Raw genomic sequence first — 72,089 nt, 5'->3', positions numbered from 1 at the left:
GTTTTGAATAGGGACAGTGAAAGGGAGAAATGAGTGGAGGGAAGGGGAATTTCGGGCAAAGGAAATGAGAATAAGCAAAAGCCCTGAATCAGGAAGGGGCAGAATGGGGCCAAGGAATAATGAGTAAACCAGTATGACCACAGAAGGGAACATGAGGGCATCTTAAAGCATAAGGAGCATTAGAAATGGCAAAAGAACTACTGACCTTTGATTAGTTGTAAGCACAGACTTATTCTCACCAGGCAGCTGAATTGATGATCTACACAAGAAGAAAAGCCACAAGGTCTGGGACACTTGGTGAAGGTTCCAGAGGTGCCAGAGCCATGAAAACTTCTTGGGGATGGAGAGCAATGTTAAAGCTAAGAGGCATTATAAAGAAGCCTTATAGGGCAGAAGGATGGGAAGACTAAGAACACTGTATTTATTTTTCTTAATTTATCTTAAAAGAATGTCTTTAATGGTGATGTAAAACTATCTACATTTTTACAAAAATTTTAATGTTTTATTTTTGAGAGAGAGACAGAGTGAGAGCAGAGGAGGGGCAGAGAGAGAGAGAGAGAGAGAGGGAGACACAGAATCCCAAGCAGGCTCCAGGGTCTGAGCTGTCAGCACAGGGCCTGACACAGGGCTCAAACCCACAAACCGAGAGATCATGACCTGAGCCAAAGTCGGATGCTTAACCGACTGAGCCACCCAGGCGCCCCTATGTAAAACTATTTATTAAGGAAGTTTATTGGGGCACCTGGGTGGCTCTGTCAGTTAAATGTCTGACTCTTGGTTTCGGCTCAAGTCATGAACTTGCGGTTTTTGAGTTCGAGCCTGGCATCAGGCTCTGTGCTGACACTGCAGAGCCCGCTTGGGATTCTCTCTCTCTCCCTCTGTGCCCCTAAACCACTCCCTCTCTGTCTTTCTCTCAAAAATAAACTTAAAAAAAATTAAATAAGAAGCTTATTTAGGGGTTGAATATGATTGAGTAAAAGAACATGCTAATCAATTTTATAGTAAAGCTTGGCTACAGAAAACATCATTTAACTGAAAGCAACCAAAGTATCTAGTAAGGAATACTTGTGAGTCCTAATATATCGATCATATATGTGTATATATATATATATATATACATATATATATATATGTAGATTCACATCGGCAAACTATGCCTTTAATTTATTGATGGGTAGCACATAAAATAATTGCTTAATTGCTTCATTAAAATGGGTTTTGGTAGACAACACCTAATTAACTTGAGTATCTCTTTTTGAGTCTATGAAGCTGGTTATACTTAATTTTCACGCAGGTTACACCATAGCAAAGAAAGCCTTCAAATCAACTCACTTAACCATGTCCCGACTTCCAGGGATAGTTGAGAAAGGAAATTTTTGTTCCTTCTGTTAAACGCATGAGCTGCAGTTCTGAACTGATTCTTCATGGCAAGGAGAAAGTGAGCAGGGGAACACAATGGCAAGACTAGGCCCTTAACCCTCCAGCTCCAGGTCTTCAAAAGCCGTGTCTTATTTGGTTTATTCTACAAATTCAGTTCATCCAATAAGCACAAAATCAAATACATATTTAAAATTCCCCACAGCCGGGGATGCCTGGGTGGCTCAGTCGGTTCAGCGTCTGATTCGATTCCAGCTCAGGTCACAATCTCACGGTTTGTGAGTTCAAGCCCTGCGTCGGAGTCTGTGCTGATAGCCAGGAGCCTGCTTGGAGTTCTCTGTCTCCCCCTCCCTCTCTGCCCCTCCCCTTTTCGAATGCTAGTGTGGGCACATGTTCTCTCTCTCTCTCTCTCTCTCTCTCAAAAATAAATATTTAAAAAATTATCCAAAGGCAAATAGTAATTATTTTTTAATTATTTACACATTTACACTAGACCTTCACCTAGAAGAGCCCAGTGACCACACAGTTCAAATCTCAAATCTTCATGAGGAACATAGAAAACAAAACCCAGATAGGTTAAAGAACTTCCTAGGAGCACTTACATATGACTACACATGGTATTCACTGCATATGGCCAATATGGGAAGAACATGCCTTGAGCCGTGGACTGTATAACCTGACCAACTGTCTGAACACCATGTAGATACTTGGTCATAGAGCTCGTTAACTACAGAACCAGGAAGGCAGTATGATCTCATGGCTAAGTAGTCTCTGGAGTCAAGTTGCATGAGTTCAAATGCCACCTCAGCCACTGGCTAGTATAAGCTAGCCACCTTATGCAAGTAGCCAAACATTTGTAAACCCCAGTTCACCCATATTTAAGACCAATATTTAGGAACAATGGTATGACCTACTCGGGGTTGTTGTAATGATTAAACACTGAGCAAAGGCCTACTGAATATTAACTTTTTGTTGCTATTGTTATTACTGTTACCAATCAGATCAAAGACCAAGTCAGACCAGCCTCCTAAATTCCACTCATCATTCCTTTCTATATCTTCCTCTACATGAGTAGGTAGAAATTCACTATATAACAAAGTATTTACTAACTGTGCAATGTTTTCCAGGAGGTATTTCACTCGGGACCCATACTAATAATAAGAATGATAAACATGTAGGGTACTTTTACCAGGTCCAGTGACACGCACATTTTAACACATCTCATTCAATCTGCCCAACAACCCCATGAAGGAAGTTTTATTATCACCATTTTACAAATGAGGAAAGCAAAGTTCAATAGGAATAAATAACCTTATTAAGATCACTCAGCCAGTAAATGGCAGCCCCAGAATTCAAAACCAAGTCAATTTGATCCCAGAGCGCATACCCCTATTCACTGTGCTTCCTCATCCAGTATGATGACGATACCTGAGTCTCTTCCGTATTTCACCACAGGGGCCTTTGAACTGGCCCATTCAGTCCCTAAAACTCTGCTCACTTGTTCACCCAGCCAGCCTTCAAGTCAGCTCTGAAAACGATGTATAACAACCTCCTTCCTTTGCTATATTATCCCATAACAAATGGTAAAATCTCAATCTGCAATGTTACACAAGGGGCTACCATAAAGGGTAAATATTTCTTAGGTGCTAATTTCCTATTCCTCTCATCTTTCTTCTTGTGCTCCTTTGCTGTTTAATGTTTTGAAAAATTAATAGTTTAATTTCCAGTGTTGATTTATTAAAACAACTCTGACAGGCACATCTTAACTAAATATCTTTGAGCTCATCATTTCCTGCCAAGCAGGTAATGGTATTGCTGGGGAGAGAAAAGGCCAGGGAGAAGAGAGCAGGGGAGAAGATCTTCCTTCTCTTTGCTCTGGAGGGAAAATTAGGGCCACGGTTTTGAGCCAGAAGTGTTACTGAGAAACAGAGAGCAAAACGTAAATCCCGTCTTTGCTTTTCATTTGACTCAGTGGCTTCTCCGGGTTTAACATCAATCATAGTGAAGCCTGAATGCCAAGTCAAATGAAGAGAGTTTGATAAAATATGTACATTGTCTATATGTATTATAGATACTGTATGGGCAAATGTCAGCTGAAGATGAATCTTAACATAAATGTGTATAGCTTCTAATTATCAGTGATTGACAGCTATTAATCATAGTCATGACAAAGTTTTAAACAACATCTACAAAAACTATGAATAGACATGTAATTTAAAGTTGTTCCTAACTTTTATAAACTCTCTATGACTTGCAATAACCGGATCAAATACAGCACGGATGAGTTACTTTTCCCAGTAATGGTGAGCTTTCTCGTGCGAGTGCTCTATACACTGGATTAGCTCCTTCTCTAGGGCAGGGGTCCACATGTTTCCTTCTTAAAAGATCAAATAGTAAATGTTTAGCCTTTGTGGGTCACTCAGTCTCTGTAAACTAGGCAGCTCTGACACTGCATCAGGAAATCAGCCATAAGTCATATATATAAAGGAATAAGGTTGTGTTCCATGAAAACTGTATTTACGGACACATAAAGGAATAACCATGGTTGTGTCCCATGAAGACTGTATTTATGGACACTGCAATCTCTATTTTATATAATTTTCACATGTCACAAAATATTATGCCTTTATTGCTTTTCCATCATTTAAAAAGGTAAAAACTATTCTTAGCTCACAGACTGTACAAAAATAGGCAGCAGACTGGATTTGGACTTTTGGCCATAGTTTCCAACTCCTAAACTGGGTATGGACCAAGCAAATCCCAAAAGTAGACAGTATATATTTTAACTTTGCTATTTAATCTGTAGAGTCAGAAACAGATAACGATGGGACTTAATGGGATACGCTAATTATCAGGGTCACCTCATGTGTTATGTCTCATGATCCTGTAAGGCTCAGGTTTGCGGAAGCACAAACCCCTCCATAACTGCTCTAAATCTGAGTAGGTCCTAACTAGGACAGTCACTGATGAAAGGGGGGAAAAAACTTGCAACTGGCAGGAGATCCATGTTAACGGATATCTTTTGGCTCCAGAGAAACACCATGAATAAATGTTTTTCAATCATTTCCTTTTTGTTTGATATATAATAGGAAATTGATAGAGAACAATCACCTTCACTTTCCTATTTCGTCGACAGCTGTTCATCTTGGCATCCTTAATTTAGCTTCCTAAAACATGGGCCTCATCCTTCTAGGACTAGTCACTCAATAGCTGGTCTACTCACTTCCTGTAATTGCTTAGCCATGAACATCAAAAAATAACACATCTCTCTCTCACTCATTCAGTCAGTCACCCTGGAATTCTGGCTCACATTACTAAGATAACAGTGGTACCCATACAACGATAATGATTTCCAAACAAAAGAATCCAATTTTTATTGCGGTCCTTCTAACATAGATTGAAGTTCCACGAGAGTAAAAATCATATGTGCTTTGCCTATGACAGAGTCATAGCACAGTGCCTGGAATACTGGAAGTTCTCAATAAATCAGGCATTATCATATAGTGGTGAAGTGTGTGCACGTCCGAGTTAGACATGGATCTGAATCCCGGCTAAACTTGACCTCGCAAGTCACAGAGGCTCACTGAACCTGTTTTGTCATCCATAAAATGAGGATAATAACACTGAATTGAAACGGGTGCTATCTATAAAATAACAACATGGACCCTGGCAAATGGAAAACATTAAATAAATACCAGCTGTGATTCCTCTTCCTCTTGCTCCTCTTCTGCTTGTTCTTCCTCATCACCATTATCAATAATGTTTCTCCTCTAATTGGTGTGTTCCAGCTTATTCCCTGAGTCTCAAGAACTTTGTTTCACTGTGGACTAGGGGATCTACTGATATGGAGACCCAGCCCTTCAGGCTGCCAAGGTTTTTCAATGGAGACTATCTTGAATGTTGTTTCCGGATAGGTTCAGCCAGAGAGTCAATAGTCAATCCTGGTTTGACCAGAACTGAGGGGGATCCTAGGCCTTTCAGTGTTAAAACTAGAAGACAACCTGGGATGAATCTGTCATCATACCCTTAATTTCCCATTCCTTGTCATCTTAACATTAAGGCGCCACCCATAAAAAAAAATCTATTTGCATATAGGGGTGGGTGTATCAGAGACAAGGGAAGATGAGACAATGTCTCTGGCCAGGGGACAGAACAGAATGCCAGACAAGAGTACCTGTTTTTCCTCCTGTGTCAAACTTGAAGCTTTTAGCACTTCATACAATGGTTAATCAACTGGCTCCCTCAAAGATGCTAATTGAAATTATTCACAGCTAAGGGAAGTTTGAAAACTCCTTTCATTATATAAACAAAGCCTGAGAAGGTAGTTTTCTCTAGTTTATTACGAGCTCTTGTGCCACAGATCAAGGAACACCCAGGCCTTTTGCAGCTGGCACTCTATTCCTATGAAAATCCACATGTAAGCTTCAGGGCTGGCTGCCAGGGGGCCAGAATCCCTTCCTTAACAAGTCTCCCTCCATATAACTGCAGAAACTGCCCAGGACTGCATTTCTGCTGCATACAGCGCCTCATGACTTGCTTTGGGATAGGGATGGCCTCAGAGAATGCTCTTGCAGTCTCTCTCTTTCAGTTTCCCACTGAAAGAGGGATTATCTCTTTTCCTTTTCCCCAGCAGAAATCCTCCAGAATTAACTGGAGACTGTAGGCTCCACCTGTCAGGAGGAGTGTGAAAACCTGTTGCAACCAAAATAACCCGGCACCTCAGGCACTAGTTTATAATAACAACATATTACATAATATATCATTAATATATGATAAAATACATTAACAAGTGCTGATATTGACTCAACGTTTACAATATTCCAGTAACATTGCTAATGATATTTCATTTAATCTTTTCAAGAAAGCTGTGAAGTAAAGGGCATTATTATCCATGATTTACTGGGAAGAAAAGTCAGATTCTAAGAAGTAATCTGTCCAAAAATCACACATCTACTAAGAGACTGAGCCTAAATCCCTCCTCCAAATTTTACACCTATAGAACCTACAAGGATAAACAAAAACAATGACGAATGCTCCCTTTTTTTCATCGAAGAAAATGAAATTGGAGAGAGATAGTTGCAAGATGATGGAGGGTGGGGAACATAATGTAATCACAAAAAGCCTTCAGAATGTGTTTTTTCACGTACCGCTTAAAGGTCAAGAATGACATCTAGGCAATCAGTAGCCTACAAGACATTCCTTGAGACAGAAGTTTAACTACCAAGGTTATATTTTCAGTGGCAATTCAAATAATTTTGAAGAAGAATCAAAGATATGCCAGGATTGGAATAGATTCTGTAAATTTTTTTTAAGTTTTTTTTTTTTGAGACAGAGAGAGAGGCAGAGAGAGAGAGAGAGAAAGAGAGAGAATCCCAAGCAGGCTCCATGCTGCCAGCACAGAGACCAACACGGGCCTCTATCTCATGAACTGTGAGATCATGACCTAAGCAGAAATCAAGAGTTGATGCTTAATGGAATTGAGCCACCCAGGTGCCCTGATTCTGTAAATCTTCTAATCCAACCTCGTAGTTTATGTTTGAATCTCTGTATGACATGAATTGTCATTTAGTCTACATTTGAACAACTCTATAGGGAATATTAGAATATAGGGAGAGGGAATGCACTACCACATAAGATCATTTTTTATTATGTCTATAAGACAAATTATCTTTACACTTAAAGAAAATCTATGAGAGTTTTCAACCACTGAGCTGGATTTAACTGCTTCAGGACACACAGACCCACTCAAACTTCTCTACTATGCCCCTCCTCGCTCATATAAATTATATGACATTTACTATATACCAAGAACTGTTTTAATTGCTTTGAATATTAAATTAATTCCCATAGCAAGCCTGTGAGGTAGATGCTGATTATTATGCCCAATTTTACAAATTAGGGAATTGAAGCAAAAAGAACTTGTAAAAGTGAACCAAGGAAACCTCATTGAAAATGGAATCCGGAGGACAAAAGGGAGAGCTCTCCTGCCCTACCGCTCCCTGTAGCCCTTTGCTGACCCAACAGGGAAAGATGTCCTTGCATTTTCAACAGGAAGGAGGCTACGTTACTATTCCAGCAGAAGTAAGATACTCTCCTCACCCTGAAAAGTCCAGAGAGAAAAGTCTCTCTCCAGGAGAGACTGCCACAACTTAGCCAACGAAAATGCATTGTACTTGGAACTCCCAGATTACTGCAATGGCACTATTATAAACAAACAGACAAAGCCCCTCCCACCTCCCCCCTTCCCCCGGTTAAGATGGGTCCTCTCCTCTCCTTTGTTCTTTGGACTGGCCCATGGCTTCTGTGATAGCTTACTCTTCCTGAATTGCAATCCCTCTGCTGTCACGATATAAATCCATTTTACAGGTAAAAGTAACTAGCTATTTCACTTTTAAGGTGAACAGAGTTAAGTGGCTTGCTCAAGGTCATGCAGTTAATAAATTTAGAGCTGATTCGAGTCTGTACTCTTAACTATAGTGTTTTATGGACCCTCAAATCTTTTCTTTTCTAGAAGTAACATTGCTACTTCTTATAAATATTTTTACATGGAATACTTTTGATTCCTCTCACTGTATTGGCTTTCTTTCTTTGAACACATTTTCTGAACCAACAGCCCTGTTTAGTCAGAACTAATTACTGCACTCTAGATGGAGTCACAGGAGAAAGGAGATGTCATCTTCATGGTGAATATCCTCCCTTTACCTTTTCCAATCTATCCCCTACCTGCTGTGTAACCTACAAGATTGAGCTCCATATACTATATTAACTGCACTTCTGTGCCCTATGGCTTCTAGTTGGTTTCGGCTTGTGGAAATCACTGGAAAGATAATGGAGGAGTAACTTGAGGGAGAGAAGGGTATTTTATCCCCCTAGTACTCACCCCTGTTGGGTCACAGGCTGGCTGTAGTTGTGTTTCTCTAATCAAGGCCACTGTCCCCATCAGTAGATCCTCTGTCTAAGCTAACTTTGTGATGTTCCAGGAACAGCTCTCTACCCTTTGCTCCTTCAGGTCTAGGAAAGTTATTGGTTCTGAAGGGGAACAGAATGTACCACCTCAAAATGCACCTCCTTAGCATAAAGGTTATTTTAGGCTGATTATTTTTAAGAAACGGCAGACATAGGAAAAGCTCTGAAAACTGAATAGAACTTACCTTTTGGTATAAGAGACATTTACATTTATAGGTAAAATCTCAATTTGTAAGTGTCTACTTCTATGTAGCAGGAAGAGGGAGATGATTCTCAAACTCTAGAATCTCTTACCCAAGGAAAAGTCAAGGACTTAAATGTGCATAACAATCTTACCCTTGTTTACTGGGCTTATCCTGATAAACTCCCATGGCATGCCTTTCACCCCTTCAAACTGCCAACATCTTCTTTTGTCTTTAAGTTACTCAGTTTTCCTGGGTCTTTCCCATGTACACAAGAGGTATATACTGGAAAGCTGAATAAAGGAAACCTCATTTAAAATGGAGACAGGAGGCAAGAAGGGAGAGTTCTCATGCGCTACTATGTGACCAAGACTTACCTTGGAGTCCCACCGGGAATAAACCTACTTTACTATTCCAGAAGGAGCAAAGAAGAATTTCTCCTTGCCCAGCAACAAGATTAGCCAATAAGAAAATACCACAATACAGCCAATCATAAAGTGCCACCACCCTGAACTCTCACTTTCTTCCAATGAATTTTCCTTGAAAGCACCCCTCTTGGCTTCCTCCTTTTATCCATAAAGTAACATTCCTCTCCTTTGATCTCTAAACTTACCTATGGTTTGCCATAGCTTGCAAGTCAAAATTGCGATCCCTCTGTTATTCCAGAATAAATCCATTTTCCTGAGAAAATAACTAGCTGTTTTACTTTTAAGGTTAACAACATATTACAAAATTTGTGTTTGTTTTTCTCAAGTTAATCTTTTTATGGAGGGGTGGGAGGTGCAGCCAATTACATATTTTTCTGCCCTGCAGTTCCCTACTATTGCTAACCTCGACGTAATCCACTATTTCTTGTTCTTATCTATATCTGTCCCTATGCCTAGGTAAATACCCCTTAATTAAACCGCTCAAATTTGTCTTCAAAGGATATCATCCGTTTCCTGCCAGGTATCTGAATGAATCAACCTCATTCCCTCCACATTTTATGCTTGATTGAATCCAACCTAAATTTGAATTCGCTTGCTGGGGCTATTGTACAGGAGACTGATCCGAGCCTCACATAAGAAATTAAACCATATACCTTGAGGGTTTTCTCCAACCCTGAAAAGCAATAACGCTATGGCTTAAAATCTGTTCTTAAATGTTCAACAGAGAACTCATTCATTCCCTAAGTCTGGTATACACTGAAACTAAAATGAGTAAGCAGAAATCAATAAAACATAATATAGCTGAACCCTGTTATTATGTGGTTTTGGACATACATAGTTCAAATTAAGCTCTTTGAGATGTCAAAACATTATATATTAAAAGTCCTTTAAGAGAATTTGCCTTATGTTAACAGTAATATTATAAAAGGGTTTCATGAAAACATAAGTAAATCAACCTCCAAAAAAAAAACAAATGGCAAAAATTTACTTTGAAAACTATTTCTGGCCAGTCTGTATTTGTAGTTACAGGTTCTGAAACACTAGAATCTAATGATCTGTTACCAAAAGTGAAGTGTGGAGACGGTATTGATTTAGCTTTAGTTACTTAGAAACAGTATCGATCCTTAAGAGATACATTTCAACATTCTGCATTCAGGGCATAAAGTAGTTCCATCCAATTGATTAATAGACACTGTATATCATTTTTGTTTTTAATGAGATCTTTTTCTCCTGGCCAAGAGAGTAGTACTCCAGTGAAAGATTAAAAGTGGATTTTAAAGCTGAAAAGTTAACATAAATGAGTTCCCATTCCATCTTGTAAAAAGGGAGGGAAAGAAACATGGCAAATTCATTTTCAGAAAATGAGTGACTGGTGAAAACTTGATAAGACGGTTCAATGCCCATGGAGAAATAGCTACCTCTGTGTTACCCAGACAATCATACCATTTTCCATGCACATTTTCAAATTCACAGATGAAGTGAGAGATTCAAACTGTGCTTCCCCAAATCTCCTTGAGGATACAACAGAAAACACAGAAAGCATTATGAGAATTTCAAGGTTTCTATATTAGACAAGGCTCAAATGGGGTTTAGGGTCCACTTTTTTCCAGTTAAGTAATTATGGCTACTTTCTAACACTGCTCACTAACAAAGAGATTCTGGGTCACTTTTCCATCAGCTGAAACACAAGGAGTGGATATATTCTCCCAAACACTAAGAGAAATCATAGAGCCAGATAAAAAGGACAAAGGGGCACAAAAGACGAAAAAGCACTGACGTGGAAAGGAAATACCTGGTTTTCAAGCCCCAACTCATCATTGGCCCGTGGTGTGACCTTGCACAGGTTTGCTTAAACTCTTGGCATTTCATCTATAAAAACAGTGATAAAAATTCCATTTCGCACAAATGTCCTGAGAAGTCAGTGAAATAATGTTTGTGAAAGAGACTAGGAAAATAATCATCACATAGAACTTGTCTCAGTAAATGACAGTTTCATTTCATAAAAAAAGATTTGTTTTCACATCACATAATCTAGTTCGAGCAATAAACCACATGTCCTGGAAATAAATGGGGGACATTATGAGGCAATATGGACTGAGGTGTCACGTGGAGTAATCTCAGGCCTCAAACTCTGTATTTTGATGAGAACCCACTCCGTAGATAAGTCAGAGGCATATTTAATTCCTAAACTATCATCTCTGCATGTTCTATGTACCTGTACTCAGAGAAAGACAACCGGTAATTCTATCGGTTTCAGTAAATCACAAAAGTAAATCTGTAAATCCCTGATTCGAGTATCAAGGATGTCTAAATTATCTGCTGCTCTTGGATTGATTGTACCAATGGTGTCCTCCTGTGAGTACAGCTAATAAGAAATTTGCTCTTTTGTGTCTGCACTTAGCTCAGCCTGCTAATGAAGAATTTTCAGTGGCTATCCAGCGTATTCAGGTATTTGTTAGCATCCTTCCGATTTATAAAGTGGTTTACGGTTTTCCAAGTGATTTGACATGCATCTGAATTTCCTACTGAGTACTACAGACAGGACTTACAGATTTGGCTGTTACTAGACTATTTAAATCTACAGAGAAACATTTGCACAAGCTGCCCCCGGTCCACAGAGGCGCATACACAAAATATAGCAAGAGTAAAAATACAGGTTTACTTCCAACACACATGTCTTGGGTCATTCAGAGCAGATAGCACATTCATTGAGCTTAATTCTAAACAGTCTAACTTAAGAATGGCCATAGAGCAGGAACAAAGGAGCATCTAAAATTACAGCAAGCCATAGAAGCATCTCTTACTGATAACAGTAATTTGAATTCAGGACAAAAAATGCAATAAGCCTACTGTGCACAAGCAAACAAGCAAGTGAAGAATTGGGCTCTCTAAACACTCAAGAGAAGATCAGGTGGGGGGGAGGAGTATGTGTCTCCTCTCCCTACCTAACTGTACTACCGTTAGAAATACACTGAACCAGGGGTGCCTGGGTGGCTCAGTCAGTTAAGCGTCCGACTTTGGCTCAGGTCATGATCTCACTGCTCGTGATTTCGAGCCCTGCATCAGGCTCTGTGCTGACAGCTCGCAGCCTGGAGCCTACAGCCTACTTTGGATTCTGTGTGTCCCTTGCTCCCTGCCCCTCCCCCCACCTCTCAAAAATAAATAAACCCTAAAAAAAAGGAATATGCCGAACCAATCTTTATGGTCCTTTTTCTCTTCTACTTTTTGCTGCCAATAGAAAGCATTTATATTCACAAACTTTTCTATGGCTTTCATTTCCTTTAAAATGTCTACATTTTATTCATATAGCTACCAAATTCCAAGGGATCAGAGATAGGACCATGCTTCCTTTGGATACAGTCAGCTCTGAACAGAACCTGGACAAAGGTAATGTGTATCTTCATGGTCTCCGTCAGCAATTGTCTCAGGAGCCCACAGTTTTCCTGCATCCACAGTCACCCAGATCTGCTACTAGAGCATGGAAAACCCTTCCCTGTCCTTACCGAAACATCACTCAGGCTCCTACTTATCACTTTCCAAAGTCATAACCAAAACACCTAAGTCATTTGTGCCAAATGATTGTCATAAGAGAGTGAATGTGACACATACCCTGTGGGTACAGGTATTTTTCACAAGGGTTTATTTCTGGTACACATTGCACCTTGAGCACAACAAAAGACCTCTAATAATAAGGAATTAAGCTGCTTGTAGCAGGTCAGTGGGAAGAAGACTTTGGATCACATCTTCAACCAATTCTGAACTCCTTGCCACTTGCCCTTTGTGTTATGGCCCTGACATTTAAGCACTGGCTTTCCCCTAAAAACTTTGGTTTTGCCCATTCCTCTGATACTAGCTGTTCCCAGGTGCCTTCTCCAGCATTGGTCCCTCAAAATTCACACTTCAACCCCAACACCTGGTCGTGTGGCCCTACCCTACCCACCACAAGGTGGGAATCAGACAGAAACAAAAAAATGAAGATAGAAGAAACAGTTCTCTTTCTGAGGAAAATAGTTTAGAGGGACGAAATAGAGGCATTCTCATTTAAAGACTTCATGTGAGTAGTTCCATTGGAACTAGCAATTTCAGAAGGCTTTATGTAGGAAGAAACATTTACTGTATCTTTAACAGCAATGGGGAGTTTGTGAATCAGGGAAGAGAAGGATATTTCAGACAATGAATATGAAAAAGCCTGGTGTGTTGAGGAAAAAGCAAGACATTTGATGATACTGGGAGATGCCTGACACTTAGTAAGAACTCAATAAATTTTTGTGTATTATTGTGGTAAAATATACATAACATAAATTTTATCATTTTAACCATGGTGAAGTGGAAAGTTAAGTGGCATGAAGGACATTCCCATTATTGTGCAATGACCAATATCAACAGATTCTTGTGAAAGAATGAATGAATATAATGAGACTCTACAGGACTTTGTAAGCCATGTTAAGGAGTATGACCTATATTCTATACGCAATCGGAAAACATTGATGGGGTTCAGGGCAAGCAGCCCCAGAATATGCTACTTTGGCATGTGAGTTATTTCAAGATAAAGACAATCCAAGACTCAAGCAGAGCTTTTTCCCTTCCCTTTAACAGCCTAAAAAAAGTTAGAGAGTGCTGTTACCAAAAACGAATTTTTTCTTTTTTATTTCATCAGAAGGACTCTTCCAAAAGAAATGACAAAACTTGGTTTACCAAACATTTGATCTTCCCATCTTCTCCTATGTTGTCTTCCTCCTCTCTCCCTCCCCTCCTTCAACCCTTGAAACCTAACCTCCTATCTCCTACCCCTTAAACCTCAGGACTTCATATGTGCCTCAACAGCCTGTCAGTGGGTTTCATATCTTTGAGGCCCACATACATCCAAAACTAATTTTGTTTTTCTCTTAATCTGTCCTGTTACTTTGATTATTACACACCAGCCAAAGAACCAAAAGGGGTAGCAGGAAACATTAGCATCTCCAACAATATTTAAAGATCATGGGCCTAAAAGAAAAAGAAGGAATCAAAAGTTATTTGGGAGATAAAATTTATAATAATTCTCAACCCTGATTATACATTAAGATATTTAAAAATCACAATCTTTGTTGTCTTATTTTTTTTAATTGCCACAGCCACCCCAACCTTTAGCAATCAATACCTCCAGCAGTCAGCATCCATCAACATCAAGGAAAGACCCTCTACTAGCAACAAGATTACAATTCACTGAAAGCTCAGATGGTGGTTAATTTTTAGCAATTAAGCTTTTTTTAGTTGAGGTATGCACTTTTTTTTAGATATAATGCTACTGCACACATAATAGACAACAATATAATATAAAACTACCTTTTATATGCACTAGGAAACCAAAAAGTTCACTTGACTCACTTTCTTGGGAAATTCACCTTATTGCCGTGGTATGGAACCAATCCTACAAAATTTCGGAGGTATGCCCATATTATGAAACGCCAAGACTGAATGCTCATCTGATTTCTTCAGTGGTATGCAGTGATGGTATATTTACTAGAACTTTCTGCCTTCAAAGAGCAGTTCACAATTCTCTGGGGGTTCAATCTCAAATTGCTTCACAAGAGATTTAACAGCAAGGCTTCAGACAAACTTGCTGCTTGAAGCCTACTTCAGTATGTGTATGCTGTAATCAATCAAATTGACTGACAAAGGTATTTGTAATCAGTTTACCTATAAAAATTCAATAGTTCTTCAGTCTTGGATATTCCTGTTGTACTTCTGACTTGCTTCAAAAAAAAAAGGGTGGAATGTTTATTAATTAAGTAATTTCCCTTTCCAAGCACAAAACTGACAACTTTGATTTTGTCACAGGAGAGTTAGAGTCTCCTCTTAATAAGTAAATGTGAGGTCCACGGAAATTGATCAATGTGATATTAACAAAATGACTTCCAGAGAAAGACAAATATCATATGACTTCACTCATATGAGGACTTTAAGACACAGAACAGAGAAACACAAGGGAAGGGAAGCAAAAATAATATAAAAACAGGGGGACAAAACATAAGACACTCATAAATATGGAGAACAAACAGAGGGTTACTGGAGGGGGTGTGGGAGGGGGGATGGGCTAAATGGGTAAGGGGCATTAAGGAATCTACTCCTGAAATCATTGTAGCACTATATGCTAACTAACTTGAATGTAAATTAAAAAAATAAAAATAAATGACTTCTACAAGTCTGAAACGAGTAAACACTATGAGCTAAGCTTCAAGCCAGATTTCAGAGCACTCGTTCTCAACTGTGACTACACATTGGAATCACCAGGAAAGTTTTATACATGACTAATCCCTGCATCCCACCCCTAGAAATTCTGAAATAATGTGTTAGGTGAGGGCACAGAGATTTTTATAAACCCCCAAGACCATTCTAACATATAGCCAAGGTTGAAACCACTTTATAATAGAATTTTTAAAAATGATACATAGGTATGAGTGCCTGGGTGGTTCAGTCAGTTGAGCGTCCAACTTTGGCTCAGGTCACGATCTCGTGGTTTGTGAGTTCGAGCCCTGCATAGGGCTCTGTGCTGACAGCTCAGAGCCTGGAGCCTGCTTCAGATTCTGTGTCTCCCTCTCTCTCTGCCCCTCCTCTGCTCATTCTCTCTCTCTCTCTCTCAAAAATAAATGTTCAAAAAAAAAATTTTAATGATACATAGGTAACTGTGGAGAGCAATACAAAGTCATTTATAAAAAAAATCTATTTGAAGACGAAAAGATACCAAAATCTAGAGTCCTGAAAAGCATTACTTAGATTCTTAAATAGGGCAGACAAATGATGGAAGCAGTTTTAGGAAAGGTAGTCTAATACTGCTACTCAAGATGAACTGAAAAGGAGAATGAATCAAAGTATAGAGAAAAGTGGGGAAACTACTAAAGGGGAAAAAAGCTAAATCATTATCCCATTATTTATACAATTATACAATGAATTTGAATCCTCTTGGGCATAGTATTGGAAACTGTAGCATATTCCCAATCTATGTTTCTAATCTTATCTCTTACCCTACCTCCTTAGGCAAGCTAGAGTCTACCCCAGTATTCCTCAAAAGGGAGCTGGAATGCTAATAGGTATTCTGTATAGAAAAAGGTCCCATGATCAAAAAAGTTCAGGAAAGCTGATTTTTAAAAAGTTTAAAAAGGCTTTTTTTTTAACAGCAAGATTCCTCAGAAACTTTAATAACTCCTTCTTTTAGAGAACCAATGCTTTATAATACAAATTTTCTTTTTTTTTTTAATGTTTATTTATGAGAGAAAGAGACAGAGAGAAAGAGAGAGAGCATAAGCCAGGGAGAAGTAGAGAGAGAGGGAGACAGAGAATCTCAATGCAGGGCTTGAACTCATGAACCTTGAGATCATGACCTGAGCCTGAAATCAAGAGTCAGATGCTTAACTGACTGAGCCAACCAGGTGCCCCAATACATCCAGATTTTCTGACTGGACCACATTTCTAGGATGTTTCTTTCCTCACCATTACTCTCCAATTCTACTTTGTTTATAAATAAAAGCTAAAGAATAACAACCTTATGGTCCATGCTGCTTCATTTTCTTTTATTTCAATGGGCAACATAAACCTTCAGAGACCATGTGAAATAATGAGGGAGACCTGTATGCTCTTAAGATATTATGTATTTTCTGTTCTAATACCTATTAATGTATCATGAAATAGCAATGAAAACCATCTCCATATGACTCCTCCTAAAACACACACATCTCATTATCTGGTTTTCAAAGGACAAATTAAATCAGGCATTACTCGGAAACTGAAGTAAAACAGTGCCATGGAAATATACGTAATACTTTAAAACCAGACCCTATCTTGTCTTCTTTGAAGAGGTTACAACTGCCCAACAGTTAAAGGGATATATCCATTTGTAGCTCTAAATATTCCATGAGAAGCTAGGTCCTGTCAGCAATCTGGTTCTAAAACATGATTTTCAGAATTCTGTCATTTGCCTAAAAACTTACTTTCTAATGGAGTTGGCACTCAAAGTTTTGCCCCGGGGACGATTTTGTTTTTTAAATGTTGAGGCAGAAATCACCAAATTGAGCCACGTAACTGATGTCTCCCCTGGCAGCAGCTTCAGAGAGGTGAGGTAAGGTGAGTGTTGTCAAAGGCAAGATCTGATCTGCACTCTCTTGTAAGAGGCACAAGGGGACAATATAATGCCTCTCCTTAAGTGAGTGAATTCAAATGGAAAGATTTGCTAGAGACTCCAGGGGCTTGCTTGTGTTGGGATTCCTCAGAATATTCATGTGTATTACAAGACCAGCTACTCTTTTATCACTTCTGCCTAGAATCACCCATTCCTACGTAGATTTGTCTATCCATCTACACATAATCGTTAGGTGCCTAGTAAGTGCCAAGCACTAGGCATAGGAACCAGAAGACAGGGTTTTAGCCATGGTTCTGCCTCTATTTAGCCGTTTAACTTCAAACAAGCGCCTTTCCCATCTGAGGCCTCAGTTTCTCTGGCTCTCAAAGCAATTATCACTCCTACCCGATTTGTGACATGGGAGTGTTATAGGGAACAAGGGAGTTAATAGAGATGAAGGCCTTTTGGAAATGTACCAGAAACTTTTGTGCACCAAGTTCAAATTAATCCTACCCATAGACTGTAAGTTGCAAGGATCAGCAACCCACTAAGAGTAGATTTATTTTTTAAAAAAGAATAGGAGATTTATTTTATGACTCTAGGAAATTCTCATAAAATCCTATTGCAAGAAGTATTAGACCTGATACGAACCAGAATGTCAAAAGACAGCCAGCTACTGTCTCCCTTTCTGTCCTCTCTGTACCAGGTGGTCTGTCATCTCCATTTCTCTGTATGTCTAACTTATTAGATTCCTGCTAACCAATTTCTCCATGTTCATGACTCAACACACTGACTTACTCTTTGTAATCCCAAATCCACGGTTGCTGGAGAATCTGATGTTCATCCAAAAATTGTCAGTCACAGCAAGGAGGTTTGGATTGGGTGAGAGTAAGGCAGAGTGTTCCTTCTCAGTAATCAAGCTCACTGAGATGATAACGGGGATGGTGAAGAAAACGGTTGGCACTTTAATGCAGAAGTGTGATGAGCATAAAATTACATAAATAACCTATCACCTCATTAGAGTCTCATTAAAAAGAGAATTAGTCTTCCCAAAATCTCAAATGAGGTTGTCTACTTGTAATAAGCAGAGAGAAGACTCTGCATCTTAGGCAGAGGACAGGCATGGTCCCTTACCTATATAGAACTAGTGCTCAAGGGAAGAGGTTAAACATTATCAATGCCTTGTATTTCCCTCATTTTCACAATTCATGGTGGAAGAGGGAAAAAAAGAGCCTGTATGATCCATTTACCTTACCTGTTTCCATTTGCTAATGAAAAACCAATAAAGTTACTTGTAGGGTAGAAAATGTTTTCTCTACCATTTGAGAGTCTTCTGACAGGTCTAAGAATTAAATTGACAGGAGATAAATTAACAGGAGAAAATAAAAATAAATTACATATGTACAGTGAATCCACCTAAACATGAGAGATTTTAAAGACAGGCAGAATGAGGTATATGTCATCCTAAACTAAGGAAACAGGGTAGGGGTCTGGGACTTCAAAGGGAAAGTAAAAGTAATTAATAGGAAGATGAAAAGGAGCAAATGTTTGGTAAACATATATTTGTTGGGCCACAGAGATACAGGGAGACATAGAGAGGAATTTTAGCCAACAGACTTATCTAAGGCTAAGTTACTCCCCGTCTACTACCCCAAATTCATATTCATATCATCATAGCTCTTTCTAGAGCTAGTCCTTCATGAAAATTCTTTTAAGCAGATAGGAGGAAGGTCAAAATTTCTTTCAGAGTCCTTTTGCCTTTGATTGTTTGCAGCTAGAAATAATCTGCATGTAAATCTTGGGGTGATTAGTTCTGAACCCCTACATTACTAACGATGATGCTTTCAGATGTTTGTAAAAATTAACTTAATTTGGGAATTTATGCTTTTTAAACTCAGTGTGTTAAATGAATAAAACATTTTGACTTGATTCTTAATGTGACATGTTTAAGTCTTAAATGTTTATCTGTGAATAAGTAAGTGAGTAAATTTGCCAAAGAACCAGTCAGTTTGAAAATGGGTCAGCCTGCTCAGGCTGAGCTTTGCTAAGCACATATTACCACCTCCTTTCCTAGATCAACCAAGACAATCACCAGTTTCACCACCTTGGTCAAAATCAGTATGATATGAGTGAATCTAAGATCCCAGTAAATCTTTCCAGCAGAGAGATTTGATGGTTCTACTAAACACAGGAATTTAGAGTGATATGTCTCCATAATTCAAAATTAATCATCTTATTGTATAGGTAATGGGTGGAAAGGTAAAAAGTGCACCCCAACCTTATAAATGATGTGCAACGGGCAAAGGGCGTGACTTCTCTGTCACTGATTAGCCTTGAGCAAGCTGCAGAAGGGCCATAGAGCAGCTCTGCAGTTTATACGGTGAGAAGACTCCTCACTTAGGTGAGCCCAACTTCTCTGTAATCAGAAAGTTTATCTATCCACTCCATGAACATGAAATTCAATAGATAAGGTATGGGACAAATTCTGAGAACAGACAAGAAATAGCCACATAGCTATAAGGTGGCATTTGAGTCACATTTCATTTACTATGTATCTATTCACTGAATTGAGATTACCCAAATTTTAAAAGATCAGCCCATGTGAAAAGATTACACAGGAGTCCAAGAGAGAAACAGCTTAATAATCTATTCCTATTTTCTTCTTTCCCCTATCTCACTTGCCAGGACACCCACAAAATATGAATCTCCCAAGAGATCAAGACTATAATAAAACGAGCCCTTCTTTTGAAAACTTCCCCCATTTACCTACCAATTTCCCTTTCTTTCATGTCATAGCTCCTTTCAAATCATAGAGGAATGAGTTGGGTGCCCTTGTTATGATGAAATAGAGTGCTTTCTCCCATGTGAAACACTGTTGTACATTCAAAAGACACTTATCGAACAGAGTGTATGTCATGCACTATAAGCTAGACATGGAAATCAGACTTTTTTTCCAGAAAAAAACCCTCACAGGTTGTGTATTTACATCCACCATACAAGAAAAGAAACCCAGTCTACTGTATGAATTGGGGGTGGGGGAAGATGGTGAGGAAAGCAATGACTCATGAAACGCAATTTTTTAAAAAAATGTGTTACTTTAGAGAGAGAGAGAGTATGTGCAAGCAGGGGAGAGGAGCAGAGGGAGAGAGAAAGAGAATCTCAAGCAGACTCCACGCTCAGTGCATAGGGCTCCATCCCATGACAGTGGGATCATGACTGAGCCAAAATCAAGAGTCAGACAATGAATTGAGCCACCCGAGAGCCCCGAAATGAATTCTAAAGGCAAAAAACATTAGCTAGACCAACAATAACCATTGTCACATACAAACATGTTTACATACCTGTAGAAAATACTATGTAGGAAAGTAATTCTCAACTTGTTTGTATGTTTCAGAATGACCTAAGAATTTTATTAGCATGTAGATTCTCAGGTCCCAACCTGCTAAGTCGCTAACTTAGAAAATCTTTGGTAGGTCTAGGTAATGCATATATTTTTGTCACCCCCTCCCAAGCACTATGAATGGCTCTGATGCCTTCTGTTAAGCTACAGCTGCCAGTAACCCATTGTTAAAAACACATAATATAAACATATTGACCCATGAGCTCCTAGTGGCTCCATTAACAGAGGTAGACTTATTAAGTAAGTTAACTCCTGCGTAGAATTTCACTTAGGATGGAGGGAAGAAGATGACTGGACCTTGAGGTAATACTAGGGTAGAAGAAGAGCAACAGGGGGACCTTAGTCAATCCAGGGGTAGCCTGAGGCAATTGTGTACAGGATGAGGGCATTTATGATGATGCCAGATAAAAAAAGGAGAGACATGAGAGCAAGTGGTGGATAGTAGAAATTCGATTTGACTTCCTTTGCATCCAGCATGCCCCATAAGAGAAAAAATAAGTGTCCCAGGAATATGACCAAACAGTCAACAAATCATCCTTGCCACCATCTCTGCTGCTATCTCTCTTGGTCACCTGCTAAGTACTGAGGGTAGCAATGTCGCTAGACAAAAGATATGGAAGACAATCATGGCACCATCAGAATCATTTCCATGAATGTTCCCAATAAAATGGTGCCACAGAAAGAGCCACCGACCAGGTCAGTGGACCTATGTTCCAGAACAAGCTCACCACTAATTTTACTTCACCTTTTTGAGGCTCATTTGTAGCTCCTTCAGCTAGAATCCATTTACTCAGTCCTAACAGGCAGGGCAACTGAGGAAGCCAAGGGCTGAAGCAAGGAAGAAGACGGCTAAGGAGACGGGAGCCAAATCATTTAAGAACAGAAGAGCTCTCTTTGCCATTCAGCCAGAGGACTGACTTCCGTTTCAAAATTAAAAATGGAAAAGAAAAAAAGGAAAAAAAGACACACAGGCAGATTATTTACTGCTGCATGTAACACAAGAAGTGCAGCCAAATTCATCAACGTCCGGCATTTAGAGAGAAGTACACAAAAACCACATCGCCAATAAAGCTTTGTACAGAAGCCTGCAAAAGCAAAAATGCAAACTAAAGAAAAACCGGAGAGGCAGAGCTGCCCCTGAGGGGGAAGTTCCAGGCCTAGATCTGTGCCCAAATGGAAGGAAAAGGTGCAGATTCTGGCCATATGGAGAGTCACACTCTGGGCAAAAGCCTGAAATTGCTAATTAAATAATGTGTGTCCTTTAGCAACCCAGTTGCTCCTATTACTGAATCGCTGTAGTTCCTCCGGGCTGCTATGCCCTGCCCAAGTATTCATTGTCCTCCCGCTCCCAGTCCCATTGCTTCCCAAGAAGCCCTCTGGCTTCAACACCTGCTCTTTTGTAGGTGACTGCAGATCAGAATCAGATGAACAGGGGCTCCTGGGTGGCTCAGTTGGTTAAGCATTGGACTTCCGCTCAGATCATGATCTCACTGTTCATGGGTTCAAGCCCTATGTCAGGCTCTGTGCTGACAGCTTGGAGCCTGGAGCCTGCCTGAGATTCTGTATCTCTCTCTCTCTCTCTCTCTCTCTCTCTCTCTCTCTCTCTCTCAAAAATAAATAAAGACATTTTAAAAAATTTTTTACAAAGAATCAGATAAACAGACATCTCTAACCAGTGAAAATGCACATGTTTTGAAAACACCTTCAAAAAATAGTTCTAACAGGCAGAAATGTCATGCTCTGCAAGCATTTGGTGGAGGACAGGGTTGATGCAAGGCATGACTGCAAAGTAGAGGAAAGTTCTACTGTCTCAGTCTCCCCCTTCTGTACTTTCATCCTTGCCCACTCTCTACAATTAATCGTGCCTCTCAACAAGGAACCAGTCTCTTCATTCTCTCCCCTCCTTTCATTAAAACTTGCTCCCATGAAAGAAACTGCATTGTCATTAATACCTCCATTAGGGTAGGAAACCATTTTCTTTTTGCAATGGGGAGTGAATTTAAAGCCCTCTTTTTCCTTGAGAAACGACAGAATTTGTCATCTCCTATTGAAGAAATTTCTGGATTTAGTGAGCAATTGGGGAAGGAGGGGGGCATAATTTGAAACCTCCTCAGGAACCCTGAGGTCAGAGACTCAATCTCAAACTAGGACTAATTCCGAGTACAGACCTGGAATGTCAAATTTATCTTGGTATTACTCATGGATGTTGGATTCAATAACATCACTGAACTCTAAATCACTTATCAAATTTTTTATTTCCATGTAATTTCTAAGCACAAATAGAACTGGTCTATGAAATAACGACCCTTAAAGCTGCTACTTACATGCAAAGCACTATGAAGTGGTAGAACAGAGGAAATGTTTTTCCAGAGTGATCCTTGATTATATCAAGGCCTTCTCAAAAAAGAATTTCATGATATCCTTATGGACAATATGAAGAAATGCAGAATGTCTAGATAATAAAGTGGCATACAACCTTAACTGATTGATGCTGAATACTGTTTCAATGTCAACCTGGGAGGAGGTCTATAATAACATATAAGGCCCTTGTCCTTCACCTAATCCTGTACAACATGGTAATCAGTAACTTGAATGAAGATATAGACAGCCTGTTGGTCAAAATTCCAAGTGACAATTACTTTGAAAGAATACCAAATACATGGGTTGACAAAATCAAAATATAAGAAATTGTAAGAGAATAGAAATAAAGTAGCACACCTGTATTCCTACAACCAAATGTATAGGCACAAAAGAGATGTGACACTAAAAATGTCTTACAATTTTCTATTAGCAACAAATTCAATTGAGTCAATAATATGCTGTGGCTCCTCAAAACTGCCAATATCACTACTTAAGAGAAATGTAATTATCAATCATTACAAAGCCAATAAATAGGGTGCATTAGGCAACGGATCCAAAAAATAGAGTGGTTCTTCTTCATAAGATTCTGTGTTTAATTATGATTATTCTCATCTAGAGGCAGTATTGCAAGAGAATTCTACAGTGTGCAAGAGATTTTGATAGGTATGCAGAATTTTCTTGTCTAAAATGTAAATAGCGGGGCGCCTGGGTGGCTCAGTCGGTTAGGCATCCGGCTTCGGCTCAGGTCATGATCTCGCGGTCCGTGAGTTCAAGCCCCGCATCGGGCTCTGTGCTGACAGCTCAGAGCCTGGAGCCTGTTTCAGATTCTGTGTCTCCCTCTCTCTCTGACCCTCCCTCGTTCATGCTCTGTCTCTCCCTGTCTCAAAAATAAATAAACATTAAAAAAAAATTTTTTTAAATAAAGCCACTTTAACAAAAAAATAAAAATAAAATGTAAATAGCATAAATCTGCAATGAAAACCATTTATTAAACTAACAACAGAAACTAGGATTGGGAAGAATCAAGGAACCATGTCACAAGAAGCACAGTTGAAATGACTTAGAATATCTAACCTACAGGAAAAAAGGGGGCTCAGTAATAATAACTCTTTTGTATATGAAATTGTGGCTAACTTAATTGTGTAAGGCCTCATAATTAACTGAGAGAGAGACTGGCCAGGAACTCAATAGCTGGAAGCAGATTATTTGAGTGGTGGGTGGGAGGGAACGTAGCATTTGGAACATGCCAATTAGGGCTGTGAGGTCTTACTGCCAGCTTGTATTGTGTAACAAAATAGCAGGGCTATCATAAAGATTAAAGAAAATAATGAAAATGATGGCTCCATTCCATGTCTATATCATGATAGTTCAATAAATACTAGCTGCCAGTATTTTGAAGCAGCTGTAGATTCAGATTTTAACTGTTATCCAAGAAGCAGTGTGCAAGGTGGTTTAGCAATGTGGATTCTGAAACCAGACAGCCTGTGCTTAAACAGTGGTTCTATTATATTCTAGCTATGATCCCCGACAAGTCATAGGACAAGTCTGTGCTTTGATTTCTACACCTTTCAAGCAGTAATAATAATAGTACTTCCATCGAGCTGTTGTGATGAGTAAATAATTATGTAAATCATACTTCTCCAAGTGCATGTCACACAGGGAATGTTACATAAGTACTTCCAGCAACTTTCACTGTGACTGACCTTTGTAACCTTGAACAAGTTACTTAGAATGGCTTCAAGTTCCTTGTCTATAGAAGGATTTTTGTGAGGATTTTTGTGAGGATTAAGGAAAGTACTACATATAAAGCTTCTAGTATTACACCTGCTGGGCATAAAACAAGTATGTGAAATATTAACTATCATCATTATCAGTGATAAAAGGCACCAGGTGCACCAAGCTAATCAATCCTTCTACCGTTCTAATAAGCAGATAGTTAACATATGATATCACTTTTCCTGATATTATTTGTAAACAAGAAGAATCTCTGGGGGTGCCTGGGTGGCTCAGTGGGTTAGACATCCGACTGCAACTTAGGTCATGATCTCACTGTTAGTGGGTTCAAGCCCCCCGTCAGGCTCTGTGCTGACAGCGCAGAGCCTAGAACCTGCTTTGGATTCTGCGTCTCCCTCTGTCTCTGCCCCTCCCCTGCTCGTGCTCTAAATAAACATTAAAAAAAAAAAAAAGAATCTCTGGAAGTAAGGCTCAGGCCTCACTAGTTTTCAAAATTTTCCAAACTGATTCTAATATGCAGCCAAGGTTGAAGACCACTGTGTCAGGCACTGTCTTTCCCCAACCTCCATCAAATCACACAGAGAGGCAAGACAAGAGAGATGACCAGCTCATCTTGTTCCAGAAGGAGAACGCTGGGTAACATAGGAAAAATGAAAACACCTGAACAACAAGCTTTTCAAGATGAATCTCTTTTCCTCTGATCTGAGAATCATTCCAGTCGAATTTTCAGAAATTTGGTAGACAGTACAGTCAAAGCAGCAGTCATGAACATAAGACAACTTTAGAAGTTCATGTCTGTGTTTAATTTTAAGCTGCACGAATTTTGCCTTCTACTTCATACTGTACCTGTATTTTGACTTTAAGTTGCATTGGCCACAGAGTGAAACTGCCTTTCCAAGAAGAGGCATCATGTGCATCCCACGGAGCCTCAACAGTTTGGCACGATACCACCTATTTGAGGCAGGCAGCTTTCCAAGGTATGCCCCCACAGTCACTGCTTCCTGGTATTACTGCCCTTTTAAAATTCTCCTCCCCAAGGAACCACCTTTTAATGAACAGAAAATACCAAAGGTGATGGAGTGTCACCTCCATGATCAGGTTACAAAAGACTACGGTTGTGATCTTTGCTAGTCATGTTAGGAGCTGCCCTACGGAGAAGCGATGAGTCAAGGAACTAAGAGACACCTCCAGCCAATAGTCAGCAAGGAACTGAGGCCTGCTAACAGTCCTGTGATCTTGGCAGCAGACCTTCCCCCACACAGAGCCTGAGTAAAGGATCTAGTTAAGCTGTGAGCAGATTCTTGACCCACAGAAATAGTGACAAAATAAATGTGTGTTGTTTTAAGCCCCTAAGTTTCAGGATAATTTGTTAACAACAATAGATGATTAAGACAAAATTATACTTGCACCATATTTATATTTCAATTTAAGGCTGTTGCTGCTACTCTCACTAGAGCTACTACAAATTGCTATCATTTAGGGAGCCATTCAATTTTTGATGCATTTTGCTAAGCACTTAACACACAAGGTCTTCAAAAAAATGTTTTTTAATGTTTATTTATTTTTGAAAGAGAGAGAGAGTGTGAGTGGAGGTGGGACAGAGAGAGAGGGAGACACAGAATCCTAAGCAGGCTCCAGGCTCTGAGCTGTCAGCACAGAGCCGAATACAGGGCTCAAACTCATGAACTGTGAGATCATGACCTGAGCCAAAGTCAGATGCTTAACCAACTGAGCCAAGGCACCCCACACATGAGGTCTTTTTAAATCTTTCTGGAAATCATATAAGGTAGGTACTGTTACTATCACATACATTCCAACATTTCACAGCTCAAGAAACATAGGCACTAAAACTGAAAGCTTAGTAACTCGCACAAAATCCAAGAGCTAGGTAGTAGCAGAAGCATTATTTTGACTCAAGCAGTCTGGATCCAAAGCTTCTGATATGCATTGAGATAGACTAAGGTTTGAGTTTCAATCTCAGTTCTGCCATTTACTCTTTCTGTGTCCTTGGGGAACTCCTCTCAATGCACTGAACCTCAGTTTCCTTACCTGCCCAACAAGGACACTTACATTGCCAACTCAGAGTTCTTACAAGGATCAAACAAAATTTGGTATCTAAAGCATCTGTGACTAAACCTCATTTGGTAATCTGTTGCCATTATTAAAGGCCCTGTACTAGTATATGTGGAGCCTGGGACAAGAGCACAAACTGAGACCCACATAGCAGATGTCTATATATTTTAAAAATAGAAATCACAATTTTAAAATAGTTAAATAAAATACGTTCTCTCCTCCTATCTTGAAAAATAGAATTTGTAACAACATTGCAGGGCAGGTTCAAATTTAGAATTCTCAGACTCCCCGGAGTTCTGCACCAGAATATAGGAGTATAGAGACCATTGGAGCCAAGTCCATGGCCTCCTGGCTCCTCTTCCCACTCCAGGATCTGTCCTACAGAATGAAGGGCCTCACTCACAAGCATGAAGACATCCCAGCCCACAAATCCGCACTCTCATTATATTAGGGTTGCCAGATGCAGCTATTAGAAATCCAGGCAGCATTTTATCCGGCAACACTAGACGATTCCCTTCCACACAGTTTCCCTCAAGCCAAGGGAAGCACACGGTGGTGGCACTAAGTCCTCTCATCGTGGAAAAGAGTGGCCAAAGGAGGGCCAGTGTAGGGCACTTTAGAGCACAGAGATCAAGGCAGTAGCACATCTTGACCAGGAATAAGACTGGACAGACCCCAAGTAATCAAATAAGCTTTACTTCTGGGTCAGCTTTCTAATCTCCATTTATGTCTTCTGCACTGCTTTAGCTCGCACAAGTGCACTCAGACAGCTTCTAACTTCCCAGTTCCCTACTTCCCAGTCTTAAGATTTAAGCCTTGCCCAGAAACACTAACATAAAGCCTGTCCGTAGAGTTATATTTATTTGTATAATCTATATAAGTCATAGCTGAAATCTTTCCTCCTCTCCCCACTCCCACTCACGAGTCCTCACCCTCTGAATTATTGCCCAACATTTCTAGACAGCAGTGAAGGGAGGGGAAAAACCAGACGTGTGTTTCTGTGTGCATCCAAAAAATAAAAAAAAGACTAGTAGTCCAGGTAAAGTCCTAAAACAAAATGATGGAATGGGCAAAGGCAGCCAAGCCATCATTAAATGCACCACATTAAGAAATGGGATTAATTTGGTTGAATAATCATCTTGTAAAGGCCTATGCATCAAAGACTCACCAAATGTAATAAAGCAAGGCACAAATAGAATGGACAACATTTTCACTCTATTGCTTTAAGTGTTATATTTATAATCTGTTCATCTATAGAAATGATTCTAAAGTTAAGGGAAGCCACACACCACATTTTCATATTCATAGCAAACCCAGAGATAAAGAAAAGTCAAGTCAAGGACATCGATCCTGGCACTGAAATTACATCCATCTCTCAGGAAGATGACACACAAGCCAGTCAAACAGACAGATTTGGTCAAAATGTGTCTCAAAGAGGTTGATGGAGGTTTGACATCATAGCATAGTTCTGGAAGACAGGAGTAATTTCCCAGGAAGACAGAAAATGACTTGAGGGTTTAGGGTGACTGTAACCTCAGGAGGCAGTAACAGTGGAATGTATCTGCCAAAAATGCTAATGCCATCTTAGGCTGTTTAATAAATATGAATAAAATAAAGTTTTATTCTTTATGAGGCTCTTATATGCCAAGTACTGAGCTAAGTGCTTTTTATATACATTATCTTGTTTAATCCACACAACAGCCAAGAAAATACTATTATTACTCCCATTTGACATAATTGGTTAATGGAAGACCAGAGAGGTTAAATACCTGGTTCAATATAACACAGTAAGAAATAAACGTACCATTTGAACCTAGATATCTCAACCATTGATGAGAGCACTCCTGATTCGGAACCCACACACCTAGAGGGAAGGTGGTGGCATGGCCAGGGGAAGAAAAGTAAGGCTGTGAGGGAACTCCAAACAATGCCCAGTGTAGTAAAAGTTCAAGAAGCTAAACATATTCCACACTAAAAGATAAATAAAATAAAATAAAATAAAATAAAATAAAATAAAAAGATTCAGGTAGATACAACATACATGAACTAAGAGATTGTGTGTCTCCCATATACCCCCAATTTGTACCACAATGCCTAAAATATAGGTTATCAGTAAATATTTATTAAATAAGTGGATGAGTGAATTAATGGAAGGAAAGATAAATGAATGACTTTAGTGCTGCCTTAAGAAGTATAAAGGCTAAGCATGTAGAAGAGATAGTACTCTAATATTCTATTTGGCTATAGAGGCAGAAGTTCTAGGGTGGTAGATACTAGCAATAAATAAGAAAGAGGTTTATAAAAAATATGGTCCAGCAGGGCATAGCTGTCTTGAAAAGTCACAAACATCTTCCTAGAGGAACTATTTTCTATTATTTATGATCAACAGATAAGACAGTGGTGTGTTTTTGTTTGCCTTTTGTTTGCCTTCTTCTGTAGAAGAACAGAAAGGTTTGCTGACTTGCTAAAGGTAATCAAGTTGACCATTTAGATTCAGGCCACCATTCTTACCTTTTGAGTTTAAACTACAACTTTGACTTTAAATTTGAAAAAGTGGATTTTTATATATGCAAAGTATATTTATATAGATTGAGTTTCTGAATGTGATTTGAATTTTACTATTCCAACTCTATCTTTAAGCCTCACTAACAAGGCCCTAGAATTGCTGACTAATAAACTGCTAAATAATACATATGAAAAACCAACAGATCAATGCTATTTGAGGAAGTTTGCTCACCCTAGTCAGTTGCTTGGAACTCAACACTCATGACCAGATTAAATTGACCACTGTCCAATTCACAAGAGTGTGTTTTACCAAAATGGAGAGATGTGGATAAGACTAAGAATTCTAATAGTTAAATTATACATAATGCTGTGGGACTATGGTCAGACATAGACAGTTGATCCTTAATATTAAAAACTTCCTGATTTCCACAAATGCATACTCCCTAAAATCTATTTGTAACCCCCAGATCAAAACTCATAGTGCTTTCATGGTAATTCACAGACACCTACATGTGCATAGCAGAGAAAAATTTGAGTCAGCCCATGAACGTTCCCAGTTGACATGGAACAAGTAAATACTCTCCTAACTTTCAGTTCTCCTACTGTAAAACAACAACAACAACAACAACTGGTCTTTCAGTCTTTTTAGTGCCACTGTTTTAACTTTTTGTGGGGTTTGGTGGGTTTTTTTTGGTAATTTCACTATTTTAAATGGTCTTCCAACATAGTGCTGAAGTGCTATCTGATGTTTCTAAGTACAAGAGGCAGTGATGTGCCTTACAGAGAAAATATGTGTGTTAGATAAGCTTCATTCAGGCTGAGTTATATATAGTGCTGTTAGCTATGAGTTTGATATCCATGAATAAGCAATATATATTAAATAAGGTGTCTTTAAACAAAAAACACATATAATGCAAGTTTATATCCTGATTGGTTAACAAATCAGCTCACAGAAACCTAATCTAACCAAATTTAGTGTTCTGAACACTGAAGTTAGGTATTAGAACATAACTATCAGAAATAACAAGACTCAACTGCATATTCTTCTAGAATCTCTTACTCCTATCTGACATGAAATGGGTTTGTGCTCAACACCTACCATTTCATCCTGGAGATGACTGCACATGCTTCCTGGAGATCATGTGCACACCTGGACAAGCATCTGGGCACGAAAGACCAGGAACAGAGCCAGTGAAACAGAGACTCCAAGGTCTCAAGCTCAGTGTCAAGATGTAGTATCTATAATTCTGAAAAGCTCTTGAAACTAGGAGACCAGGATATCCAAGCCCTTCCTCAGGCTTATCAGTCCCAGCCAAAAAGCTACCAATCGAGGTAAGGATGACCTACTTATGGCCTAGTTAAGATATATTTTCTTCTTAACAAATAAACGTTAAATTTTTTTTTTAAAGACATATTTTCTTCTTCCTGCCAAGGCTCATGCTGGAGAGTAGACTTCCTACTAAAAACCAAAACTTTTCAAAGATTTCTACTGTTATTGAGAAATAAGACATCCTGGTCAAGGACTGTGCAATGGGAAACAAGGTACAGACAATGTAGGATTTGGCCATATTCAGTTTGCCAGGATACATCATGGAATCACACTCTCAGCTTGACCAGACCAAGTGAGCTGAATGAGTGAGACAGGAGAGACACACTGGGTCTCAGAAGCTTCCCTCCCCAACACAAAAACCAGTCAGATCTAGGGGCTACAGAAGTGCTCCCCACTGATAAAGTCAGTAAAATATCCACCACATCCATGAAGAAAGAACTCTCTCCACCACAGCTGGGAAACAGAAGTCGACCCTACCTGGCAAAATGTCCAACTAAGAGCAATTAGCCCACCGAGCGCCCAGAAGGTTCGGATCACAGTATTTGCCACAAACACATGCCGCCCACTACCAAGAGAAGTTTCTAAAGAAATGAAGTGCTGTTTTTTTTTTTTTTTTTTTCCGCCGGGAAAAAGAGCACTTGACAAAAGGTACTAAAATACTCAGAATAAAATCTCAAGTTGAAGCTGTCAAAGACATCAGGATAAAGCACTGCAAATACATGCAGGAAATGTGCGGTTTTTCATCAAGCCAGACCACACTGCCACCTACTGAACAAGAATGCCCTTTTCCTTGGCCTTGTCTATCCTGAATGCTTTCTGAATATTCATTCTGGAAAATGTGGCCGTTCTCCCCCCACTTATCGGGGCAGTTTAGCAACAGGGTAGACAGCCCCCTCTGTGAGCCAGCAGCACCATCTTCTCCGGCGCCCACCCACAACAAGGAAACTTGAAGTAATTGGATGGCAATGCGGCACCATTAGACACTGACTCATTTGTTCCATGACAGAAGTTGGGGGAGGCAGAGTCCAAATGAATGTGAGGAGATGCACACCACACAGAAAACAACTGAATCACAAGGCAACCATGGGGAAGAAACTGCTGACAAGCGTTTGAAACAAGGCACCCATAACCGTGAATCACGCAGCCTAACAGCTGGGTACCAAATGATTTGTAAATCTAGAAGATTCAGAAATAACTCTGCAGGGACAATCCACATGAGATCCAATTCCTGGCCCACATCCCTTGGACTGAGGCCACTGAAAAGCACCAGTGGGGCTGGGATTAATTGCTTCCCACACCATTTATTGCCATCAAGGACCCAGAGTTAGTACCCCAGTTTCAAGCCTGAAATCCCAAATTACAGGAGGAGAGTCTAGGAGGAAACTGGATGCCCAGGCTGAGAGGTCACTATCGCCACTTGCCATGTAAGTCTATACTACATTAGTAAAGATCATTTCTCAAAACAGAAACTAGAGGCAAGGTGAATGAAAAATGAGAAAGAAATAAAAAGGCAAGAATAACTGTGATAACCCCTTTTACTGAATGTATATTGTGTGCCTGATACTTCTCCAGGCATTTTAACATGTCACTCTTTCTAATTCTCTCAACAGTACAACTGCTTTTACTGAAGAGGAAACTGAGATTCAAAACACTAAAGTACTTGCCCAAGATCATACAGATAATGAGACACAGAATCTGGACTGTAACAAATTATTATTAGAAACTGAGGAAGAAAAGGAAAGAAATAACTTAGACTGCTCCTTATTGTCAGATAAACAAGAAGTATCTTCCATGCCAAATTTAGGCAGAGAGGAATAGCCACTTGAAATATGATCAGTTTTGCGAGGAGTGGAATTGGTATTGATGTGTCCAGAAAAGACAAAGCCACACCCATGAGAAGTCATTTTCCTCTATTCCTGTCTAACTGAATGACCCCCATCGTCAGAGAGACAGTGAGCCTTTAGAATCATGAGAATCTGTGCATCAGGAGAGGGGTTAAGGCCTTATGCACCAAGATGAAAAATCCACAAGTCACTGACTACCGGCCAAATGAATCTATGATGTACCTTTAACTTCTCACTAGAAACAATACTTCTGGAAATGGAGAAACCAAGTTCAAATAGATGCCAAGAACCATCCTAAGAAGAGCCGACTTCTCACAAACATTCCCTAGTGCCAAGGACCAGCAAAGCATTTGAATTATGTCCAAGTACACATCAACCTAAGATGCTGCAGCCAGAAAGGAACTGAGACATCACCTAGTCTGATACTCTCATTTGACAAATGAAGGACAGGGGAGAAAATGAAATTCCCCATCCAACTTCCTCCCTCCATCATTCATTCAAGAGTTTCAAAGTTCTGTTTTACTAGTGCAGTAGCATTGAAGGGGATCAAATTTTACAACCCGAAGTTGTGCCTCTGTGGCATATTATTTTAAGCTGTTTATTTCTACAAAATAGCAGACACAGATGAAGCTCTGAAAACCTGAATAGAAGTTACCCTTTACTGAGGTACATTTACATTTATAAGAAAAATCTTCATTTATAAGAATGTTTACTTCCCTGTACCAGAATGAAAGGGATAATTCAATCTCTAGAAACTTATCAATGGAAAAGGAAAGGATTTAAACCTCCATAACAACCATATCCTCTTTTACTGTGCTTTGCCTGATAGACTCTCATAACTGGCTCCACTGGCCATCTACCCCCCAACATTCCCCATCATCCTTAGTTGAAAATGATATTGAAGGTGATGGATTCAACCATTTCAGAGAGTTACTAAGTTTTTCTGGATCTCTCCCAGGTATACAGGAGGTATACATGTTATTAAGCATTTATTGGTTTTTCTTGTAGTTATCTGTCTTATATCAATTTGGTTATCAGATGAGCCAAATAACCTCAAAGAGAAGAAGGGAAATTTTTCCACCCCTACATCATGTTCTGTGAAACATCAACAAAGTGGGAGACAATTTTTGCCCTGCAAGAGTTTCTGATAGAGATCTACTTGTAGGTCCTTTAAAATGGATCCTTATAAAACATCACAGTATTTTGTGGATCTTCCCATGATACCAATTATACATATAGTGTTCACTGATCATGAGAAAAAATGGACCAAAAGCTGGTATGTGAATGCAGTCATGCTCTTAAATACTTTTGTATTTAAAGTCTGTACATGAATCTGAAAAATAGTATGAATTTCTGAGAAATCATTTGTTCAATGACCAGATAGTTCTTCTTAAGTGCACTCAGGCAATACTTATACTGCAAGTCACAGGCAGGAAAACCCTGAAGACACTGGAGCCCTATCCAACTTTATATTCTGGCAGAATTGGAGGTGACCTACATACTATGTTTTAATAGGTTGTAGGAATAGTTACCCACCCCAATATATTCCTTTCCCCACTCACTGAGATCTTTCTCTTCCCTCAGCCACACTCCACCCTTTTAACTTTCTAAAATTCCAACAAACAAAGCAGATACTGTTTCATAAGCAATACTGCCCTAATGCAACCCTCTCCAATAAGTAAACAATCACATACACTTTTACATGATAAATTCCTTATATCGACCTACTGGAGGTTTAATAAAAGGTATTATGGAAGGTGGATGAATACAAGGTTACTTCTAGTTGGGAATACCTAAAAAGGACTCTGGGCAGGTTGTGCGAGCACTTTGGTAGGGATAAGGACATAGAAATTGATAAACGAGCACAAAATACTAGACTCAAGAGAATGGTAAGGAACAACCCAAGTGTCCATTGATAGATGACTGGTTAAAGAAGATGTGATACACACACACACACACACACACACACACACACACACTAGAATATTACTCAGCCAAAAAAAGGTTGAGCTATTGCCATTTGTGACAATGGATGGAGGTAGGGTGTATTATGTGGAGTGAAATAAGTCAGACAGAGAAAGACAAATATCCTATGATTAAACCTATATGTGGATACTGAAACAAACAAACAAACAAAAAAAAACAAATGAATAAATGACCAAAAAGTAAAAACAGACCCATAAAATACAGACAGCAAACTGTGGGTTGCCAGAGGGGAGGAAGGTTGGGAGGATGGGCAAAATGGGTGAAGGGGAGTTATAGATACAACCTTCTGGTTATGGAATGAATAAGTCACAGGGATGAAAGGTACAGCACAGGGAACATAGTCAATGGTACTGTAATAGTGTTGTATGGTGACAGGTGATAGCTATATTTATGGTGAGAACAGTGTAACATATAGACTTGTTGAATCACTATGATGTACACCTGAAACTAACATAACATTCTGTTTCAACCATAACTCAATAAAAAGATTTCAATAAAAAATATTTTTAAATGAAAAATTCCCTAAAAGCAAAACAAATGGACAAAACAAAACAAAAACAAACTCATAAATACACAGAACAAACTGGTGGTTATCAGAGGACAGGGCCTTGGGGGAATGGGCCAAACAGGTGAAGGGGGTTAAGAGGTACAAACGTCCAGTTATAAAATAAGTCACAGGGATGAAAATTACACCATAGGGAATATAGTCAATAATATTGTAATAACTATGTATGGTGCTAGATGGTAACTAGACTTATTGTGGTGAGCATTTCATAATATATATAAATGTTGAATCATTAAGTTGTACAACTGAAATGAATACAATATTGTATGTCAACTATACATCAATAAAAAAAATGTTCCCTTGAATTATCTCATTCTACAGAATATCACAAGAATACATCACAGAGTGCTAAATCTTATGGAACACAAACTAATTCACAGAGCAGTTAAGAAAGCGAACAAGATCTCTTCTCATGCTGGACCATTTTGAGAAGGCTTCATGGAGAAGTGGGGTAGAAACTGGACCTTAAAGTACAGGCAGAATTTGAAGGTAAGAAAACAGTGTCCCAGAACTAGAGGAAATCATTGAGGAAGTGAATATTGGGAAAGAAGTGGAAAACAATGATCAAGTCAAGTCCGCCTAGATTAAGCAGGGGGTAGCTATCAAGAGTCATGAGAAATAAAATTGGAAGGCTGTGGGGATATATTTTGTATAGACGTTGTTTGTGTGACTTATCATACATATCTGCCCAAAACCACACATACACATGGAGGGGGCTTAGTTGGGTTGTATTCTGTACCTAGCCTTGGGATTAGAACTGGCCCTTCTGTTCCTGATGCCAAGAGGGATTAGCTTGCCTCACCTCCTTCAGCCAGACCAGGCTGGCCCCCTGGAATGGATCAGGGAAGAAAGAGGAATAAGCAGATGCCCAGGCTCCTGAGACTGTGAGCTACAATAAGAGAAACAGAAAAACCAGCTCGCTCGGGACTGCACATTGGCAAACTTAATGACTAACCAGAGATCACACACAGGTAGTGCATATATTGCCCTGGAGGCAATAGCTAGTTGGAAGTCTCACCTGAGGGAAGGACATTCAGCCCAGGACTCTGAATGGGGCTCCAACCGGGCTGGTCACTGTGAGGCCTCCCCAGCCAGAAGGGTGGGTGTTGTAAGTACCCAATTTGATGTATTAAGCCTTCTTTGTTCTTCTGTATACTTCCCTCCCTATTTGTTTACTATAATTGTTTAATTCCTTATATTCCCTTTCCCTTGTAATTAAAAAGTTTTCCTCCACTAAACTGAATGGATCTATGGTGAAATACTATTATTCAGAACAGGATACAAGGTCATGGGAGGCCTTAGAACCAGATAAAGGTCCTCATTTAGTTTTTGTAGTCACTGGGAATCTCCACATGTTGAAAAGGTGAGTGGAACAGTGAAAAGGGTATACTGGTCTGGCACTGATATGCAGGGTATTTGTTATTGGTGCATGGCCTTCAAAGTTAAAATGCCGATTTTTTTCATCTTATTACGTGTGAGGCCATGGGCAAGATATGTAACCTCTCTGAGACGCAGGATTTTTAATCTCTAAAATGTGCATAGTAATATATACTCCATCAGGTTGTTAGGAGAATCAAATGAGATAATCTACATGAAGTGCATTAGTATACTGCCTATCACACACTATACAATAAACAGTGGCGATTTCTGCTAATAACCATCATTACCTTTCCCAACAACAAATGGACTATGGAAAGTAATTAGGAAGCTGAGACAGTAATCTAGAAGTAAACTATTATTTAAACCTAGATAAAGTCCAAAATCAGGTAATTTGCTAAGGTCACAAAAGCAGTAACTTCAAATACATTCCAAGGAGAGACTCAACAGGATTTGGGGACAGATAACACATGAAAGTTGAAGAAAAAAGGAATGAGAAAGAAGATTCCAAGGCCTAGGAGCTGTGGGATGACAGAACCACATACAACCAATAAAAATGGAGAAGGAAAGAAGAAAGAGAAGGTTGTTTGGGTGATAGAAAACATAATGAATTTCTTTAGTAAAATATTAATTTTGAGGTGATTGAAATATACCCAAGTGATTATCTCCCCCTCCATTTTGACAACACTGTACTAATGTCCATAAGACAGGACTGGAAAGGTAGATTTGGAAAGTAACTACAATGAGATTGTATCTGAAGCCAGACAGGAGATAAACTTGCCAGGAGAATGAATATTCAAGAAGGAGAATAAGAGGCAAAGACCAAAGTAGCGAGAAACAACCAAAATTACGGAATAAGGTAGAAGGAAAGTGTAGGAAGTGTCAAACAGGTGGGGAGAGAGAATAAGTAGTTACACTACTGTGCAAGGAAAAGAATTCAAATGAATCACAGAAGTGAATGCCCAAGCTAACACTGGAAGTGTCTTAAAAAAAGATATGCTTATCGGTCTGTAATAATTTATGGTTCACTGGCAATTCAAAATGGAAGTATCACTTAATACATTCATTTATTCAAAAAGCATCTACCAGGGTTCTACAAGGTATGACATTAAGTGATTCAGGAAACAAAATAAAGTACACAAAGTCTGTCCCCACGGTGGGGGTTAAGAGATACATTAATACCTGTATTTACAAATATTTAAATCATAACACCAGAGTTAATTAGTCATTTGAGACAATAGTTGTCACAAGGTAATATGTAACTATGTGTCAGCTAACTGCTAGCAGTTCAGACAAGAAAATAATTGGATCTAGAGTGATCAAGAAAGGCTTCCTGGACGAGGTGAACTTTAACTGGGATTTTTTTAACCACGATTTATAAACAAAAATTGAAACAAAACTCTGATACTTTAAACTATTAATCTTTGCTATAAAATTTATCTAGAAGGGTCTGTCCTGAATATTGATCACCTGTGAGTCTACAGAACGAGAAGCCTCTCCAAACTGATGTTCCTACAACTTTCTCAATATGGTAGGGATCTTCCTGAGCAGTTTAGGAACTCTAATTAGAATCTTACAACTGTTATGAATGCAATGTCCCAAGTCCTAGAAAACACACTAGGAAGAAAATCTTCATAAATAGAAGATGGGCCTTGCCTTTTTCCACCTATTTCCTGAGTTTCATGTTTTTATATACAAGGCAAAGCTAGAAATCATTAAATGTCAAAGGGCGACCAGGGAAATAAAATCATCAGGTAATGACCTGCTGTGGTTGAGGAGCCTTGCATTCAGGGAATGGAAATACATATTGCAAAAAATTAAACACTAATGTAATTTTTAAAATCCTGATCCTCCAGGAGAACTGACAAAGGGAGTGAAGAGGCAGAAAGAAAAGGTCTGGGTTCATTTGGCCTGCAGGAATATCAGCTTTGAATATGCTTTCCTGGTAAAGTCTGATATTACGATGCAGGAAATGGTTTTTAAATTATACATATGTCTCATTCTATACAGCACAGAGCTGCTGACTATGTCTGAAGTAGAAAGGAAAAGTGGCCATGTCCCCAAGAAGGCACTGCCCTTTGAGGAGAATATGAGGGTTATTGTCCTTTTGCATTTCCCAAAGACAAGCCGGTGAAATTTCCCACAGCAATAACAGGACCACTTTGCAGAAAAAGGAACAGCAGGAAAGTCTGTGCTAACTAGAAGCACTTCACATTAAGGAAACATGATATGTGATTTCTTTTTCTTTACAAGAGATTAATTGGAGCATTTATTAGATTTGTAAAAGCACTCATTGTTGCAAATGAATAACAAAAAATAATAATAATGGTAAGAATAAATTTCTTAAAAGCAAAAGACAAAAATGTTCCATGGCAACTAGCCACGTGGAATTCACTTGGGGCAATTATACAAAGTGAAATCTGCAGGTGTAGACAAAAAGGGAAAGTGATAGGCTTTATATTTTTCGGTAAATATCACAAACTGTGAAGCAGGTGAAGAAGGCTATTACTTAGGCAAACCAGCAGGGATCCACAGCCTGGAAAGAAGCTATGCTAACAGCAAAAAGTCAGGGGGACTAAGGGAAAGGAAAGGTCATGGCAAAGACAGAATAAAGGGAAAAATCAGAGCCAAGACCAAATTGGTGAAGGGCATCAGGAGGGCTAAATTCATAGATAGGTGGAATTTCCTAAGTATTCTTACGAAGCCCCCATTCCTCCTTCTTGCTTCCTTTTGGAGGATTCCAGAGCAGGCATTTTGTGACATCTAAGACAACATGTAAAAAAAAAAATATGGTAAGTTAAAAGGGATATATGTACTCAGGAAATATTTCTGATTTTTAACACTGGTCTTGCAGAACCAATGTCCTGATCTTTACATGCAAACTGAGATCAATGGTGGGGATTTCAAACCAGATAATAAGGGCCAAAAGCAGAAAGGCTAAATTAGAATAATACAAATCTCTCACACCAGAGACAAAGAATTGAGTGTTTGTGGGGAGCAGTGGGAGGGTCTGCAGTCCCAGATTATAAATCTCTGTTGCTGAATCACCCAACTGGTGAGTTTTAGCTTCTTTGCCCAAAGTCTCTTTCAATATCCAGACTATTACAATCTTGTAGAATTCCTTGAGAAGGTTAGAAAAAGCTTTAATATTTGAAAACTTGCTTCTGCTGGAATTTATACATTTTATAGTTGCCTGCCTATCAATACCTGAGCTTCCACACAGGAGTTTAGGGTAGGTCAACTTCTTTATTCACAGAACAAGCCAGTTTGAACTAGCATCTACTATGTTCACAGTACTGTGAAATAATATAAAGGAAATTAAAAACAGAAACAGAATGGTAATAGGAATCATAATATAAGGTGTTATTCAGTAAAAAACCACTTCCCGTCTGAATTTGACCACCCAAAGCCTTTTATTTTTTTAATGTTTATTTATTTTCAGACAGAGAGAGAGAGAGAGAGAGCGAGCAGGGGAGGGACAGAGAGAAAGGGAGAGAGAGAATCCCAAGCAGGTTCCCTTGGGAAGTAGGAAGCTTAATGGACTGAGCCACCCAGGTGCCCCAAGGGCAACATTTCTGAAAAAGTGTTGTATGTAATATTAATTGATGTTTCATGAAAAAGTTTTGTGGTCAATTAAGTTGGCTTAAAGAAGGTTAAAGATAACCAAATGAGCCACCCAGGCGCCCCACCCAAAGCCTTTTCATCCTTCAAGGCCATTGTAGGCTCTGACACACAGCCTGAAAAGTTCCCCAATCCCCACTGTAACAATGGATATAAATGTAAATGATATAATTAGAGGAGGAATCATTTTCAACTGGGGTGATGACAGAATGCTACAGAGATGGCAAGCAGGAGGAATCATCCCATGGAGCATAAAATCTTCTGGGAAAAGAGGTACGTGGGTAGTTTTAAAAACAGAAATTCTAAACTGGTAATTTCTTTGATTTGTTTTTAGTCACACTAATTTACTTGGAAATTTAAAACAACAGTAAAGACATGACATTTTCATGTTTATCAAAGAGGAGCATCAGTTAGAAAATAAAAATCTTTCCCTGGATCGAAGAGATCATATACACTACATTTTCTGAACAAACTAGAATCCTGTTTTCTTACAACTGTTAAGTCGTGTGCCATTTTTGACTAATACCATTTAGAGGAGAAAACATAGGAGGTTGGAGAAGACCACATCCTGCCATCAAATAATGACAAGGGGCATCACTGGCACGAGAGGAAGACTTCAGAAAGAATGCTTATATTGACTTTACCTTGGAATTTAACTCTATAAATGAGATCTCAGAGGTGAATTAACAATCATCCAGGCACAAGACAATCCACAGCAAAACTGATAAATGATTCCTCTGTTGTAAAACAGAGGCCTCAAAAAAGCATGAGCAATTTAATTAAACTTGTCAAAATGTTTAGTTTTTCCCTCTTCCAGGAATGTAGTTGTACATCCTGCCTTCCTTGTGGTTCCCGGTGATTCCAAATGACCACTTCTGTGCAAAGAGTTGTGAATGGACGTGATACATGCCAATTTTGAACCAGACAACTGTCATTGTAAGAACCTTCAGAAGTCTCTTCATTGTTCCCTATATTTGCACCTCCATCACCCAAAGTCACAGAGTGAGGGTGATGGCAACACAGAGCAGAAACCCCAAAGGCCTGAAATGGATGTGTAGCATGGGAATCCAGGAAATAAAGCTTTCATGTTTGAAACCACTAAGATTTCAGAGTCCTTTGTTCCTGCAGCATAACCTAGCTTATCCTGACTAATAGACCTTGGTTTACTATAATCAACATAGTTTATGTCCCTTAAATTGTTCTGACGCACATTTCAAAGTTTAGAATTTAATTGATACTAGCAATTAACATTCTTCCAACAATAAAATAATAGAGAAGAACAAACTTGTATTTAATTATTGAGACTAGGAAGAGAGAAAAAGAACATGCAAAAAAAAAAAAGTATATATATCAGTAAATACAGTAGTTCCAACATAAGAAGAGACAAATTTTGAAACACTTTCAGGTGGCAGAACAGACTCTTACCATCCATTCCTATAAGGGAAATCCATTAGATACAAAGGGAAATGTCTTGAGAAACTAAAATAGTAGACCACACACAAGATGGCACACTAAAAATAGACCATCCTTAAGACAGTAATGGGAATTCCTCAGAGGGGAAAATGAGAGGTAAAGAGAATTCAATAAACACACACACATGAGTCATTCTAAAGCTAACACAGTAACACTTCTTATGTGAAAAGCATTTTACATTACATGAAGCTCTTTCATGTGTATTTCCTCATTTGAGGCTCACAATTACCCAATGAGATGAGCAGGGCAGGGATTATCATCTACATTTCATGGATGAAAATGAATAGGCCCAGGTACATTGTGAATTGTTCAAGATCAAATAGCTAACACACAACAAAGGTGGGTTTAGAACCTATGTGTCTTAACTCCCAGTCTATCCCTTTTGGATATCACATGTATTGCTAATAAAACCCATGCAGTCACTTACTTTATAAAAATCATTCTGCCAGAATCAAATTCATAATGTCAGCTTCCTGAAATCACTTGCGATCTAAGTGTAAGATTTATTTGATTAATTACTATCTGAGAAATAGGTATAATAGCCATTCTGTTCAAAGATGAGACACTTACACCTAAGATTCTGTACACTATGCATTAAACATGCCATCCTGTTCATTCATTTCTCAGCTGATGATGGTTCTGGATGTAAATCAGCACCATGCTTTTTCAGATCCAACAGATGTTTCTGGGTTTTTATTTTTATACTTTTTTTCTCACTTGAGATATTACATAGAGTGAGCAGGCACAGCATGTATGGACAGAGAGCTTAAGCAGGGTATGAAGATTATTACCAAGAGTCCTACAAAATGGGGCTCTCTATAGTATGGGGATATAATTCTTCATTTTCCTTTACACATATCTCTTTGAAGGTGTTTTATCCCACTATTGCCACCTAGATACTAAAAATATTAGACATATAGATGGGTCTTCTTTTCTACACCACGGGTCAGGTACTACCTATAGAGTTCCATATTTTTAGCACTCAGTAAAAGTCTTTACCATAGTGATTGCTATAGAAACTGATTGCATAAATTTAAAAAAAAATTTTTTTTAACGTTTATTTATTTTTGAGACAGGGAGAAACAGCATGCACGGGGGAGGGTCAGAGAGAGAGGGAGACACAGAATCTGAAACAGGCTCCAGGCTCTGAGCTGTCAGCACAGAGCCTGACGTGGGGCTCGAACTCATGGACCGTGAGATCATGACCTGAGCCGAAGTCGGATGCTTAACCGACTGAGCCACCCAGGCGCCCCTGATTGCATAAATTTAAATAGACTCCACAATAGTCCTCACATTGAGGAAGCACTGCCAACATTGCCAACCATTAGGTACTCAAAAATCAGACACAGAGTAGGATAAAACAAGTCACACTGCATGCAGATGCATAAAGAAAATGCAGCTTATTAATTTATTCCATAATTGATCTGATAGTGTGCATAAACTCTCACAAAGTTGATCATTTGATAGAAGAGAAAAAATTATCTAGTTTGTTCATTTTAGTCTAATCTAATAATTTAAACTCTTAATTCAGTCTTTAAAATGCGCTCTCCATCCTACTGCTCATCCCCAAGATGGCACCTGGTCTTTATGATCGGTTTAATCTGACACCTCAGAAGATTAAGTATAAAAAAAACTATTTGCTAGTATGCTTATATTCCAAACTGAGGCTCGTGAATAACCAATGCAAAAATTTCAAAGAATATCCACCTCTGGCATCACTGAGTTGATGCTGACGACGGATTGGAAAATGGAAAGTAATGATCTCTTTCAGAAAGATCGTTGATTTCTAGTAACATTTCTCTTCCTTCTCCCCATAAGAGAAGGGAGTTGGTGTTTTCCTCTTAGCTCAACTCAAGTGAGAGGGTCCTCAAGAAGAACATTCAGAGAGCTTACTTTGCATCCCCTGCAAATTAGGGGTCACAAGAAGCTAGTGTCTACTTGGAAATCTAAAGGGCAACAGGTTGCAGCTGGCTAGCTGCTCTAAGAATAGAGTGAAGAGAAGATGGCACACTAACACTAGCCTACAGTCTAACAATCTGTCCACATTAACTTTGCATTGTATTGCTTTTAGACATGAAGCTCTTTCCTGTTGCTCCTGTAACAATTACCATAAACTGAGGGCCCTAAACCAAAGTCAGAAGTCTAAAATTAGTTTTACAGGGCTAAAAAAGGTGTTTGCAAAACTGGTTCCTCTGGAAGGCTTAAAGGGAGAATCCATTCTTGTCCATTCGTACTTCTAGAGAGGGTGAACATTCCTTGGCTATGGCCACAGCACCTGAATCTCTACTTCCACTGTTACATTGCCTTCTCTGCCCTTTGACCTCTAGCCTCCCTATTATAAGAACCCTTGTAGGGGCGCCTGGGTGGCGCAGTCGGTTAAGCGTCCGACTTCAGCCAGGTCACGATCTCGCGGTCCGTGAGTTCGAGCCCCGCGTCGGGCTCTGGGCTGATGGCTCGGAGCCTGGAGCCTGTTTCCGATTCTGTGTCTCCCTCTCTCTCTGACCCTCCCCCGTTCATGCTCTGTCTCTCTCTGTCCCAAAAATAAAATAAAAAAATTAAAAAAAAAAATAAGAACCCTTGTAATGATACAGAGAACTCCTTGATAACCCAGGATAATCTCCTCATCTCAAAATCCCTAATCACATCTGCAAAGTCTCTTTTATCAAGTAAGGTACCATATTCACAGGTTCCAGAAGACTGGGACACTAAAATCTTTGGGAAACTATTATTCAACCTACCATAGATCAGAAGTGAGCTTCCTTAAATACTCCATCACAAAAGGGCAATGGGACCTCAGCACAAGTGAATGAAGGGGTTTTTTGTTTTGTTTTATTTGGTTTGGGTTTTTTGTTTTTGTTTTTGTTTTTTAAATCAGAATTAGGAGTTGGTTGAGTGGGAGGGACTTCTTTAATAGCAATCCAGAAGACAAACATTAACTTTGTTAAGGAATCTAGAAGTAGAGATCACTAAATAACCCAAAACAGAATACAGTAACAGAAAAACAAATCAGGAGTAAGGTTTAAACACCTGCCAAATAGGTACATTAAAGTCAAACCACAGAAAGGCCTTTCAGATAAGTCTTTTCTCATTCCTTATGTATCATCCTTCCACCCACCACTTCCCACAGAGTTCAAAAATGTGGCTCAGAAATTGGGAGAAGGAGGAGCACAACGAGGAGATGTGAAGGTGAAAATATGTTCCTTGTCTACTACAGTTAAGTCTGAAACTGACCATGCTCAGAGATGGAATGAGTTTTAACTTCAAAATGAAGTTCACAATATTGACTAGTACATAGGACTTGGCATTTTAATTACTGAAATGAGACTATTCTTGTGGCCAAATGTGACCAGGGGATTTTTAATTATCCCAGAACTATAGAAGCTTCCAGTACATCACTCAGTGGCAAAGAAAGAACAAACCATGATGCAGGTTTGAGTATGCAGAGAGGGAGATGGAAAGAATGCAACTGCTTTATGAACTCAATTCACTGACTTCCACTTTTCCCATGTAACCATTACATAAGCTTATAGCAGGAGAAAATGAGAGGGGAACTCACAATCACTCACAGCTACTTACAACTCTCCTCTGACTTCCTCATTCCTTGGGTCTGTGTGGCAATGGGCCTTGCCCACCTGGTGACGGTTCACTCTGTTAGCATTTGCTGGTGAATTCTAAGCTGTTTTCTTTTAGTATAGTCAGGGCCCAATGGTCCTCACTCCTGGTTAGGCTCCACCATAGCACTTGTTAGCACAACGTTTGGCTTTAACATTTGGTCCTCAATCCAGACCGGCCACCCCACAATGCTCGTCTAGGTAGCTACTTAACTAACAACATTAAACCCACTCTGGCCAACTTCCCAGCCAGACTCTCAGCTAACTTCCATATACTCCTCCTCCCAGTGGGTTATAAAGGAACTTCTGGTTCCAACTCCACAAAGGAACAGAGAACAACCCTGGAGCAAGACTAGCTACAAAATCTAGAAGACTGAGTGCAAAATGTAAATGTGGGAACACTTTATTCAAAAATTCAGAATTTCAAGGTGATGAGCAGTCCATTAAGGCAAGTACAGGGCCACCCTAAACAATGGGCCCTTTGTCACTGCCCAGGGGCACTCAATTATTTCTGTCTAACCACACTATACCGCCAGTTTTACATTAGTGTGTCCTTTCCCAAACAAAGAAGTGAAAGGCAATGTAATATCAGGGAAGAACAGGGAGAAGGGAGTTAAAGATATCAGCTAAATGTTCTTAAACTATTATCCTGAGCTTTATATAGCTTTAATAGCTCTTTATAGCTTTTGGGTTTGCAACATGCTTTTATATCTATTACTTCATTTGTTCTTTGTGGCATCTTTGGACAGTGGAAAGCAGGAGTCTCATTTTACATTTGAGGAATTAAAGGCTACAGAAGGTAAAGGATTCATCCCACGAATATACAGGCAAGAAGTCAGAATGAGGGGCACCTGGGTGGCTCAATTGGTTAAGCATCGTACTCTTAATTTCAGCTCAGGTCATGATTTTGCAGTTTGTGGGTCTGAGCCCTGCGTCAGTCTCTGTGCACAGCATGGACCCTGCTCAGGATTCTCTCGCTCCCTGCCCCTCCCCCACTCGTATTCACGCTCTTTCTTTCTCTCAAAAAAAAAATAAATAAACTTAAAAAAAAAAGAATTATACAGAGGCCCACACTGGCCTGTCTCCAAATGTACTAAATTACATACTTTACATTACTTAATCAAAAGAGTCATAAGATTCTTGTTATAAGAAGTAGAAACTAGGCCTGTGTTTCCAAAAGGTCCAAAGTGGATGTCCATGTGATTTGCTAAACTTACTTCCTCTCTCGTCACTACTCCTCTGTTTTGCAAGGCCAGTCTCCACCACACCACCAGCTCCCCCCCCCACTCCCCCCAACACACAGTGTCACAGAGCAAGTTAGAGACTTGGTCAGCCACAGTTCAACTGCCACTCAGTGTGGATATCAGACATCAGATTAAAAGAGACTAGGGGAACCCCGATTGAATATTGGGTGGGGGGAGAAGGAGGTACAGAAAGATATTACTTGTTAATAAATACCCTTTCCAATGAAGAACTGATAACTGAAAATCTCCTGTGAGAGGCTTTCTTTTGGGCTTTGTCAGCTTTTTCACATGCAAATGACTTAGGAGAGGGGCTCTACTATGAATTCCTACTTTGGATTCCTTACTAAAAACAAGTTTTGTGAGGATACAGAAAGCATGTGGCGTCTCCAAAGAAGCTAAGGAGATGGACCATCCAGTGAGAAAAATCTCAGAGACCAGAGGACCTACTATATCTACTCCCCAAATATGCCTGTTGTGCTTATTTCTCACGTAAATACTGTTGGACCTTTGAAAAACAGGGGCCTTAGCAGCTCTAGCCCCTAAGTAGTCAAAATTCCATATAAAACTTCTGACTCCTCAAAAGCATAACTACTAACAGCCTATTGTTGAACAGAGAAGTCTTACTAACAACAAACAGTTAATACATACATGTAGGTTATAGGAATGATATACTGTACTCTTAAAGTAAGCCAGAGAAAAAATATTAAAATCATAAAGAAAATACATTTACAATACTGTAAAAAAATCCACATCTAAGTGGACCCACACAGTTCAAACTCATACTGTTCAAAGGTCAACTGTACATCCCAAGTGACAGGAATACAGATATTTAAGAAACTAACCATTCCTGCTGGGAGAATGTGGCTTAACACGCTTTTTCCTCACAATTAATTAATTCCCTTCTGCCTAATTGAAAAGGAATGCGTAACCCTGATACCCCTAAATTATTAGGGCAATTTTAAGGGCTCTTTCTAGAAGTTCCATTTAGATGTACTCACATTTCTTAAAGGGCCTAAAGCTCTGGAAAGGAATCCCACTTCTATGGAGATGGAAAAAAAATCAATACGGGTTTACAAAATATAAAGTCAAAATTGCACATAAAAGGCTCTCTCCAGAACCAAGTTTTTTAGGATAAATGTATACTTAACAAGAAGAGCATTCAGATATCTCTGAGGTAATAGTTGTAGTTTGCTCAGATGCTTAGAAAATTAAAACGGTATGGGCCAAGAACGCCAACTTTCTGATTTACAATGTAGTATCACTGAATTAATAAAACCCTGATATCCCTAGCATTCCAGAAGACTCAACAAAAACGTGATATACAACTAAAATAGGTGAGGAATTTTTTTAAAAGGCTGTAACATTTTAAGCACTCTTCCCTAGAATAACTGTCAGAGTACAAAGCACGTCAGTACAGAGCTCGTTGAAAAAGATGCTAAAAGGCTCTTTCTCTGCTGTCTGGCAGCCATATTTGACTAACTACCACTCTAGCCCCCAGTTTTTTTTTTAAACAACTACTACCTACACAATTCTTTTCCCCAGAAACAATTACCCTTTCTCCTCTCCTGGCACTAATCTCAAGTGTCTGCAGTATATAGTTCAGGGATAAAAGCAATCCAACTCTGCAGGTAAATTCACTATCTCGCCAGAAAGAGGCACCTAGGGACAAGCAGATAAGAGAAGTCAGTGTCCTTATCTACAGCAGGAAGTCTTGTAAAGCCACAGATTTCAGAAAACTGCCTGAGCCACACGGTTCCATCCTTTGAGGCCACAGCCCAAGAGCACCTAGTACAAAAATAGACACATTCAGCCATCCCCACCGTTATAGGCCAAACACCCCCAAAGAATGACTGACTCATAATTACCAGTGGAACTTTAAAAAGGCAATTTGAGAGCAAAGAGTTAAGATGGTTGCCTGGGAAGTTGAGGTCATTAGTAATAAGAACCCCTTTTTCTACTATATTCTTTATTCCCCCACTAGGAACATCACCTCCCTGAGAACACAAAGTAAATTTTATTCATTGCACAGGATCTGACACCCAATAGGTAATCAGGAAATCAACTAATGATTATAAAGTCCAGTCTCCGCACCTCTGTGTCTTAGAGTTGACAGCTTCCCACAGCCCCCTTTCATCCAGTGGAAGAAAGAGATGTTTACAGTTTCAAGGTAACTTCAGAGTACTTTTGTTACACGTTCACCTTTGCTTCCACAAATGAAGAAAAAATTCTAAGAGACTGAAGTGGGAACCACGTTTGGATGCTCTCTCCCTCAAAGCACCCTGTCATGGCATCAAGACCTCAGAGGAGGGGCGCCTGGGTGGCTCAGTCGGTTAAGCATCCAACTTCCCCGCAGGTCGTGATCACATGGCTAGTGAGTTCAAGCTCCACATCAGGCTCTGTGCTGACAGTTCAGAGCCTGGAGCCTGCTTCTGGTTCTGTGTCTCCCCTTTTCTCGACCTCTCTGCTGCTTGCACTCTCTCTCTCTCAAAAATAAACCTTAAAAATGATTAAAAAAAAAAAAAGACCTCAGAGGAAAATATGTGCCCAGAGGTCTACAAAGATGCTAAATCCTAGAGGCTCTAAAACTCAGCAAAAATCCATGGAAGCCACAGTGGACCTTACCTTCAAGAGATGATGCAGGCTTGGATGAGGAGTGGGTCAGTGTATGTATGAGGAGTACATCAGTACAAACAAAAGATCAACGTCCTTCCTGCATGTCCTGTTTGGCGCCAGACTCTCAGGACCATAACACAATGTAGGAGGGTAAAGTGATAGGAAAAAGACCAATAATAATTTAGACTGAATTTCCAACCAGCCTGATAAACCGGATGCTCAGAATAGATGAAATTTGACTTACAGGAAACACATAAAATATATCTTGTACAACGGAGTTTATGAAATTAAGTTCATGGTCACTATACTAGCTTGCCTCCTTTCCTCACACCCACCAGAGATACAGAGCCACAGAGAGCCTCAAAGATACAGGCTCTAGACCCTGAGGAGTTGACCAAGATGCCTCATGCATCTCTGGCAAATTCACAAGAAAAAATACTGAGCTCCAAAAAGCAGTCACTTCAGGCAGGTGAAATCAGCATGCTGAATAGGCAGGTACAATGTGGGCCCTTCTTAATCTTTACCAGTGTGGCTTATGCTTTAGGGTTATACTCACAGTCGTCTCACTCAGGTACTAACGCAAGGGGTAGTGAGTACGCAGGATTCTCCAACTGAGTATTAGAAGAAAACAGCTAGATTAACTGAGATACTCTTGAGGTAGAGCTGATTGTAAAACACCCAACTGGGGGACTCTGCAGACTTTATACAATCACGTGTATGTTTGCTGCACTCCTGGGTCTGCCACAGAAATCACAGGCAATCAAATTAACACGTTTTACAATGTGCACCAATGAATTCCCAAGCTTCCAGCACAGCCTGATTAGTATTAACAACAAATCAAGGGAAAGAAGGATTAAGGGATAAACTATTCAGTCACCATGGTATGAATTAAATAGGTTCAGTGGTGACTAAACCCTAGCTTATGTGGTTCCATACAAGCAATACCCTTCTCCCTCCCTCTGGTGATCTCCATCTACCAAACCCTAGCTCCAGCCCTTAACTTCTATGTGAATTCTCAACTACTACGTGGAGGTTATCCACCCAATCAAAGCCTAGCATAAAAACAATATTCTACAGAAGTGCCTGGCTGGCTCAGTCAGTAGAGCATGTGATTCTTGATCTCAGGGTTCTAAGTTTGAGCCCCATGTAATAATAATAACAACAACAACAACAACAACAACAACAACAGCAACAACAACAAAAGGAATATACTACAAATCACTAACTACTTCAAGCCATGGAAAGTAGGACTTAGTAACTGAAAATAAAGCTCCTTAGTCAGAAGGACAGGCGCCTATATTTCTTTTGTATCATCTTAATTAGTGGCTATTAAAACTATGAATTTCATGCATAAGCAAAATTTCCACAAAAAGACTCTGAAGATCTGATAAAAGTTTCTAAGTTTTTTTTTTTTTTAATTTGGCCAAGAAGACATTTTAAAAACAAATAGCAGATTTCTACTTCATATAAAGGTAAACTAGGTATTAAGGACAATCTTTCCCCCAAAACAACCAGGAAACCTGGCATAAATATTTGAACAGTCATCTCTAAGTTGGAGAATTAACAAGGTGGTTAAAACTTGTAGAATAAAGATATAAAAGGAGAAGAAAAACAAGACAGGTGACCTGGACCTTTCATTCTGGAACACACAGCTTAGAAGCTGAAAACTAAATAATACACTTGAAAATCTGAAGAGGTTGTGGGACAAAAACTAAAGTCCAGAGTCTACTGTGGAGGAGGGAGTGCATGCTGATAAAAGCTTTAGGTTGGGGCCACAAAGGTTTAAATCCTAGGAATAAGGGATGAATTTATAAATAGACCAAATCACTCAGAATGTATGCCTACTAGTCACTGAAATTGGATTAAGATGATCCAGGACTGTGAGTTCCGATAGCCATCTGTTAGCTAAAAAGAGTGGGGTGGGAGGAGGGGTGCCTAAGGAAGATACTGTCATTTCAGGGCTCAAATGTTTTCTATAGTTTTTTAATGTCTATTTTTAATTAATTTTTAAATGTTTATTTATTTCTGAGAGAGAGAGAGAGAGAGAGACAGAGTGTGAGTGGGGGAGGGGCAGAGAGCGAGGGAGACACAGAATCTGAAGCAGGCTCCAGGCTCTGAACTGTCAGCATAGAGCCTGACACAGGGCTCCAACCTATAAGCCATGAGATCATGACCTGAGCTGAAGTCGGACGCTTAACCAACTGAGCCACCCAGGCACTCCTTCTACAGTTTTTTATGTACAATATCCATCACTAAATCAAAGAACAGTACACAGATGAGGAAAAATATTAAAAAATGATAGAGAAAATAAAAAGAAATATCAGAAAATAAAATTAATGGAGATATCAGACACAGATCTTTTTAATAAGCATGGTGAATATATTCAATGAAATAAAAGAAAAATGCCAAGAATGTGTGGAGAAAACTAGAAAGCATAAAAAATAAAATTTCTAAAACTAAAAATACAGCAACCATAATTACAAATTCATATGATGAATTTAATAGTAAATGACAATATATCTGAAAAGAAATTCAGTAAACTATAAAATAGGTCATTAAAAAATAGGCAAAAAGAACCATGAAGAGACAAAAGAGTGGGAAAAAAATAAAGTAAGTCTCAAGAGGGGAAGAGAAAATAAAGAATAGAGGGGATATGACTGAACACATTCTGAAACTAGAGAAAGACATCAAATAAATGATTCAAAATGCCCTATGAATTTGAAACAGGAAATATAATAATTAAAACCACTCATAGTAAAACTGATGAAAAAAATCTTAAAGGAAATCAGAATACTAAAAACTATGAAATTGTATGTATTAAAATGGTTTAAAAAGTTTTATCTCAAGAAATAAAAAAAGAATAATAATAGATGATGTCCAGCATGTTAATAATCATATTTGCTGCTTACCTCAACAAAGACAACAAAATCTACGAGAAAAGCAAACAGTAATCTCAAAATGCCAAAAGAAAATAATTATAAACCCAAACCAAAATTGGTTTTTTACCACCCAGACTTACACTGAGGGAAATACTAAAAGGATGCTCTTCAGGAAGAAGGAAAATAATCCCAGATACAAACACAGAAATAAAGGAAGAAAGGAGGAGATGGGAAAGCAGAAATTTGGGGGTAAATCCAGAGGACTATTGACTGTAAACAACAACAATGATAATAATACCTGATTGAGTTTAAAATATTTCTGAATTTAGGAGCACCTGGGTGGCTCAGTCAGTTAAGCATCCGATTTTGGCTCAGGCCATGATCTCACAGTTTGTGAGTTCAAGCCCCACATGGGGCTCTGTGTTGACAGCTCAGAGCCTGGAGCCTGCTTCAGATTCTGACTCCCTCTCTCTCTGCCCCTCCCATGCTCATGCTCTGTCTCTGCCTCTCAAAAATAAATAAACATTAAAATTAAAAATATATATATTTCTGAATTTAAAACACACAATTCAAACAGCACACAAGTTGGAAAGTAATAAATGGAGTTATTGTATTTGAAGGTCAGAAGAAACCATGGATAGATGCTGTAATATCTAGGGTAGCCATTAACAAAATAATTAAAAAGTATATAGTGAGCATGCAAAAGAAAATGGAAAAAATAAAAAATACAAAATGGATAGTAAATCCAAAAGAAGGCAAGATAAGAAAGAAGACAAGAACTTAAAATGGATGGAAGACATTGGATGGATTGAGGAATATAGATTTAAATGAAAATATATGTACTGATTATAGAGAATCTAAACAAACAAGATATTCCAGCCAAACAATTGTCAAACTAAATACAAATATATATGCTTCTTAAAGGAAACACATCTTAAATAGAAGAAAACAGAAAGTTGAAAGTAAAAAGATATGCCATGCACACTTAAAACAAAAGGAAGCTGACACAGCTAGTCTACTATAATACTATGTAAAACTCAGTGGAGTAAACTTAAAGGAAAGAACTAACGCCAAAGACAGAGAGGGATGCTTCATTACAATAAAGGAGTCAATCCATTAAGAAGATAACACAGTTCTAAACTCATAGGAACCATTAGCATAGCTTCAAAATATGGAAGGAAAATTTCACAGTATTGAAAATGGAAAAAAAGGTGGTCAAAAGGCACAGATTTCCTGTTAGAAGAGAAATAAATAATAGGGACGTAATATATAACAGTATGGCTATAGTTAACACTGCTGAATGGTACATTAAAAGAGTAAACATGAAAAGTTCCAGGTCACAAAAAATATTTCTTTTCCTTTTCTTTTTGTGTATCTACATGAGATAATGGATGTGAACTAAACCTGTGGATTTCACAATATATGTAAGACAAGTCATTATGCTGTACACTGTAAGTTTATACAAATGCTGTATTCTATTATATATCAATAAAACTGGGGGAAAAATATAAACACACACACACACACACACACAGAATGGAAATGGACAAATTCACATCCATAGTGGGAGATTTTGAACACAATTATCTCGCTTACTGATAAATAAGAAAACAAATAAAATAGAGACATTATAAATAAAATTGTTAACAAATTACACGTAATTAGTACATATAAACAGCACAACGAACTAAAGAGTTATGTGGAATTTTACAAAATTATACCAAAAATGACCATAAAGCTTTAAATTACATAGAACATGCTCTCTGCCCACAGTGGAATTAATCTAGAAAACAACAAAATGTAACTTTAAAAACCCTTACATGTTTTGAAACTAAGCTATACAGTTCAAAATGACCATGGGGCAAAAAAGAAATCTCAGTGAAATCTTTAATATTTTGAACTACATAATCATGAAAATAAGCTATATTAAAAGTTGAGGTTTAGAGAAAAATTTATAATCTTAAATGCATAACTTAGGGAAAAAAAGGCTGAAAAATCAATGATGGAGGTAAAGAGCTAATAAACAATGGCCCACAGGCCAGTCACCTGTTTTTGTTAACATTCTTAGGAAAATACAGTCAAGCTCACTTGTTTAAGTATTGCCTATGGGTGCCTTTGAAATACAATAGAAGAGATGAGTAATTGTGAAAAAGACTGTATTGGTCACAAGCCTAAAATATCTACTATTTGGAGCTTTAAAAAAAGGTGATCTGATCTAGTCATTTCTCTCAAGAAGTTTTAAAAAAAGTCACGAAAATATTAAACAAAAAGAAAATTTAGTTAAAATTGAAGGGAAGCAAAATACATGAATCTGAAATATGCCACTTTAGCATGTAGATTATTTGGGGCTGAAAGCAATCAAGACCACGTACACTCAAAAACTTTTACCTCTCCCTTAACGACCCAAAAGAATTTAGATACGGTCTTTGCCCCCCAGAAAGAGAGCTATTACCAGAGATAACTTTGATATGAATGTCTATCTGTATGTCAAGACAAACATCTAATCACTAAACATATGCTCTTCTTATGCTCCTGTGAATTGCCCTCCTACTCTTTGGAGCAAAGAGCCCCTTTCCCATTGCTTAACTCAGGATGGCATATAAGGCTGTAACTGATTGCCAGGAGACATCATATTTTTATGAAGCTCCCATATATACAAAACTAAATTTGTATTTCTCCCATTAAACCTGTCTTATATCAATTTAATTATTACACAAGCCAAATAATCTAGAAGTATAGAGGAAAAATTGTTCCTAACCTGCAAAATAGACAGATTTTTACCTAACTTTAAACTATAAAAGGAAGGGTGCCTGGGTGGCTCAGTCGATTAAACATCTGACTCTTGACTTTGGATGAGGTCATGATCTCATGGTCATGGAATCCAGACCCCCACCCCACCCTGGGCATTCAGCCTCCTTAAGATTCTCTCTCTCTCCCTGTGCCTCTCACCCCCCCACACACACACACACTCTCTTTCTCAAAATAAAAAAGATTTAAAAATCTATTAAAGGAATTGAATTTGTAATTATGTTCCCACAAAGAAACCTCCAGGCTCAGGAACCTTTCCTGGAGAATTTTACCAAACATTTAAGGATTCATAAATATATCATATCAGCAATCTTTAACTCTTACACAGCTTACATTTAAAAAGAGGGAGCTCTTTTCCTCCCTCACTGCTTGAAGCTTGGCCACCGTCACGAATAGCACACTAACTATCCAGATCAGAAAGTTCAAGACCAACCGACTACATCACCACAAACAGATGGTCATTGATGTTCTTCACCTCAGAAAGGCAACAGTACCTAAAACAGAATATTCAGGAAAAAACTAACCAAAACGTACAAGACCACACCAGATATCATCTTTGTATTTGAATCAGAACCCATTTTGGTGGTGGGAAGACAACTGGCTTTGCCATGATTTATGATTCCATGGATGATGCAAAGAAAAATGAACCCAAACATAGACTTTCAAGACATGGCCTGTATGAAAAGAAAAAGAGCTCAAGAAAACAGAGAAAGGAACACAAGAGCAGAATAAAGAAAGTCAGGGGGACTGTGAAAGCCCATGTTGATGCCAATAAAAAGTAAGCTGGAGATTGGACAACAGGAAGAGTAAAGATTCTGTAGTGACTTTTTCTGCAGAGACTGTGCAGATTTTTCATCAGAGGATTAATAAACTAAGAAGTTAAAAAATAATAACAATAAAAAGAGAGAAAAGTTCAATTACCTAATGAAATCACCATACTTTCAGCACCAATACCTGACCAAAACCAAAAATTATGAAAGATGATTATATGCCAATATCATTCAAGAACATAAGTGCAAAACTTTAAACAAAAAGTTACAAACTGAATCCTATATCGTGTAAAACGGACTATGGCAAGTTTATTCCAAGTATAGAAGATCTTTTTTAAGATTGATTTTAGAACTTTACTTACCACATTAACAGAAGAAAGGTTAAAAAAATAACAATCAACCATTTTAGGAAATGTAAAGAAAGCATTTGATAATATCCAGCACATAATTTTGATAAAAACCTCTTGGCAAATTAGGAACAGAAGTAAATATGTGATATAATTCAATAAATAGCATCCAAAAGAAAATCATATGTAATGGTGAAATAATGGCCACTTGGTCCCTAAACTAAAAAATCAGATAAAGATTTCACTCTCATTTCTATTTCATCATTGCCCTAGAGGTCCTAATGAATGCAATGAGATGGGAGTTAAAATATTATCAATTAAATTGTTAATTTAATAGGTCAGTAAACAACAATCAATTGTATTTTATTCTAGGGGAAAGCAAATTGGGAAAGAAAACTTATATTGTTTATAAATAACATCAGCATAATAATATTGAAGAACAAATTTGAGAAAAGTTGTGTAAAGTCTCTATACTGAAAACTAAAATATATTGATGGCAAAAATTAAAGAAAACATAAGGAGATTGAGAGATCTATTATGTTCATGGACTGTAAAACTTCAAAATATCAATTCTACAGATCCACAGGCAGAAGACTTACATCATCTACTCTATTTAGGGGCACCTGGGTGGCTCAGTCAGTTATGCAACTCCTGGTTTTAGCTCAGGTCATAATCTCACAATTCATGGGTTTGAGCTGGCAGCATGGAGCCTGCTTGAGATATTCATTCTCTCTCTCGCTCTCTCTCTCTGTCCCACCCTTGCTCATGCTGTCTCTGTCTCTCTCAAAATAAATTTAAAAACTTAAAAAAATTTAATTAAAAAACAGTAAGGACTTACTGTATTTAAAGATACAATTCTTAAGTCATGTGGTTATCAGAACAATAGACAAATCAATAGATAGAATAAAAAGTCCAGAAACAGACCCATACAATATATGGTAAATTGATTTTCAAAAAGGCACCAAAACAATTCAATTAGGGAAAAGAAAGGCTTTTCAACATCTAAGAATTACAGGACAATTATGTTTTTAATATGAACCCTTCATCCAATAGTACTGGAACAACTGGACATTCATAGCCAACCTCCCCACAAAAAGAATCTAGACACAAACATTATACCCTTCACAAAATTTAATTCAAACTGCATCACAGAACTAAATGCAAAATAAACAATTATAAAATTTGTACATCATAGGAGAAATCTAGACAACTTTGACTGTGGTGATAGATATTGAATAACACCGAAGGCACAATCCATGAAAGAAAGAAGGGAGAAGCTACACTTCAGCAACATTAAAAACTTCTGCTCTCTGAAAGTCAATGTCAAGTGAATGAGGAAACAAGCCATAGACTAGGGGAAAATATTTGCAAAATACATATCTGACAATGAACTGTTACCCAGAATATTCCAGAAACTCCTAAAACTCAACAATGAGAAAACAATCTGATTAAAAAACTAGCCAGGGGCGCCTGGGTGGCTTGGTCGGTTAAGCGGCCGACTTCGGCTCGGGTCATGATCTCGCGGTCCGTGAGTTCGAGCCCCGAGTCGGGCTCTGTGCTGACAGCTCAGAGTCTGAAGCCTGTTTCAGATTCTGTGTCTCCCTCTCTCTGACCCTCCCCCGTTCATGCTCTGTCTCTCTCTGTCTCAAAAATAAATAAACGTTAAAAAAAATTAAAAAAAAAAACTAGCCAAAGACTGTGCAGACATTCCGCCAAAGAAAATATACAGTTGGCAAACAAGCACACGAACAGATGCTCAACATGATATGCCATCAGGGAATTACAGATTAAAACAATGAGATTCCACTACACACCTATTAGAATGGCCAATGTCTGGAACGTTGACAACACCAAATGTTGGCAAAGATGAAGAGCAACATTAATTCTCATTCACTATTGATAGCAATGCAAAATGGAATGCCCACATAGTAACATACTTTGCAGTCCTACAAAACTAAACATACTCTTACCATATGATCCATCAAATGCATTCCTTGATGTTTGCCCAAAAGAGTAGAAAAATTAGGTCCACGCAAAACATTACATACAGATGTTGATAGCAGCTTTATCAGTAATTGACAAAATGTAGAAGCAACTAAGATGTCCTTCAGTAGGTGAACAAAGAAATGTGGTGCATCCGGACAATGGAATATTATTCGACACTAAAAATCAATTAGTTATCATGCTATGAAAAAACATGGAGGAACCTTAAATGCATATCACTAAGTGAAAGAAGCTTATCTGAAAAGGCTACATACACTATGATTTCAACTATATATGACATCCTAAAAAAGACAAAACTTTGAACACTTTCTACTGAAAGATCAGTGGTTTCCAGTTAAGGAAAGAGGGATGGATGATTATACAGAGGATTTTTGGCAAAGTAAAACCATTCAGCATATGAAAATGGTGGATTTGGGGGCACCTGGGTGGTTCAGTCGGTTAAGCGTCTGACTCTTGATCTCAGGTCAGGTTGTGATCTCATGGTTTGTGAGCTCAAGCCCCACATTGGGCTCTGCACTGACAGTGCAGAGCCTGCTTGGGATTCTCTCTCTCCCTGTCTCTATCCCTCCCCAACTGTACTTTAAAAAATAAATAAACTGAACTTTAAATAAAATAAAATAAAATAAAATGGTGGATTTGTGTCATTATAAATCTGTCAAAACTCATAAAATATACAACACCAAGAATGAAACCTAATGTAAACTATGTACCTTGGGTAATAATGATTTGTCAGTGTAAGTTCATCAATTGTAACAAATGTGCCACCCTGGTGTAGTCTGTTTCTGATAATGGAGGAGTTGGTGATATGAGGGGGCAGGGGTTCTTTCCACCCAATTTTGCTATGAATCTAAACCTGCTTGAGAAAAATAAAATCTATTAAATTGTGGGGGAGAAAGAAGCTTGCTCTCTACCTGACACTGGACACAGAATTTGGAGTGTTATAGTAGTGGAGGAGGCGGTGGTCAGGTGAACAGGTAGTACTTCCTGCTCAATTTTGCTGTAAATCTAAAACTTCTCTTAGAAAAAAAACTACTAAACAAAACAAACAAAGAAAAAAAAAAGATGGGTCACAGGTGGAGATCAAGGGTGCATTTTACGGAGATGAGCACTGAATAATGTAGAGAAGTGTTGAATCATATCGTACACCTGAAACTAATGTAACACTGTATTTTAATTATAACTGCATAAACATTTTTTAGAAATTATTAATATTGAAAGAAAATAAACATTGATTTCTACATCCCAATATACACAAAAATTTAATTGATGGATAATAGATCTAAGCATGAAAGCTAAAACTGTAAAGCTTTTAGAAATAAGCACAGGTGAATGTCTTCATTACCTTTGGTGAACACATTTTCATAGGTGGAACACAAAAATACTAAACATAAAAGAAATTGATGGAGGTGCCTGGGTGGCTCAGTCGGTTGGGCATCTGACTCAATTTCAGCTCAGGTCATGATCTCATGGTTCATAGGATCAAGACCCACATTGGGCTCCACACTGGGTGTGGAGCATGCTTAAAATTCTCTCTCTCCCCACCTCTGCCCCTCACCCCTGCTCGTACTCTTTCTCTCTCTCTCAAAAAAAATAAAAACCCAGAAAGAAATATTGAAGAATTATTCTTTATCAAAATTAACTTCTCTGTGAAAATATGCCATTAAATGAATAAAGAGAAAAGCCACAGAATGGGAAAATGTTTTCAAATATATATATCCAAAAGACTTGCATCCAGAACTTAGAACTTCTACCTACAATTAAAAAATAAAATAAAATAAATGATCCACTAAAAATTAGCCAAAGAGAAAGTTCAAAAACGAAGGTATATGAATAGCCAGTGAGCACATGAAGAGGTGCTCAACACCATTAATCATCAGAGAAATACAAATTAAAATCAAAATGAGAGAATACTTCATAGCCATAAAAATGACTAAAGCAAAAAGACTAACACTAGATATGGGTGAGGCTGTTGAGATTCTTAAGGAAAAGACATGAACTTGACTCACCATTTTATCCCATGTAATGACTATTATACTTCTGAATAGGATGGTATTAAACAAATATTCAATAAATACATGGACTGATGAGTAGGAGGGAAAAAAGATGACAGGAGACAGCAGGAGATGAGGGGAAAATAATTAGAATCAGGTAGTTTTTTATTTGAGTAAAATCATCCAGCCTTTAAACTGCATTATTTTAAAAGCAAATTTGAAAAATCACATGAATATCGAATCAATCCCTCTGTAATAAAATCCAAATTTTTTCAAAAATTAATTACAACACAAAAAAGCAAGAGGTCCTTTTTTATAACCAACTTAGCAGGATCTGAAACACACAAAAAAATTATATATTCCATAAGGAACCAAGACCAACAAAAAGACTGAATTGTCAATTCTGACCCGCTCTAAAAATGTATTAGTATACCTCACTGTTTCAATAAGTTCTTCTTGGGAAATTCTCTGTTTATTAAACACATTCAGACATCACTATTAATAATCAAGGCCCAAGTGTATTCAATTCTGTGTTTACCCAATGCTCCTTAAATGAGCCCTATTATACATTTAGGTTCCAAATCACACAGGATTCAGTTTAGTTCTAAAAACCATTTGAGTTACAAATTTGTATTTTCTAGGCAATTCAGACTATCTAAATATAAAATGATACATTCATAACAGAAAAGTATGCTGGTCATCTCACTAAACCTGGTCTATGTTGAATGAGACCAGGTATGTTGCCTTGCACTCCCGTTCACCTTTCAGCAATCAAATTGCCATGTTCCTTTAAATTCTCAGCACTGTATCCATTCCTGTTCTACCTATAGGTGAAATCTGGAACTAATCTTGTTACCATGGGTAACAAGTCTCACATAGCAGCCACGGACACCCGTATATCCTGTATATCCATTATATTCTTCTAAATGATTGACATCACGTAAGGTTAACATGTTAACATAAGAGCCTAAAAACCTATCATACCAGAAAGGCTTACCCTCCAAAAATTCTGGGAAGTCAGAGAAACAGATCATCACCTTGGATTCATACTGATTAAAAATTCCCCATGTACCCTATCATCAGAATGTTGCCTTGATTCTCAGGGATCCCCATGGATGGTCACTAGATTACCACTTTTAGCACTTTGTGCCCAAGACCTTTGTTCTTACTTTTTCCCAATAAAAATGTTTCCATCTATCAAATCTTTATCGTTTCTTCTCTGCTAGATTACATGCTGTATAACACGATCAAGAAATTGATGAAGCAGAAGAACCGTTAACCAGGTTGCCTTTCCCCTTACAGGAAATATTTGCAACTGTCACAAGGGGCCTCTAGAAACAACCAGAACACACAACAGACTGAAGGTACTAGTCACTACACAAATCCGGGGTCCAGTATTGGCCTCCACAATGCCAGTTAGTCCACCCCTCAACTCACCTCCACTTAGAATTCCTACACCACAGTAAGAGGCCCCTTCGAGATAAGTCAACATTGTCTGCTTGCCTTCAACATTTTGAGGAGGAAGGAACCATACCACCCTGACATTTTTCGCAAAGAAAGAAGTCAGCATTCAGAACTATGTGAGAAGCCTCTGTATTTCGCACCGTGACCATGCATTAAAGAGCTAACTCATCAGGCCTAGGTTATCCAAATGTTGCACAACCCAAAAGTCATCAGGATGACCCTTGATAGACTTCTGGGAGATTACCTCCAAACACTTGGAACATACTTTCTGAGAGAGCATCTTTGTAAAGCTGGGTCCTTGTTCCACACCAGACACAATATGCTAACACTGTGACTTATCTTGAACACTTCTTTTTGTTATCTGGGGCCCTAGGCAACACTGTATCAGTTAGATCTGAGGGGAGGAGGGTGGTGCTGGAGACCCAGCTAAGGTCAGTAACGTGGAACTCAATGCTTATGTGACTGACTCCTAATAAAATCCTGGCCACCAAGGTTCCAAGAATCTTTCCTATTTGGCAACACTTTTCAAATGTCATCACACATTGTTGAAGAAAGAATTAAATGCTGTCTGTGGGACTCCACTGGGAGAGGATGACTGGAAGCCTGTGCCCAGTTTTTCCTGGATATTACCCTAAGCATCTTTTTTCTTTGCTACTTTTGTTTTTTTTTTCTTTTATTTATTTTGAGAGAGAGAGAGAGAGAGAGAGAGAGAGAGAGAGCGCAAGTGGGGGAGGGGCAAAGAGAGAGGGAGACAGATAATCCCAAGCAGGGTCCACACTGTCAGTGCAGAGCCAGACACAGGGCTCGAACTCATGAAACCACAACATCTTGACCTGAGCCGAAACCAAGAGTCAGACACTTAAGTGACTGAGCCACCCAGGGGTCCCTCCTTTGCTAATTTTTATCTGTATCCCTTCACTGTAATGAACCATAATGATAATTACAGCTTTTCTAAGTTCTGTGAGTCCTTCCAGCAAATCATCCAATGTAAGGGTGATCTTGGGGACCCCCAAGACAATATGTTTGCTTGTTTTCACATAACAGATAAAATAGTCTTTTGTTGAGAAATCGTATGCAAGCTTTCTCACACTTACTCGTGCTTTCTCTCTCTATATATATACTGCTCTCCAGATATGAAATTAATTTACCGCTATAAGCAACCATTTTGACAAACTGCAAGAAAAGACAAGTGTGAAAATGAGAGTTATTTATATTCAGACAAATGGCAGACAAGTCTACACAACAGCCCAAAGGCAAAATATCGGTAGCTCTGGGAGGGAGACAAATTAGCCTGGCATTTTTAATTAAAATCGGGATGCTTCCTGGAATGCATAGATTATTTTCAACTTCTCTCTCACCAAAGACAAGAACCACACATTTTTAAATATGTTTCTAAAATAAAAAATGAATACATTAAATTTAAGCATATATTAAAGTGTATTGGTTTACCTTTATTTGGTTTTCCCTGACATCCATGATGTAATTTGAATTTCCAGAACTAAAATATCTACTCATAAAATGAAAATTTGAAGGCACGAAGGTAAATTCTGAACTGAGTTTTGACTTCCTGGCATTTTTTTTAACACTTACAGCCTATTTTCATCATTCAAAACTATTACAAAATGTTCTGGTCTATACAAAGGGGAATAGAGAGAAGATAGAATAAAATCCAAGACGTGAGAAGAGAAAGTAGAAGCAAACCCAATGCTATATCCTGAAACTCCTACCCTTCCTATAGCTCATGGGTCTAAGAATACCCTGCCAGCCATGGTAAAGTAACACAGAAGCAGTCTTATCCTTTGGTGCCCTTTCCACATTCTTCGTCTTGAGCTGCCTTAACTTTTCTCCTTTCTGGGCAGAGCACTACTCAGGATGATCTCCTGACTCCTGGCCACGATGATACCACAGGAGCCCACTTTCTTTCCTCTTGTTTCTTGTCTTTTCAAGACTCTGCAATGGGTAGATGCTAGCTCCCAAACCAGGCAGTCTAACTTTACACTTCAGGTCACATTTATACTCTATTTACTCCAGAGTGATTTTCCCACAAGTAGAGTGTAATGAAAGTAGACAAGAAAACTCTTGATCTAAAGCTCCAACCATAGATAAAGTCAACTATGAAACAGGCTTGTTACCCCATTCCAATAACTATTGTGTTATAACCTTAGGTGAAAATTGTCTTGCTGATCCTGGCTATAAATGTATCCCAATCTAGAAAACTTGGTATCTCTTCTCTCCCTTAAGGATACTTAGTTCTCGTTTAGTCATCCTAGGTAAAATATTCAACTCAAATTAGATTAAAGAATTCAATCTCCAATCTAAGTGACTTTTGCAAAGTAGCAAAAGTTACAACACATTTTTTCACATATAGTCTACTTGGGATAGTTATCATTCCATAGGCTGTGACCAGTGAACACTCCATCAATGGAGACCAGCAGAGGAACCATTATTTCTACTTGAGTTCTTCTGTACTACTTTCTGAGCCATTTCCACTGAAGCTGTGTAAACTTCCATTCAACATTCAAGTAACAAATTATCATTCAACTACTATATACCGGCACCATATTATTTGCCATATTCCATTTCTTATTCAAACTCAGGTGTTTTTGGATGATGGTAGTTCATTGTACCTCCCTTCTCACATAACACTGTTTCATTTCCACAGTGACCTTTAACACCCTATAACCAGGAAGACATTCTAATGGGTCATTTTTATACCATTGAAGTGGAAGGTGAGAAATACCTCTGGAGAGATACTTTTGATATATTTTGTAATACACTTGAATTCATAATCTATAAGCAACCAACTAGTCTGAATAATAGTCACAAAAGCTAAACCTAAGGCCACAATTTTGTCTCATATCACCTATTCAAATAAATATGGTAATAATCATCCTTAAGACTGAAGTACTCTTCTAAAATACTCTACCAAGAATGAGACATGAAGAGCATTTGTGCAGGTGACAGTACATAGGTGATTCACAACAATCACTAAACATGTGTACACTTCCTCTATTTTTGGTATTGATTTCATTGACTCCTGAAGCACTCCTTAGACTAAAAGCAGCTTCTCAGCTGCCTCTAGATATCCAGAATGAAGACTTCATATAGCAATCTTAGGCTAAAAGAAGAAAATAATTGATATTTATAATCCTGAGTTTAAGTAATCATGATGAAGTTAAATAATAATGAGCATACTACACTTAAGAATAAGGAAAAGTGGGAAAGAAAGAAACTATTTTAGAATGATACCCCTATAAAATGGAAGTATAGTCATAGAAAAAGGCTTGGAATGATGTCCATGAGGATGATACAATGGTGATTTCTGGTCAACGGAGTTATGAGTGATTTTTAGAAAAATGTTGCTTGGGGTGCCTGGATGGCTCAGTCAGTTAAGCATCTGACTTCGGCTCAGGTCATGTACTCACAGTTCGTGAGTTCAAGCCCTGCGTCAGGCTCTGCGCTGACAGCTCAGAGCCAGGAGTCTGCTTCAGATTCTGTGTCTCCCTCTGTCTCTGCCCCTTCCCCTCTTGTGCTCTGTTTCTCTCTCTCTCTCTCAAAAATAACTAAACATTAAAAAAATTTTTTTAAAGAAAGAAAAATATTGTTTGACTATATTTTCTAATTTTCTATAATATATTTTAAAATTACTGAGCTATTTTCAATAAAAAGAATTAAAATCTATATGAATACTGAGAGGGGGGCACCTGGGTGTCTCAGTCAGTTGAACGTCCAACTCCTGATTTACGCTCAGGTCATGGTACCAGGGTCATGGAATCGAGCCCCATGTTGGGCTCCATGCTGAATGTGGAGCATGCTTAGGATTCATTCTCTCTCTCTCTCTCTCTCTCTCTCTCTCTCTCCCTCTGCCCATCTTCCTGGCGCTCTCTCTCTCTCTCTCTCTCTCTCTCTCTCTCTAAAATATAAAAAAAAAATGAAACCTGAGAGGAACTTATGGAAGTGGCGTTTAGGATCATAGACATTTATTAAGTAACATCTTATTAAGATAGTGTAAAAGCATCTAGTACAGTGCCTAACTCCTAGAAAGTGAGTAATAAATGCTCATAGAATCAGAGGAAAATATGACTTCCTTTCTACACAAGAAATGATCTTAGCATTTCAGCTACATTTAGTTTACAGCTGCAATATCAGTATTTTTTATTAGTAAGCTTTGCAATTGGCTTGTACTATGGATATTACCTGATAAACTTTGTTTCTTCCAAATTTATCCCATTTGTCAACTTTGGAAACTGTTCTGGGCAGCAATGGAAAAATCCTCTATTTGATTACATTAGTTTTGGTTTAGCAACATGGTCAGAAGCTCAACCCATGAGTGTTAGTCTAAATCACTCAAATCTGACCCTAAATTTTCAAACCTTCCCATAAAAAATGTTAAGGCTCGGAATATAACTGAAATAACCTCTGTGAAACCACTAGAAATTCTCTAATGCATGTTTTTCTATAAATTCCAGCATTACCAACACTCAATCACGAGGTAATAAAAGGTTTGATCTCAACAACAGGGTGAGTTTTCTTTGCAGCCCTGCATTTTGAAAATACACCCAGATGAAAGTGTGTCTTTTGCAAAGCTGCCTAATTTTGATAAAAAGCTATTTCTCTGGGCCACATTATCTTATTAATATGCTGACAGAATCCATAAAGGAAATAATAATAATGTGAAGCACAAATCCAAAGAGAAAGCAATTGAGAGTTTGGGTACTGATGGGCATTCTTTTAGCTTGAAATGTAAAAATGTATTTTAAAAACAGTTTGTGACAGCTCCTATTGGTTAATTCATCAGCTTGAACCACGTTATTTTTAAATAAGGAAAATCAGATTCTAGTCAGGATTTATCTTTGTTGATGACTGATGCCTTGAAGAGGGTCCAGTGGGTGTCCTCTTCCCCATGAAAGTGAGCCAAGCTTGAACCTCAACTATTGCCATGACTGTGATTAAGAAATCCTTGAGGGGCGCCTGGGTGGCGCAGTCGGTTAAGCGTCCGGCTTCAGCCAGGTCACGATCTCACGGTCCGTGAGTTCGAGCCCCGCGTCAGGCTCTGGGCTGATGGCTCAGAGCCTGGAGCCTGTTTCCGATTCTGTGTCTCCCTCTCTCTCTGTCCCTCCCCCGTTCATGCTCTGTCTCTCTCTGTCCCAAAAAATAAAATAAACGTTGAAAGAAATCCTTGAACAAATATGGTAGGATGGGCTTAGGGGATAAAGAGGCATCTGCGGGGCGCCTGGGTGGCTCAGTCAGTTGGGTGTCTGGGGTCATGATCTCACCGTCCGTGAGTTTGAGCCCCACATTGAACTGCCCCACATCAGCTGTGCTGACACCTCGGAGCCTGGAGCCTGCTTCGGATTCTGTGTCTCCTTCTCTCTCTGCCCCTCCCCCCACTAGCACTCTGTCTCTCTCTCTCTCAAAAATAAAAACAAAATTTTCAAAAAAGAGGCATCTGAGAGAAACCTCATCCTACAGAAAGAGACACATAGATGGAAGAAGACAAAAAAAAAAAAAAAAAAAAAAGACCGTACAACAAAGCCTGAGTGACTTGAGTGGCATGGTTATTCCACATTTAACACAGGACTATCACTCAAATCTGTCCTTGGCCTAGACCCACGGATACATATGCGTTCCAAGAAGAGAGAGAAAATTGGGTGTAAAAGTTGCAAAATGCTGTTTCCACAAAAAGCTCTAACACATTGGGAGATGGGCACACAGCTCTGGAAGTCCTCTAACTCTACGGGACAGAGTGAAAGAGGGGTGTCTTTGCCCCAAAGAACTGCTTACCTGTGCCAACATCAGTGCTTTGAAGGACCAGAGGGGGCATCCAGACTAGCAGCAAGAGTGTCCAAGGGGAGAGTGTAGGCACCCAGCAGGAGACAGACATTTCCCCCGCGTGGTAATGCAGCAGCGATGGGGCGCGGCTAGAAAGTGTGCAGAGTACCAGTACCCAGTACCACTGCATCTCCACACACACAGCACACTACAGCACCTAACACAGTAACAGCAGTGCCCAGGGGAAACCAGAGGCAGGTAGAAGGCAGTACAGAAGGAGAAGTGCCCAGCAGAGGCACACAACACAAACTGTGTGGGTCTGCAAGTTGTATCTGGACATGTAGAAATGACAGACAGAGATAAGAAAGAGCAAGATGGGGTTATAGGCTTTGCAAGAAGCTGGAGGTCTTGTAGGAGTCAAGAAACAAGAGTCCATGAAATTTGAGTTGGTACTATTAATGTTTCTCAGTTTCCTCACCCTTATAATGGAGCTAATCATGGTCATACATCAAAGGGACGTGTGAATGAAGTGAGATGATACATCTAAAGCATTTAGAATAGTATCCAGCACAGATACTATTGATGCTGTTACTGTTGCTATAAAATCATGTAACTGTATATTTGTTTTTGTTACATATGTGTGTGTATATTTTTAATCAAAGGCTAGACTTTAGTTTGAAAATATCAACAATTTGTTCTCATAGGTACTACCCAGTGTAGATTTCTAGGGGCTTAGATATACTCTGCAATTCCAATTCATCTTCAACAATCCCACAGAAATCTACAGCTATGCAAATATGAATAGAACACTGATACAGGGTTATTTAAATTGCATCCACAGATAATTCACTTGCATTTCAGAAGATTGTTCCTTCTAACAAGTAAATTTCACTATAGGCATCATGACTTTCTCTAAAACTCGATGTCAATGGGTTGAAAGATTAGCTTCACCAGCTATTCTATTCACTGTTTAGCACTATGCTTATAATGTGTGTCACTGCCATCAGATATACTTTGGTGACTGGTTTGTGTTGACTTGATGAATAATCTCACCCTAAGCATGGAAAACTTATTCAAAGTTCATTTAGTATATGTATTCTCTATCGTTTTTCTTCTTCAAAATATCACTTCACTAAAGTAACAAGACATATATTCAAAAGAAAGGTACTATCTTAGAGCAAGACTTAAATAAAAACATTTTAGTTCCTAAACTCTCAATTGTTGGGGCACCTGGGGGCTTAGTCAATTGAGCATCTGACTCTTGATTTTGGCTCAGGTGATGATCTCAAAGTTCATGAGTCTGAGCCTCACACTGGGTGTGGGGCCTGCTTGGGATTCTCTCTCTTCCTCTCTCTCTGCTCCTCCCCTGTGTTTGATAGATAGATACATAGATACATAGATAGATACATAGATACATAGATAGACAGACAGATAGGTTTTGAACTCTCAATTGTTAACAGTCATTCCAGACACCTTAGGAAAGAAAAGTGAAAAAAAATGATCCTCTGGAAACCCTGAACCTCTTTCTTACAATCACCAACTGGTGGGAGCTCATGAGTATATACAAGGTTTACTGCAGTAACTTGGAGCTATAGGACTACCCTGTCAAAGAACCTTCTTCACTCTCATATTTTCTCATATGCAACATTGACTTCTAGCTTCCCATTAGAATATCTTCAAAAAGACTGTAGCTGTTTTCACCTATGTCCTAGGCTTCCAATATGTGTCTTCTCTCATAGCAAACAGAGCAGAGCAACAGAAAGAGAAGGAAGGGCAGAACAGGATCCGGTCTACACCTTCCATTAGGTTCCTCGTTTGTACAAGCAGATGGATGAAGTTGCCATCCACTGAAATAGGTAACCCTGGAAAACCATCATTCAGGAAAACAACAACAACAAAACTACCTATTCAGGCAAAGTTCTAAGCTTTTCTTTTGTCTTTCAGCACTCCTCAGCACCAAGTACCCAAGTAATTTATATAGTCATCTGTCTATACGGGCCAAGACCCTTCTCCTAGGATACCATTCCAGACTATTCCTGACTCCTTTCTTTCCCACCAAGCCAACAAGGAGACCCTCCCACTTCTGTGTCCTACTTGCTCAGAAATTTTCTCATTGTGGTTTATTTCAGAAAGAAATCCAAAGATATTAATGGAGGAAAACGGCTTTGGATGTTCTTACCTCCATCTAACCACAATTGGGCTATAATATAAACTTCCAAAGAATTAAAAAAATGGCAATTTGAGGTCCTATAGCAAGGTCAGGAAGGGATACATTTTTGTGCAGGTAGACATTTCGTGCCCATCAAATTAAAATATACAGGGGGTGCCTGGCTGGCTCAGTCAGTAGAGCATGCAACTCAATCTTGGGGTCATGGGTTTGAGACTCACATTGGGTGTGGAGCCCACTTAAAATAAACAAAATTCAAAAATAACTATGATATACAAGCTCCTCATCTCAATTTAATAAAACATCAAAGAAAAGATAAGAAAACCCAGGCATCCTCTTGCATGAAACTTTCTCCAGTTACCATTAGGCAGAAATGACAACTCCCTGCCAGACTCACATAGAATTTTCTTAAAAAAAATTCTTTTTAATCTTTATTTATTTTTGAGGGAGAGAGAGACCAGGGGAGGGGCAGAGAGAGTGTGAGACACAGAATCTGAAGCAGGCTCCAGGCTCCGAGCTGTCAGCACAGAGCCTGACACGGGACTTGAACCCACGAGCTGTGAGATCATGACCCGAGCCGAAGTTGGACGCTCAACCAACTGAGCCACCCAGGCGCTCCGCATGGAATTTTCTTTTAAATTTTTTTATAGAGAACTTACTATTTTTATATTTTATGCTATTTACCTGTGCATATGTACTCAACTACACTGAGAACTGACTCAACTCACGCTTTCTTCTTCCTTCCCTTGCTCATTCCTTCTGTTCTCTTACCCACTATCACACACACACACACACACACACACACACACACACACCCCTCCTGCTTTGCGAACAGTGCATGCTCAGTCAATTCCAAAGGAATAAATGATTTTAAAATAAAGATTTTAAAATTCTATTTCTACATAGAGAAAGGCATTCTCTTCTGCTGTAGGATGAAAAGGCAACATAAGTGGGATGCCTGGCTGGCTCAGTCAGTAGAGCATGTGACTCTTGATCTCAGGGTCCTGAATTGAAACCCCACGTTAGGCATGGAGCCTGCTTAAAAAAAAAAAAGCAACATAAGCAATAAATTTTTATCTCTTTTGATCACAGCCATAACACACATCTTCTAAAGCCTTGCCTAACCCACATTTGCTTTTATTTTTATTTCTTTAGCAATCTAAAGAAACTACCTTAAATGCTTTAACACTATTGACATTTCATTTAATGCCAAGTTCAAGTGTTAAGATTTCACCTTAAGATACCATGAGACAAAAGACAAATATACATCTACAGATTAGTCAGTAAGAGAACCTCATTCATTTAGGCCATATAACACAAAATTTGTGATCATCTAGAAAAGAAAGTTTAGTATGCTAAATAATAATGGAGACAAAATTGCAAGGAGCATACTTATACTTCTAACAATTTCAATCATTTTAGAAGTAGTCCATTGTTTGCCAATAACAGATATGAAAATAATACATCATTAGCTACTCACTAAGACAGCTCCACGAAGGAACCCTATGGAGTTATACTGCTTACTATTTCTAATAATTATTACATCAAAATTATTTTCTTCTTTCTCCCTCCAGTGGAAATCAAGTTTGATGATGGTAGTGTCTTGTCTGTTCTATTCACTGCTATATTCCCAGCACTGTAAGCAATGCCTGGCATGTACATGTTTAATAGTTGCTAAATAAGTAACAGAATAAATGATATCATTAAGTATACCAATAGTAACACAATTTCAGTGTTTTCAATATATTCTATTATTCAAAAATTTTAACGAATGCAAGGCCCCAAGGTGCTCCAATCAGTGCCACTTATTATCTTTACCTCCAAAGCTTTGCCATTTTGAAAATCATCAATACAGATTAGCAGAGAAATGTTTTGTCTACTTCAAAGCTGTAAAGGTGGAATCATTTTTAAAATCGCAATATAAATTCAGACACATGCAAAGAATTTAATTTCCTTAGCTTGACGGTTTACGTTTTTCAGCTATTCCCACCAGCTCATTGGCCAAAATAATACATAGTTGATCTATAAAGTAGATATACTACTGCATGCTATGTATTGCGGAAAACGTTTTATGCAATGCAAATTTCTTTTAAGACTGAATTGCTCACAAAGACTTAAACAACATCTTTCTTCCCCCTCTGCCATCTTGCCTCCTACACCACCCATCGTCTACTCCAAGCATGTCTGAGAATTAGTGTTCAATTTCCATATACTTCTCCTAAGCAAACACGCTGAAAAAACTTCTGGTGTTTAAAGAATATCATTTTTAAAGAACAAAACAATTATACCTAATCTCGTCTTCAAACACAAAGAGGTTTCAGTGTTGAAAGCCTATGTTCAATCTCCATTAGCTCATAAACTTTAATGTTCCTATTGTCATTTATTTATTGTGTTCTTTGATCATTTCTGACACCACCATTATCAACTTTCTCTGTATTAATGCTACTTTATAACTTCTAAGTAATATAGCAGAAGCAGAGATAAACCATCAGCAAGTCAAGTGGCTTGGCTTTCACAAATGTACCTGATCTTAGTACTGGTTTCTGCCTAACCTAATACTTACACCCCATACTAGTTCAGGATACTTGTAAAAGCCATGAAGCAAAATAATTTCAAAATGCTTAAATCGTTGGCCTATGGACCCTCAAGGAACCAGACCTTCATTATTCACAAATGCTCCTGGAAATTCACCTGCTAAGTGTAAGTGTTTTGACAGAAACCACATCAAAAATATTAAATACGCTGCAAACATTTGAGGCTCTTCCACACACTTAAAACAGAATCAGTTAAGGTCCCTTGCACACCCCGTAGGGCAATGACATTCAAGAAGATCTTTTTTCTGTAGCAGGGAAATATGCACTTTCCCTCACCCTAACCTGAAAACAAAAATGACATAGCACCTCAGACTGTGAAACATAAGTAGAGTGGCTCTCATTGAAGCAAGTCTGGAAGACCGTGAGACCTATAACCTTGAGAGCTTGGGAGGTCAGGCCACAACCACGAGAAAAATCAGCCCTAAAGGCAAGGCAATCAAAGGCCAAGGAATCAGGCAACAAATTAGGGCAATAATGGTTACCACACAGGCAAGGCTAGGCTGTGACG

General features: G+C 38.7%; 1 pseudogene; it reads left to right on the top strand.

Moving 5' to 3' along the window:
• The first annotated feature begins 35,284 nt into the window (after window positions 1-35,284).
• On the top strand, window positions 35,285-55,254 carry LOC125931382 (40S ribosomal protein S24-like; annotated as a pseudogene).
• The last annotated feature ends 16,835 nt before the right edge of the window (window positions 55,255-72,089 follow it).

The sequence above is a fragment of the Panthera uncia genome, chromosome X, assembly GCF_023721935.1.
Source record: "Panthera uncia isolate 11264 chromosome X, Puncia_PCG_1.0, whole genome shotgun sequence".
Classification (NCBI taxonomy): Eukaryota; Metazoa; Chordata; class Mammalia; order Carnivora; family Felidae; genus Panthera; species Panthera uncia.
The sequence above is the reverse complement of the archived record's forward strand: the minus strand, read 5'-3'. Positions and strand labels throughout refer to the sequence as shown.